Below are 72,089 nucleotides of genomic sequence, written 5' to 3'. Positions count from 1 at the left end.
GTATCTGTACATGCTTGTGTGTGTCTGTCTGTGTGTCTCTCTCTTTGTGTGTGTGTCTGTGTGTATATGCATGTGTGTATTTTTGTCTATGTTTGCACATGTGTGTGTTTAAGTTTGTGTCTGTGCATGTCTGTGTGTGTATGTGCATGTGTGTATGTGCCTTTGTGTATCTGTGTGTACATGTGTGTATGTCTATGTGTGTGCGAGCATGAATGTGAGTGTGCATGTGTGTGCATGTGCATGTGTTTGTGTGTCTGTGTGCACTCGTGTGTATGTCTATGTGTGTGTGCATGTGTGTGAGTGTAAATGTGTGTTTGTATCTGTGTAGAGGTTAGAAGCTGACATTAAATGTCCTTGTTTATACTCTCCACCCTAGTTTTTTAATGATGGTCTCTCACTGAACTTTGAGATCTCCATTTCATCTGGACTGGCTCTAGTCACAATTTGTGCCATCTGAACTTTATGTTGGTGCTGGGATCTGAACTCATGTTTCCATGCTTATATGGCAAGAGCTTCCCCCACAGTACCATCTCCCCAGTCTGACAGTAAGGATTTTGAACACAATAGACAACAGCTAAAGAACTGAATGACACATTCAATTCTATTTTTTACCCTGAAGAATTAGAATCTGAAGCCCTTACAGTTTGAGCCACCAGGTACTTAGTAGAAAATTCTAGTGGAACAAAATGAAAGAAACTTAAAGGCCTGGTTTTCAAGAAGCTTGGCTTTACTTAAGTTGTTTTGTTTTGGGCTTGAATTGGACAGGGTCTCTGTCTTTAGCTTTGATCACAATCACTTATAGCCAGCTTTTCTTAAAGAGTGGTTTACAAATGAAATAATAAGTAATCTGCGTCATCATCAGTCTACAACTCATTTCATAAGCTTGGATGACATCAAAGCTTGTCCTTCATGTAGCCACCGTCTTCCATAGCCTCGAAAACCTAGCACTTGTCCCAAGCATCTTGAGTCTCTATAACAACATTGAAAGGAAGACTCTATTGTGACCAATAAATTACATGACACTTCCCACAAATTTCATTAACGTTTTAGTCTAAGCTGAGACCTAAGATTTAAACCTCCCAGAATATGATAAGCCCACTTATTTTGTTTCCAGCATGTGCTATAAATTCCATTGAGCCTGGAAGCCATAAGGCTTCTTATGTCATGTGGTCATGGCATGGGTTTTGATTGTTGCTCGTATCAATCGTTTTAGAAGCCAGCATTTCTGGAAAAGTAATAGTGACATTCAGGTAGTAGATGATTTCCTGTCTGGTCACTATTCATAGAAGCTCTCAGCTACCATTAGGATGTACTATAATAATTATAACTCTGTAAAGTGTATTTGTTACTTTGTTCCATAGGCAACAAACACTAGTATCACCAATACTAGCAGATTACTGCACCATGTGCGTATACATTCATGCTTGTGTATGCACCTGCAGGAAGTGTAATGTACTTTCCAGCTGTCCAAATGCAAATACACAGTAGTTTCCAGAGCTGTCAAGACTGTTAAAGGCTCACAGTGTCCAGGAGGCAGCGCCCAACCCTTGTCATGATTCAGCGTTCTACAATTCACAGTGCCATTTTAATTCTTTGAGAATACCGGTACATATATTTTGAATACTGACAGACTTCATCAAGATGATGGACATGAGCTGCTTTTCACATAAAAGCATAGAGGATTAAATGTTAGGCCATGTTTAGTTCTAAGAAATGAATGTTCTCTTCTGGAAATTGTACTTTGCGTGGGGAAACAAGTGAGAAGGCTTTTTGCTGGAGTGGGAAATGAGGAAATTGCAGCTTTGGGGCTTTTTTTGTGTGTGTGTGTCTCCACACAAACTGGATTTCCCTCATAATATGTCACCTACTTAAGCCTACCAATCTTCTCCTTGATAACACAAAGCCTCAAGACCAGAAGAGATTTTAGTTACTAGAAAATAGTAGGCAGGTTTCCTAGTACCTGTTCCATATTTCTCTGAAACAGTTGATATGGATCAAAATTGTCTTCCAGGAAGCAAAGAGAAACGTACCTGTCCCAGAACAAAGTTCCTCCAAGGCAGTGAATGGGACTGGGAGGTAAAATCACCTGTTATTGAATATAAGATCCATGATTTAAGGTGAAATTTTATGGCTACTAAAAACAGTAAGACGTGTTCATTGTGAGAATTTCAGTTTGGGATGTGTTGAAATTTAAAGGTAACATCATGCATTAGAGCACGATGGGATGGCTTCATTCCAAATATATAAGGCAGCTAAAAACCAGTGTTCTGGAAGGTTGCATACCTTTACCATCTTTAGATAGTTACCTTCTTACAGAAGTTGCAGTAGTGAGCAAACTCCTTCTCGAAACATGGCACACAATAATTGCCACTCTCTTTTGAGATCAGAGGCTTGGTTCCTATCGGCTGTCGGCAGTGCTCACACACAAAGCAGGTTTCGTGCCAGTAGTTGCCCTTAAATTCCATTTTTCGAGAACCTGGAACCCAAAGTAAGACTCTGTTAGTAAGCCAGGCATACTTGTGTTTTCTTTAAGAAAACATACCTCAATTATTTAAAGTATTTTAAGTATAATCATGATAAACTGTATTACTAAATAAATAGTAAAAATATTTTAGAAAACCCGTTTGTAGTTTCTGGGATATTCCTTAAAGAAAAGAAAAATGGCTACAGTTCTGCATTGATTGATAAGAGTAAAACACTCACAGAAAACTCCTGCAATTTCTGAAAAAACTGCATGTAGAGGTTTGGAATGGTTCATGGTTCAGACAGATTGAGTCATAGCCGTCATTAGATGCATATTTATAAATGCCCAGGGCACTACTCCCGTGATACATATTGGGGGAATGACTTCTGAATTTATTTGACTTCCTAATAATAGTAGTGGTAGGAGTAATTGTGATTAGTGGGCTATGAGGCAGGGTTGATTGATTTGTGTTCTTATGCTGCTGTCCACAGGGATAGGAAAGGACCAGAAATCCAGGGAACATGGCAAAGAGAGGGCAGAAAGTTTTTAAGAGCCAGAGGAACAGAAAGTCTGCCATGAGATTGTGCCTTTTAGCATGAGAAAGTACTTATACCCATGAAATCTCAACATCATGGCTGCCTAAATAAGACTTGAACAATTCCAATAACAGCTGATGTTCTAACACAGATGTGGGAAACTTCATGGGGCCCTATCCCTAGGTGATGAGCTACAGCTAACAGCTGCCTAGAAAGGGATTATTTTTCCTAGGGATGAGCCTCTGATTAGTTATCTGATCCTACACGGTCAGTCCTAGAGCACACATAACTATAGGAATCCCCGAACAGACTCTGCAGGCTGTACTTATATACTTATTTGCTTTTATGTCTGTAACAACAAAGGTTAATGAGGAAGAAACTGCAAATTTGAGAAAGGAACAAATGTAGGAGGGAGGTGATAAAGAGGGGGAAATAATAAAAGTGTATTTTAATTAAATTATCATTATTTTTAAGTGAAATTATTTACATGGACTCTACTTCCCTAAGAGAAAGCAATGCCCCTCATATCAGTTTGTAAAGAGCTATGAAAGGTTGCCTCTTGGGCCAGTGAAAAGGCAAAACTGGTAAAGGGGCTTGCTGCTATGCCTAATGACTTCAGTTTGATCCCTGGATCCCACTTGGTGGAAAGAGAACAGGTTCTCAAAAGTGCTCCTGACATTCCCCACAATGGAAAAGAAAATAGATACAATGAATGAGTGAATGAATGAATTAATGGATGAATGAATGAATGAATTTATTAAAAAATGAGGACTATCTCCAAGTCTGATGAAGAATGATCCCTTTTAATACCATTGATTATGTCCAAATCAGAGCATTTTCGGTTGTGTTTCTGGTGCAAGCTTTATCTGCCAGTTCTATCTCTGGCTCAACATGTTTCTATGAATTAGATTTTATGAAAATAAGATATTGAGTCCTGCAATAAAATTACAAAACTACAGAGCACCACAGTTTATTTTGATCAAGAAGAATAGATGAGTTGGGAACCAGAGAAAGCAAGCTTCACAAAGAGTGATGATGGCATTTCCTTGAGTAGAGCCAGCAGCTCTGTTCAGGTCTCACCTGGCATGATGGTTCTCTTGCAGTGGAAGCACTTGGAGGAACACTCATTGGAATAGCAGTCAGTGCATAGCAGGAGCTCATCCTTGGCAACAAAAGGCTTTTCCACCAAAGAGTGTCGGCATTTGTTGCACTTGAAACATCCTTCATGCCAGTGACGGTTTTTGTAACAAAGATCCTTTGAAACAACAAATAAATTAATTAAATGTGCTTGCAAGGAAACAAGCCATTTTCTAAGACAAGATGGCACATTCTTAGGGCTTAGTGCCAGGAGTTTGTACCACTAGCTTGAGGGAAAGTTGTTGATACTGTTATCTGTAGAAATACTCTCTGGGGTAATTAAGAGAAAAATTCTGGGCTTGTTTGACTGGCCACTAAAGGTCACTGAAATATAACCTCACTGGAACTTGTCGATTTTTCTCTATCTTCCTTTTATAACCTACAAAAGAGGTTTTACATGGAATCATTTTATTTTTTTAGGTTACAGTATCTTATTACCCCTTGAGACTTCAAGCAAACAAATAGCAACCCTTAGTTAAAGCAAAGGCAAGAAAGAAAGCAAATACCAACCATAAAGGAAGAGGGATTGTGATGGAAGGCACAGTCTGAGGGCTAAGGGAGACAAGGCAGAATTTTAAGTTGGAAAGAACAGGCTTTGAATTTTTTAAGCTTCCAAATTCTTTTATGTATTTTTGTATATGTTAGCTGTACCAGAAGTAACTCAATATTGAGTTGTAAAACTCTGGGGAAATAATTTAACTTCTTTAATTTTTTTTTGCCTATCGTAAAAACTAACACACATGCATATACTAAAAGAAAAAAAAGTTGTTTTAAGGATAACATGAGATTAAAACATGCATTTCACAGTACTACACATTGTGACTTGATATGATAACATGGTAAAAAGTGTGGGTAAAAAGTCAACATGGAGAGAAAAGGGACATTCTGAAGAAGTCACACACTGTTCATAAGCAGTAACTGTCAACTGAAGTGATACCTACCTTAGAGTCTGATTCAATTGGTTCTTTGCAGTGTTCACAATAGTTAGAAAAGATCCGATCATAGCAGGAGACACAGTATAGATTATCATCCTTGAGTACATACTTCTTCCCAAGAAGGGATACCGTGCAGTATTGACATTCAAATTGAGCACTTGTCATTTCTGTTTGATCCTGTGGATAAGAAAATGATTCTTGTACATAAAAACAAAGTTTCATTACAAATGGTAAGTCTTTATAAAATGTGGGTCAAGCACTTGAATTTATAATATTACTAGGCAAAATCTCACAAATTTAGGAAGTTGCTGGTAATCATGGTGGCTTAGGAAAGGCTATTCTTCCATCTTGGTATTTCTTTTGTCTTCTTTTTCTCTTAAAAGTAAAAGCAGCCAAATTGTGAGACAAATTCTTTTATTCACCATGTGCCAATGTGGAAATTAATGAGAATGAAATACGTGCAGGATGTGCCACATCAAACATAATATGACCTGTAGACAGGCTGTTTAAAACTGGCATTGCATAACTATCTCAAGAGAGTTCTGGAAGAAGAATTTGATAGAAACAACATTTTTTTTATTCAAAGTTGAGTAATTAGCACATTGCTATTTTTACTGCATTTTTTATTTCTAAACTCTTTATTGGATTCCGAATAAGGGTCTTGCATATTAATCCCAGGCCTTCCTATACATGTTCTTCTCTACTGGAACACCCTCACCTGCTGTTCTAATGATGACTGTAAAAACTGCTTCCTGCTACATTTAGTCACCTGGAACTCTGCATTTAAATGTCCCCACCAAGCTGAAAACACAAAACTCCTCTGTGGGCCAGATTCAGTCCACATGCTAGTTTTTCATGACTTGGGTTCAGCAGTGTTCCAGGTATGGGGATTCAGAGAAAACCATAGGATCCTTTAAACATCAGGGCAAAACTAGTGTGTATATAAGGCATGAGTCAGTGCAACAGCCTCTATCAGAATGCAAACTGACAGGAATACAAAGCTAGGATTAGGGTAAGGTTTTTGGATTATGTTATAAATCTAGAGAAACTGTGGGCATGACATTTCATTGTAGCCAAAAACAATAGCACTAATTTTCATTGGGAAAAATGGAATTTGCAATCTCTGTCCTTGTTGGAATATATTCTTATTCTCCAATCTAGAGTTCTTTCATTAAAAAAACCCAGTAGATCAAATAATTAATATGGTACTTTAAAATATTTTGATACCAATTTGTATCTACTCCATGTAAAATGATATTCTCAAATTTCTTTATTTACTTGTTTTAGTAATGAAGTCTGGTGCAGAGTTCCTTGGCAAATCCACATTGGCGTTAATTCTGTGTGTATTGGCTTTGCTCATCGCTCTTCACAAGTAAGCAAGGAAAGAATGAAGTTCTGGAACACAGGGATTTTTCCCAGGAAAGATACAAACTTAAACTAGAAAGTTCCCAATGGGATAAGGCCAAAATTATCTGCAAGAAACATTGAATTCACTATTTGATTAATTTCACAGAAATGTCCATTCTTAGTGAATACAAACATTTTCAAAGTGTTCTGAAAACAGCAGGAAAAGAGATCTGATCTGATTCCCTTGAAATGTTAAAAATATCTTAAATTACATTTGCAGTTATGAAGTGTTTGATCTCCACAGTAAATATGATACTTTTAAGTTCTTAGTATGGAAATGTCATTTTCATTGTGAATATGCATTTAGTTTAAAATGTATACAGTACCACCATGAAGAGTGTGTTCCCTCCTGGATTGGGCTTTAGTATGTTAGAAAAATGAAGACATAGGATTTCAAAATATATAGTACTCCAACATTTTATTTAAAACAACAATTTATGTACAGGATTATAATTTCTGTATTTCATTTGTTGGCCGGGTCAGAAGTCTGAATATAAAGACGAGAATGTCTGATCAACCCTTCCTGACTACATGACAGCCTTTGTTCTATAGAAATGTCTGAAACACACTGAATCATATTTTCTTAATTGTTTTTTTAAAAATAAGAACATCTGCAAATAGTGAAAGTTCGACTTCTTCCTTTCCAATTTGTATCTTCTTATATCCATTTGTTGTCTTATTGCTCTAGCTAGAACTTCAAAGACAATATTGAAGAGGTATGGAGAGAGTGGACAGCCTTGTCTTGTCCCTGATTTTAGAGGAATCACGTTGAGTTTCTCTCCATTTAGTTTGATGTTGTCTGTGGGCTTGCTGTATATTGCTCTTATTATGTTTAGGTATGTTCTTGTTATCCCTGATCTCTCTAGACCTTTATCATGAAGCGGTGTTGGTTTTTGTCAAGGTCTTTTCAGCATCTAGTGAGATGATCATGTGGTTTTTATATGGTGGATTACATTGATGGATTTTTGTATGTTGAACCATACTTGCATTCCTGGGATGAAGCCTACTGGATCATGGTGGATGATTTCTCTGATGTGTTCTTGGATTCGATTCACCAATATTTTATTGAATATTTTTGCATCAATGTTCATGAGGGATATTGGTCTGTAGTTCTCTTTCTTAGTTGTGTCTTTGTGTGGCTTGGGTACCAAGGTTATTGAAGCCTCCTAAAAAGAGTTTGTCAATGAACCTTCTGCTTTCATTGTGTGGAACAATTTGAGGAGTATTGGTATTAGCTCTTCTTTGAATTTCTGGTAGAATTCTGCACTGAAGCCATCTGGCCTTGGGCTTTTTTTTTTTTTTTTTTGGTTGGGAGACGATTGATGACTGCTTCTATTTCATTAGGGTTTATAGGTCTATTTAAATTGCTTGATTAAATCTTCTTGATTTAATTTTGGTAAGTGAAATCCATCCAGAAAATTGTCTATTTCCTTTAAATTTTCAAATTTTGTGGAGAACAGGTTTTCAAAGTATGACCCGATGATTCTCTGTATTTCCTCAGTGTCTGTTGTTATGTCCCCCTTTTCATTTCTGATTTTTTAAATTTGCATGGTCACTCTCTGCAATTTGGTAAGTTTGGATAAAGGTTTGTATATCATGTTGATTTTCTCGAAGAACCAAATCTTTGTTATATTGATTCTTTGTATTATTTTCCTAGTTTCTATTTTATTGATTTCAGCCCTCAATTTGATTATTTCCTGGCATCTACTCCTCCAGGATATATTGGCTTCTTTGTGTTTTAAAACTTTCAGTTTTGCTGTTAATTCTCTAGTGTGACTATTCTCCAGTTTCTTCATGTGGGCACTTAGAGCTATGAACTTTCCTCTTAGCACTGTTTTCAAAGTGTCCCATAAGTTTGGGTATGTCCTCATTCTCATTGAATTCCAGGAAATCTTTAATTTCTTTTTTATTTCTTCCTTGACCTAAGAATTGTGCAATTGGGCATTATTCAATTTCCATGTATTTGTAGGTTTTCTGCAATTTGTGTTGTTGTTGAATTCTAACTTTAAAACATGGTGGTCTGGTAAGATACAGGGGGGTTAAAGAAGCTAGGAAACAAGAAGGTCCCTAAGAGAGACATACATGGTGCCCCAGAGAAGGGGAAAGGGAAAGATCTCCTAAACTAATGGGAGCATGGAGGGAGGGGAGATGGAGTTAGAAGAAAGAGAAGGGGCGAATAAGAGGGGTGAGGAGGACATTAGGGAACAGGAAGATCTAGTCAGGGGAAGAATAGAGGAGAACAAGAAAAGAGATACCATCATAGGCGGAGCCATTATAGGTTTAAAGACAATTCTGGCACTAGGGAAATGTCCAGAGATCTACAAGGTTGACCCCAACTAACAATCTAAGCAATAGCTGAGAGGCTACCTTAAATGCCGTTCTCTGGTAATCAGATTGATGATTACCTTATATGCCATCCTAGTGCCTTCATCTAGTAGCTGACAGAAGAAGAAGATGCAGACACCCACAGCTAAACACTGAAATGAACTTTGGAATGCAGTTGCAGAGAGGGAGGAGTGATGAGCAAAGGGGTCAAGACCAGGCTGGAGAAACGCACAGAAACAGCTGACATGAACAAGGGGTTGCTCATGGACCACAGACTGATAGCTGGGAAACAAGGATAGGACTGTTCCAGACCCCCTGAAGGAGGAGGGCAGTTTGGAGGTCTGGACAATCTGTGGGGCCACTGGTAGTGGATCAGTATTTACCCCTAGTACACACATGAACTTTGTGGGCCCTCTCCACATAGAGGGATACTCTCTCAGCCTAGACACACAGGGAGGGTCTAGGCCCTGCTCCAAATGATATGACAGACATTGAAGTTCCCCCATGGAAGGCCTCACCCCCCTGGGGAGCAGAAAGGGATTGGGATGGGGGCTGTTGGGGGGCAAGGGTGGAGGAGATTGACATGCAAAAGAAGCTTGTTTCTAATTTAAATTAAAAAAGAATAAGAACATCTTTTATATCATTCTTTTTTGTAAAACCAGCATCAGAGATTTGAATTGGAAAAAATCAATTGGTCCAATATATTAAAATCTTATGATTTCTGCATCTAAAAGGCTGTGCTGAATATTTACTCAGTGGTAAGTGACTTCCCCGCCTTTACTGAGTCTGAAGCTAACCCAGAGAATTGTGAATATAATCTGAAGTAATGAACAAACTGAATATTTACTTTCTTCTTGGCAAAATCACATTAAAAATTCAGTCCTCATTTCAGGATGTCTATCACTTAGTTATGAATGTATAAATGTGCTCAATTATTTTATTAAAAACTAAAGAGTCACAGTTATAGGAAGAATATACATTCATTAGTGTCATACACAATTCTTATGGAGTGAATAGAGAGGCCAGTGGGGAAGGACTTTCCTTCCTAGGAAGGTTTTAGGGGAGTTAAACTGCCAGAAATCTGCAAATCAAGGAAGGGAGTGAGGGAAGAGAGAAAGGAAGGAGGAAAGAAATGAAGGAAAGAAGGAAAGAATGAAGGAAGAAATGATGTGACAGATCTTGATGATCCCCCATAGGAGAGGGATCTCTCCCTGGAGAGAGGATGGGGGTTGATGGGGGAAATGGGAGGATGGGAGGGAGAGGGAACTGGGATTGATATGTAAAATTGTTTCTAGTTTAAATTAAAAAAGAAAAAGGGAAAGAAAGAAAGAAGCAATCATTCCTAGTTTATAAGGAAGGAGAAAACATATAGGAGGTTGCTATAGGATCTGAAGTAGAATGTTGAATCTTGAGAAAGAAATTTTAGAATTCTTACTGGGGAAGATAAGGCATACAGAAAGACCTTGAAAGCTTTGGGAGCTCCAAATAAATGGGGTGAGGTGGAGGGTTTAGACAAGAAGATGAATCTTTCTCAGCTATATCAAGTATTACCACTTTTTTTTTCCTGAACACCATTTTGTATTCTTTTCCCGTCTTTGTCAATGGAATCTACATGTTTTTAACTAATGGGAGAACTGTGTACAGACACAAGCTAACCAGCACTTTGTAATCTTTGTCCAAAGGGTAAAGCTGCAGGGTGGAGAACCAGGGATTACCCTTTCGAAGTACTAGTCAAAAACAACAGGAGAGTTGGTTTTTGAAGATTTTAAATGCTAGAGCAAACCTGATTTGTGATTAGGAGGCTGAAGAACTACTAGTGTCACTGATGTGTCCCCACAGGTTATGCTCAACATATGTAGGTAGGCACAGCTAAATATTAATGTGTTGTATATAATTGAAGCACCTGTGTCAAGCTTCCAAAGTCATCTCACAGTTGATATAAAACTTAAACCCCAATTTTATCATTACCCATTGCAGATTTAGAAGATAGTTTTAGGAGGGAAGTGATATATCTTACAGCATAGGAAGATAAACAAGGTTTTGTTTTCTGCATTCTTCTTTCAGATTGTAAACATGTTTGTAAAAGTATGTGAGTTCCCTGTCTGAGGATGCTCTTCCCTAGGTGCTGTTTTTCAAATAAAGACTAACTTTCTGTCACGTAACATTTCATGGTGAGGTACTGATGAGAAGGCTGAGGTTGTGAGTAGCATATCTGCTTATATTTCACTCTGCTGAGCAGAACAAAGAAATTCACTGTAGATATACTTACAGAGAATGCCAAGGAGGAGGTCAAGGAGGACTAGCTGCTGTCATTGAAGACCTTAATATGCTCACAAGGCATTTACACACCTTTCATTTATCTATGAATCCAATAAATATGTAAAATATGTTTTATTTGCAAAGTAAACAGTCATGAATTGTAAAGGCCATATAAAAACATAACGGAACTCCATCACACTGGTGGAGAGTACACACAACCTCTAAGAAGGTTAGGATGTTGTATAAACATCTGAGTAAATTTAGGAGGCAGTGAAGAGAAATGAAATGTTACAGTAGTTGGAGTAGTGCTCTATGCCTGACATTTCTAAAAGTCTGAATTGCCTCCTTAACCCAAATCGGAATTTCTAGGGGTGGAGACTGAAGATAAATATTTTTCATTTCTCATATAATTTACTGTGTGGTGATAGACGAAAATTACCTCCTCCAGGTAGGAGACGGAGCAATTATTTTCAGCAAACATTCAGGGACTACTCAGAGAAGCTGTATCCGCATGTGTAGAATAGGCATATAGTTTGCCAGCCTTGGCTCTATTCCCCTTCTATGTGGAAATATTGGTCAGCCAAAATTATTTCCTGGATCTCTTTTCAGTAAGTGAGTGTTTGCTAACTAGAAAACTGGAAGGTAGATGCATAATGAAAAAAAAACAAACAAAAATGAAATAACTGTTCCTATCCCTTTGTTGTAAAGCAATTTCCTTTGAGTTGACTTTCCATTCTACAAGGAAGCTGCTTAAAACCCCTGAAGTAAATAACTATGACACCCCAGGCAGTCTCTGAAATGGACTGGATTCACTAGAACCCTCTGTCCACAAATCATAAAGACATTCAGATAATGTAAACTGCCTGGAAGAGACACTCTGGCCTGGAGCTGCCTGCAGGGTCCCAGCATTCCTGAGATTTGGCTCATGCAGTGGTGGGCTTTGTTGATGCAGCTGTCTTGGAGTCATGTCTGCTCCAGTAAGTAAGCTCTTTCTCATACTCTTATAAGAAACCCCATAAACTAACTGATTCTTCAAGTTTGTCTTTGGTAGTAATCTTTGTTTTTGTAGATTCCTTTTCCAGATGAGCCTAGCAATAGTGTCACATAACAGTCTTTGATGCTGGCAAGTGGGTTGGGAGCTATGAATGATCACTACCCATTTAGGATGCCTACAGTCAGTTTCCCCAGGTGCTATAACTAGCTTTGGGCTATGAATGGCAGCAGTAGTGGTGGAGTTAGAGACAGCAATTGGTGGGGGATGGGGCTGACTTATGAATCATAGGGCAGAATGGACATGAGCAGTATTCTTGTTCATCAAGTGGTGTAAATCACATATATGATTTACATAACCATATCTTGTTACAACCAGGCATATGTTCTGAGAAATGTGTTCATTACTCAATTCCATTATTGTGGCAATGGCTGGTGTCTGTTTACACAGGTATAGATGGTACAATCTATCAAACACACAGGCTATGTGCTGTATTCTGCCCAAATGTGTAGTCTGATAAAACGGAGAACAGGAGAGAGGGAACCAGGATTTTAGAGATGCACATTCATGCATCTACTCTGGAATTCTGAGAAGATTAGGAGACGAATAAGAATGTGATGGGCAGTTAGGGATGAATAGAGGCATTTGAAGTGCTCAAGCTGGAAGTGATGCCCATATTAGAAGAGGATAATTCGATCTGTATGAAGGTGAATCAAGATGCAGTAGGACCTAACCAATTGCATTTATGAGCCAGAAAGAATCATTCTGAGATTTCACATCTGTGTTGCGTCTGTGTCACAGAAGATCAGCATGGAAGAAAACTAATTGAGAGGCGAGGCAAATTTGAATTTACATGCACGGATTTTAAGGAACTCTGGGCATGAGAGGCATCTGACTGTCCACACAGAGTGGAGTGTTGCATTAAAGCAAGTTTGGCTTTTGTCATAGCTGAGACATTTGATGGTGGATAAGTTGCAGGGAAGCTGATGTTAAGACATTGGATGATGCTGTCAGAGAAAGGTGCAGTACTGAAAAAGAGACAAGGTAAAGGGCTTGTGGATAAACAAGCTGTGGAGTGTGAAGGGAACAAAGCAGAGTCAGAAGAAAGGCCATTGTGTGTGGTCAACAAAGAAAATAAGAGCATTAAAAGGGAATATATTAGTGCAAGGTAAGGACAGTTTTAATAGGGACAAAAGACACTTTCAAAATCGTTTTCTTAAATACCAGTTGATATCAGATTTCAGTGTTAAATTTCAATTGCAAAAGGGATTATTGTTAAAAGTTTGGAAAATTACATGCACAACAATGTTCTCCTAAGACTAGAAAACAAAATTAAATGCATTGCAGAACTGGCAAGAAGGAAAAGTTCAGAGTAACAAAAAGGTAAGAAATCAGAAAGATAGGAAAAGGGACAATCTCAGGAGCACCCCCTTCCTCACAGAAGCCTCCCCAGATACAGTGACCAGGAAACCAGTGAGGACTGACAGCTCCTGAGACTGGCATATGGGTTTTGGTTTGAAAGACTAATTTCAACAATGACATTTGGTTGATAGTCCCCAGGACCTAGCTTGAACACGAACACACACACACACACACACACACACACACACACACACACACACACACACACACACACACACACATTTATGAGGATTTAGGTCTGAAATATTGATTTCCACAATAAAATGAAGGTCAAAGAGAGAATGGGAAAGAAAGACATTGACTGATATGCAGTCACAAATAAACAACATTGGTTTTACAGAACAAATTAATAGTTGTTGGGATTAAAAGTTTTATGTAAAACCACTCTGATCAAAATCTCACTGGAACTCTCTTGATGAGAAAAAAAACCCCACATATTGTTTCTTGTGGTTCTTAGTTCCAGATGGTCAGGTGTGAGTATATAAATTGGAGGAAGAACAGAAACCAGGAAAGTAAAAAGGGACCCTGGGAGCTGGGGTTCTAGAACAGCTCTGAGAAGAGAAGAGAAACTAGCAAAGGAAGCCTGAGGCAGTTACTTTTATTTAGCTTCACCAGAAGTCATAAATTTCACCAAAGAAAATGAAAAGCAATAACAACAGTAACAAAAACAAGAATGGGAAATAACAAATGTATCTTTTATTGATAATCTGACTGGGGAATCTATTATGGCTTCAGGTTAGACTGGATAAAATGTGTAGGTGAAAAATCCGTCCTATTATCATTCAATGGCAATAATCGGAGAGTAAAATTATCAAAAGTGATTTTGAAACATTGTAACTGCTCAGTCATTACATAGAAAGTTACAAAAGCTTTGAGGGAACACAGAGAAAACCCAAGTGGGAGAATGTAAGATATCTATGGAATATAAGACTCATTGTTCTGAACCTGCTGTATTTCCTTTACTTGCTCTGCAGATCAAACTAAAACAGAGTTGGGCTATTTTGCAGGGCATTATGAAACTTGTTCTTTAACCTATATAGGAACACAAATCCCGAGAGTAATCAATCACATTCAATCAAGACAAGATGGGAATGTTTGCACAGTCAGATGTAAGGCTACTACAACACAAGTGTGGCACAAACCCAGCTTTAGCCACACAAATCCCTGGGACGGAAGGGGGTTTGGAGACTAAAGGAAACATATGGACGTGTGACCTAAGAAACAATGTTGCGTGTGACAAGTTGGAAAGGTCTATTGATCAAGATGAGTGATGAGGGGCAAAATAGTCTTTTCAGCAAGCAGCCCTGGAGCTATTGAATTTCTAGGTGAAAAAGCATGACATTAGATTGGTACTGTTTCCCTTCATGTGAGAGTATCATTTCTGCCAGATTATAAGGTAGGGAAAATAGAAACTTTGACAATACAGACTGTCTACATGAACATGTTAATATGAAAAAGCACTTAAGACAGAAAAAGTACTAGCCACATGGAATCCATGTTGTTACATGTAAGAACTTCTGTTTGTCAAGAAACTAAATTAGTGAAAATAAGCCACAGAGTCAAAGAAAGTCTTGCAAGTTGCTTATCCACTGAGCATATAAAGGAGTACAGCAAATTCATAATGGAGAAAAGGTGGGCAGCTAAAGAAAGACCAGAGAAAATGATTAGTGGAGAGCCAAAATGCTATGTAGAAATAGTATTAGTTTAATCCATGGTTATGGAAAGAGTTCTGCAAGTTCTAGTATACTAATAGATAAATGACAATAATTACATATGCCTGCTCAGAACAATAGACTATCCATATATCAAGACACAGTCTGAGTGTCCATGAAGGACAAAAGTACAAATAAATAAACATATGGTCCTATGCCACCTCACCATAGGATAATAAAAGGAGATAAGGCACAGACATTCTCCCTAATACCAAACTTTATATTCTGTGAAGTAGGCAGTGGCAAAGATTTCATAAAAACTGGGTCACTCACGTAAGTTCCAACCAGCCAATGCAGTCATGAGGAAATTAGTTTCTACACACACACACACACACACACACACACACACACACACACACACACACACCACATGCATGTGCACACTCACAAACACAAAATTATGATAAAACAACTTTTTACAAGTATGGTGGTGATAAATATGTAACATCAGAGTTCACTTTACCTTTTGGTATTGAAAGAGGATAGGGAAATTAGGTAAAAAATACTTTGAATTTACAATGGATTCTACTTTATAAAGCTGATTTGTTACTTTTTGTATTTTACACATATATTCCATTTTGTATATGTAACCTTTATTATTTTTTTTAAAAAGATGATGAATCAAAGGGAATAAGATTATTAAAACATCCATCTAGTCTATTCTTTACATCGACAGTGGCAATAATCCAGATAATGAGACATATATGGGCAAGGGCTTTGCATGCTGATAGTACTTGGTGGGGGGCATTGTGCTAACAGGGAAGATGGGGAGAAGTTTGTTGACTGAACAGAGGAATCTACAACTGAGAAAATAGTTGTACATGCCAAGACACAGAGAGAAACAATATGCTCTCTCCCACCATCTCCATCTCCTACCCTTCTTTCCATTCTTCCCCTCTATTCTCTTAATACTGAGCTACACCAGAACTATTCAAAGAACTTAATTCCCATATGCAAAATTTGGCTAATGCAGTGTCCTACAAACCAAGGACTATTACCTTTTTGTGATGGAATTGAAATCAACTTGAACCGTTGGATTTCATCAATAGCAGGTGCAGCTATGTTTTTAAGGAATTTTATTTCATTGTGTTCTAGCTTGACAACATTGAATTATCATATATCCTCTATTCTATATCCAATTATAAGTTAATCTCATTGATTTGATTATAGCTTCATATTCACTATGGAAGTAGTAATGCTGTTTAAAAATAATTACAGGGGTTACATAATATAGAGAATGTCCAGCAAATGGTCTTTAAGATGACTTTCTCCTCTAATGCATGATCTGTAAGTTGCTCATAACTTACTTGTGTATAGATGCAAACATATGCACTCTCTAAATTCTGCTGGGTCTTCAGGCTTAATTTTCATCTCCCCCCACCCAAAATAGTTTCTGGGGCTGCTTCCACACTATTTTTATTGCCCATTCCAGGTCTTTCAGGGATTCATTATTTTAGATTTACTTAGGGATAAACATTATTCAAATAAGAACAGTGTAAACAACATTAAAATGCTCTTGGAAGTCTGAAATGTGCTTTGTGTATGAAGCATGGAGAAAAAGACTAGATGAAGGTTGTGAATTTAAACTGTGATTCATTTGATTGACTTCTCATTTTCTCATTTAGGGTTTTAATTCTGAAAACTTGCTGCTCAGGCAGGCAGGTGTAAATGAGCAGCCAAGCACACGCTGAGACCTCACTGATCAGCGTGCAGTGTGCACTACTCACTACAAAGCATACAAACCGTCTACACTGCATAATCAAGGGCACACTGTGCTTGCTGAAGCAGATATTTCTATCTGCTGTAATATCTCTATGCACCCTGTATACATGGACTCTCCTTAATAAAGCCAAGCAATTTATACATGGGTTTGCTCTTTGCTGATAAGTGCAGTTTCCCCAAAGAACTCAAGAATACCTTCCACAGGGCTTAAGGAAGCTGGCTCAGACTCTGTCTTCTCTCCCAAGCTCAATTTTATTTTCAAAGATTTTCTTTATTATAAAGTCTAAACTCACTCAGCACAGAAATCCTTAACTCAGCACAGTGTATTATTTTCTCACTATCTCTCACCCCCCCCATGATTCCCTCCCTCTCCAGATAAACTATGTTTCCAGGCCTTTGAACTTCCATACATTACTCTCCGTGATGCGCTTCTCTCCTTGTGTCTCTGATAAGAAAGTAAAACAACAACATACATTGATTTGTCCAACTTAATGATTCTCCTCCTTGATTATGGTATTATTAAAAAACCTACCCTATGTGAGGTGCTTTTAATCTCTCAGGACAGAAAGTTCTCTCTGGAGGTCATAATTACATTTTTATTCACGGCGTTTTGCTCATTTCTTTTTTCCAGTGTGTCTCCCTGGGTTGTTAGCTTCTTAAGTACAAGGCATTTCATGTCACCTGTGCATCTCAGAAGGCACTGTAGGGTCTGCCCAAAAGCAGTACAACTGAATAAATGATTGGGCAAGTGGAGTCTAGGACAAGTGTAAACAGGATTCTATTTGATTGATAATTCATACACATGGTATGTGTGACAGATATGTCACAGGACCAACAATGAAGACTACAGAGTAGAAGGCAAAGACCTCAGAATCTAGTAGGGCAGGGACGGTTCTTCTGCTGTCCCTGGAAGGCTGTTTAAGAAGACTTCTCTAGTGTCCCTTTAACACTGGCTGATAAAATTATTTTAATAAAATGATAGAAGTATGTCACTACATTTCAAAGATTTTTTTCTCTAAACTTAGGGGCATAGAAGAGCTCCAGTGAAAAATTTCCAAATATTTATATTTCACTTCTCTGTTATGAGGTTTTCACATCTGACTTTGGAGACTCCATGACTATGCCAGAATTTCAAGGTGATTGCCACCAGGTTCCATATAGCACAAGTGTTGTGAATGTCGAGCTGTTTAATTTGACAAAATTTAGGAGAGTTAAATGAGATTCATAAGAAAAATAAACCTTTCAAATTTATTATTCATCTTCACCAGGGCAAAGAAACAAACATGTGATCTTAAGCAGAACAGTTCACATATATGCACTTTGCAGTTGTTAGGGGCCTGAGCAGTAAAAGACCATGCAAGCTTTATGACCTCAGTCTGATCCCTGGACCCACATAAAAGATAAGGAGAGAATGGCCTCCACAAATTTGTCCTCTGATGTCCTCAGGTACTCTTGGCTTGCCAGCACTCACACACATTATATACATATGTGCGCACAAATCTATATGCAGTTCCTTATCTGATTTTTTTTTTTTTTGCTTACAACCAAGACATAAGAGGAATGCTGGCTTGGAAATCAGAAGCTGAAGATTCTTCAGTGCAAGCTTTTAATTTGCTATTGTAGTAGTCATTTGACCTTTGTGGCCCCTAATTTTTAAAAATACAAAACAAAAATCCTATTGGCTGCCTATGATCATACTTGAAGTAGATATAAAAACAGAAAAGTCATTGTAAGTCAGATGCATGTTGCTTTACTTGATGTACAGCTAGGATTGCTTCACAATTTTGAAGGAGTACCTATTTTTGCCCCCTCAAAATGCTACTGAAAAAAAACATCAACAATTCAACAATCTTAAAATAACCAAAGCCAGAACTTTGGGGCATCAATCAAAAATAATCTAAAACAAGCAACAGAGAATTGTGCTGGAATGTTTGATATTAGTCTCTAGAGAATCATTGCAAGCCCAGATTGTTGGAAGCTTGATGTTTTGTGTGGAGAGTTCAAACATGAATTCTCTCGAGAGCCAATGAAGTACTCTCCCATGAAACAGAGAAGCTGACTAGACCTTTCCATCTGCTAATTTATTCTGTGGAGACGAACAAAGGGAAAAAAAGGCACTTTGTGTGGTTTCATAGAGAAATTATTTATTGGATAGTGCTGTGATGATAGCCATTAACAAACAGTTTCATTCTCATGAAAGTGAGGGCATAACATTTTTCAGACATTTCACTCTTTCAGAGAAAATGACTATAACATTTCATAGGCTTCATGCAACCACTGAGTTTTAATCCGATGCTGTATAAGCAACTCTCTAGACAAGAAGAATCTTGCCCTTGAGCTAACTGGACTCGTGTCCCAGCTTTCTTTTAACCCATCATTACAAAAGGAACGATGGACATTTCAGAAGGTTCAATTGGAAACTGTCCTTCCACTCCCTGTGTTCTTGCTTGGCCATTCCTGGAAAAGATGTTTTAGAAAAGAGAAACTAGTTCCTGGGTTCTTAGTCTCTCTGAGGTTATTTGGGAATCAGCATCAGGCCTTGTAAAAGACAAGGAACTACTTAAAGAGCTAATTTATCTAATAGTATCACACAAGCTCTGTGTCTATAGGGGTCAATGCAACCCTGCTTCCTAGTGGTGGAGTCTATCAAGACAAATATAATACACACTAGCAAGTGTCCTCTAGCTCTGTATGCTCCTTGGGTAGTCTGCAAGCAATCTTTAAAATTCCAGAAAGCTATTAATCATGTCAGGTCGTTAGTATTTTGTTTCTGATTATCCTTTTTTAGCTGGAAATTGCTTTATTGTATTCCTAACTACTGCTGGTGGCTGATTTGAGAGGCACTGGACAGTCAGCAACCTGCCCACTGAACACTGTTCTTAATGGCTTCCCTTGAACCCAACGACAAATGCAAGCTGACCAGCAAAAAGTTTCATCTGACATTGTAAGAATTAAGACTACTGAGGAAGGAGCAAGCCTGTTACTAGGGCCTTTTCCGAACCACTCATTAACCATTGGGTAACCCTCACCAAGACTGGCATTTGGTTGTGTGGGTCAGAGGAAGTTGGCATGGTTTGTGGAAACAGAATCAGAAAGAGAAGTTATGGCCTTTCCATGAACTCTCCATAGGTGATCTCAGTTATAACCCATAAAGCGGTGAGGAGCTGAGTACTAGAAAATCAACTGGTCACTTCATTTCCTAATATTTTGAAATAATTTCACTCAAGAGTGAATGATGAACAAAATCAACCCTCTTACCATTATTAAGTCACCATAAACAAGATGACAAATGTAATTGTCTTAGCCATTGCTTCAGAGCATACTAATTAATTCCTATTCCAGGAAGTCAGGGCTCCAATCACTAAGTTGTAGTTGGTTGATCCTAACACAGCACAGTACAATCTTCAAAAAGTTTTAAAAATATCTCATAGTATAGAACATCAAACAAAAATTATCTTCTATGGTTTTCTTTAAAATAAATGCCTTTAAGTATAAGAAATAGTTTTTCTTTAATATATGGATAGTATTGGAAGCATTCAATCAAGTGAAGAATATAGTATTTGTAATAATTTTTGGTGATAGTTTAAATATTGTTTACTTAATAATCTCCACGGAATTTTTTTAAATTCATAATTCACTAAATGACAATTCCAGGTTAAAACCACATCCTCTTTTCTGAGCTTGTACCAGGAAATGTTATTTGGCTAGTCAGATACAAGTTCAGAAAAGAGTATGTGATTGGTTGTAAAAGCTTATATTGCTTTTTGTTGAATATCTGAAAGTTCTTCCTCGACTATTTAAAACTGGAGTTATTATTTAGCGAATTATGAATTTAAAAATCCATTCTGTAGAGACTATGTAAAGAGAGGTTCATAGCTTTGGAACTTTGTGTCATGCTCAGGAATGGTTTGTCTCAAAATTTACAATTACATCTCAGCACAGTCTCTTGGTATAGAATGTGGAATGTAAAAACTCAGTTTGTATTAGCATCAGCATGTTACACATGGGAACTAAGTTATGAAGAAGGCATTTACCCTGCCTTCAGACCTCTTTACAGAGGCATCTGGGAAATTTGGAAGCACCTCTAAATCAAATTTTGCAAATATTTAATACAACAGCTTCATGTTGTTACTTTAAATTCATTTAAACAGGCCTTGCTTTACATTACAAATTATCCATGTGTGATCTATTGAAGTCCAAGCTTAGTTAACTGGGGAGCTAAGAAACGGAGGGGGTTTTGGTCACTTTAAACAAATGGTTACTTCACATCTCCTTGTGTGACATCATTTCGTCAGGAAAGAATTTCCACTCTGCAACAAATTAGCTTTATAGCTAATTAATATTCTATGCAGTACCATATTTTAAAAAAAAATCAAACTTTCACAGCAAAGAGGGAGAGGAGAAATGGGAGAAAAGGGGAGAGTAGGAGAGGGAAATACTTAGAGATCTGATGGGAGACCCTTTGGATGGCAGAGACACAGGCTCTTAGTGGTCCTTTTATGTTCCCATTCCCTTAAAGCATGCTTGTGATCTCACTTTCCCAGAAGCACTAAGTCTGGGAGCCCAGATGGCTTTGAAGTCCTTGATTTGTTCTCTGTTTTGTTTCTCTCATCTAATAAAAGGAGAAACTTGGTTCAGAGGAACACACTGATTTTTTTTTTTTTTTTTTTTTTTTTTTTTTTTTTTTTAGGCTGGCATAGTATTTAGCAACAATAGTTCATTATAGTTCAGGTTCCTAGCACTTAATAGACTTGATAGATATAATTTTGTGTTATTTTTATCACATGGCAGAAAGATTTTTGTTTGTTTGAAAAAATGGTGGGTTTCATTACAGATGTGTCTTCTGAAAATAGGAAAAAAAATGAGAGAAAAAAAAAAGCTGTTATCTATTTACATCCCTCTTTACAACCTGGCAGCTATTCAAAGTGAAGCGATTATCTTCAAAAGGAAACACAAGTCCCACACAATGTAAGTCAGTATTTGTTTTTGTTTATTGTGATAGTTATTGGATTACTATGGCTAAATAAGAGACAAAAATGGGTTTCACATTAACTTCTGGCTCATCACCTAAAATAATGTGGCTATGACATGTGTATTTGAGGTGCTTAGTCTACTCCCTACTAGAATGTGATTAAAAATAATCTAGCCAGGCATTGGTGGCGCAGGCCTTTACTCCCAGCACTTGGGAGGCAGAGGCAGGCCGATCTCTGTGAATTCGAGGCCAGCCTGGTCTCCAGAGCGAGTGCCAGGATAGGCTCCAAAGCTACACAGAGAAACCCTGTCTTGAAAAACAAAAAACAAAACAAAACAAAACAAAACAAAAAATCCAACTATAGCCTGTATGGTGGGGATAACATTGATAGTTGCAAACTCTTTTTGGATCAGTTAAAATTTGTTGATTATAACGATGACAGTCAATGTAGAGCAATATTTAAAATGCAGCTTTAAGTTTTATCTGCTCTAACTCCCAACGATTTAGACGAAGTTGGTGTCAGCATTGGTCACGGTGTTTATCACAGCAAATAGGAACCAAACCAGGACAGAGACACAACAGCTTCATCATTCTTTTAGACTGAACTCTGGCTGAATGTGCCCACGGCTCTCCGTATGTTACCACCCATAGCTCTTATCATGTCTAGTTAATAGACTTTCCCGTTCTGCTGAAAATGCAGAGTAAAACCTATTTTCAGTCAGGTTCCTGGTGACTGTTGTCTTATGGGCTCGCAATCAGCCTGAGTGATATCTGTGACGAAAGGGAGTGTGAGAAGAAAGCAAAGCAGCTCTTTGAAAATGCTTTCCAGTGTGGACAGGGTGGTAGGGGAAGTCACAACAATTTTTAGAAAACTGCAGGTAAAATTCAGAATTGTGTCTTAAAAGGTGAACAGTAGAAAGACTCAGAAAAGTGACTTTCTGAAGCCCAGGGCAACTGCAGCCCAGGCTGTGGAAAAGAGGGGTGGGGTAGGTGTGTGGGGGTCACAATGGAGCACAGCTGCCGGAAATGCTCATGGGAGTCTTCTTGCCCACTCCCAGATAACAGATGGGCACAGGTAAAGTCATTTCTACTGTTTGAACCTTCAAATCTCAGCTTCGCAGGGCCACAATTACCGTCTAGTCCACAATTTTCTTCTTGTGCAATTTTAAACAGTTTGGAAAAGTAGATTCATGATAGTTTAACTAAAAATTTTATGTTGCTCATCTTTGAACACTTTTCATGTATGACTAACATTGGAGACTAGATTTCATTTTTTGAATTAAAGATCCTATGAGAAAAGCTTTATAGCTCTCTCCTTTGTTGCATAAGTTTCTCTTATTTGTAAGCTCTGAGGATAAAATTTCCCAGAACTTACTGGGAGCTTACTTAGTTTACTAGTTCTATTCATCCCTCCTTCCTGCCCAAATGTCATCTGTAAGTAACAAGGAATGGAGCGCCTCTCATTTGTTCTGCTGGGGAGTCGGATGTTTTTCCTGGAAGGGGCTCTAGGCACTTGCCCAAATTATGAAGGTACTCCACCCTCCTCAACACCTGCCCAGGGTATGAAGGTGCTCCATCCTCCCTCAGCACCTGCCCAGGTTATGAAGGTGCTCCTCCCTGTGTCTGCCCACTGGGAAAAGTGCAGTTCAGGGCAGAGGTAGATCCTCCTCTCATACAAGTTGTGCTCTCTAAAGACTGTTTAACAATGATAAAATTGGTGACAAATTGATTCACATATTATAGTTGTGTCTAATTTCGATTTTTGTAAGTCCAAAAAGACAAGTACAGGTTTCACTCTTACCTGACACCCCCCTCTCTGTGTGTACTGAGAAAGGCAAAGAATGAAGAGTTTAGACATAGAATATTTATGTTTTATTAACCTAAATACGAAGTGAGGAGGCGTGATCTATTCTCTTTTTACACTGGTTATTCTGAAGTGTAACCTAAAAACAACACACACACACACAAAATCCCCACCACAAAATAAAGAATTATTTTTTTTTTTTGGCAGGGTGTCAGTATGCAGCCCTGGTTGGCCTGGGACTCAATAGGTAGACCAGAATTGCCTCAGACTCACAGAGATCCATCTGCCTCTGCCTCTGCCTTTGGAGTGCCAGGATTAAAGATGTACACTACTAGATAACCACCAGCAACCAGGCAATCAAAAAGAACAAATTAAACAATACATATCCAATGACCATCCTTAGAAAAAATCATGAAATATTTAATATTTAAATATTTTTGAGTTTAACTTAATTTTTCTTTAGATGTAATGTATAAGGTTCTTGGTATCTGAAGTACCCAGCTTTTCATGTATAATGTAATTTATATCTACTGATCAATGTTTTATATAGACGTTTTGATGTCAAATGAATAACATCATGAATGTGTGATGAACATTCATTTTAATAGGCATGCATGATAGAGTACATTTTGTATAGTGTTCAAAAGGGATCCTTAGTCAATTTGATTTTAAAGTGTTTTAGCATCTGGTGAAAATCGCTCGCCATTTCTTATGAAAAAATGAATGTGTATATGTTCACAGAAGTTTTTCAAACTCAGACTGGTAGAGTGCATAGTCTGAGGCTCTAGAGTAGGTCTCCAGCTTCAGCCAGATCTCAGCATCACCTCTTTGTATGTTCTGAGCCCTTAGCATAGCATTTATAGTTTTAAATGACAGAAATCATAACAAATGAACATTTTTAATACAAGACTCAAATTCAGTTTCATAAAGAAAGTTGCATTCAAATTCATTCATACCCATGTAATATGTTATCACACTGTCTAGTTACAGTGGAAGGCAGTCATGCATGTGCCTTATCACACTGTATAGCTGCAGTGGAATGTACCCATACTCACGCATTTGCACACAGTCTAGTGGTGGTGGAAAAAGCCATGCCCATATGTCCAATTACAGTGGAGTGAAGCCACACTCATGCATAGCACACTGGCTGATTGCAGTGGGGTGAAGCTTCAGTCATGCACACCACACTGGCTGGTTGCAGTGGAATACAGTTATGCTCATACACTAGACTCTTGTTTTAGCTACCTGGCATCTGCAACACTAGGGTCAGTAGTTTTAAGGGCCCAAATGTTTATTTGTGGCTTTTTATATAAAATATTTGCTGACCAATGATTAACATTTTCAAAGTATATTTTGTGCTTTGAATTATAGCCTGCTGAACTTTTGCTAAAATAAGCTTAAGTTTGACTAGAACTTCATTGACATGAAGTTTGTAATGGCGAAATGTGTATATTGCTTTAAGTGAAAATTAAATAGTACTAATTAAATATCAATATTTTTAAAAAGATAAAAAAAGGAAGAAAACATGTCCAGATGTAAAGCCTCTTGACTGAGGTCATAGAGTTTTTAAAACGTTTTTTATCTGTAATACTTTGGAAATCATATACTGAAAAGTATCACTTTGACAATAAGGGAAATATTAGAAGAAACTAGAGTACAGCTGTTAAATTTAGAAAAGTTATTGGTCAAAGGTTAGAAGCTTCTGTTATAGCTTAATTATAACAATGTTCCTGGCATAAACAAGTAGGTATAATTTTAGGATTAGAAGTCACTTTTAAAACAGAATCTTAAGTTAGATTGCATGGTAGCTTAGTGTCACCTGTGCTGACATTTCCCTAAATGACAGTTATATCTACATAGCTTCTAAAGAAATAATAACCTTCACGTGAAGAGACCTTGCACACATTAGAAGCACTGTTAGTTCTACAGTGGCAGGCATTTAATCAAAATTTAGGATAGAAACCTTTTCACCATAGGAGCCCCAACTTAATCATACGTCACAGTCATAGGACTGTTAATATTTTTAAGAGCGAAAACACTTTTGACAAAACTACCAAATGAGTATCTTTCTTTTTACAGAACTATAACCTGTTCATTTGTCTATTATTAATTCATTTACTCATAACTAGATTAAGCCAGTTTAATACTGCAGAAAAGAATGGCTAAAGTGTCCAAAATTTTTATGTCTATTGCTAATGACAACGAGAGAAGCTACTACACGTTATTTGAGAACCAGCCCATCCAGTCCAAGAGTTCTTTTTGCCTTTCAGTGAGGTCTGTAGACTGTTAGCATCCCCAGTACTTACTCAGAATGCAAAATTGTCATTAATGGAAGTTGGGCTCACGAGGCCTCAACAAGAGGTGGGCAGAGGAGGGGAGCTATTCCTTCTGGTAGGGGCAGGGAGTCAGGTAAAGGGTTAATGTCAACCAAGTGAAAGAAGATGGGAGTAAGAGAAGGGAAGAATTTATTCTATCCTGTGCCTGGGCTGAGTCATGGGCTGGATCAGGGTGTCTTTGATTGTACAAGTGTGTACCTGATGGGAGTACAACATGAAGCAGAAGGAAGTAACTAGCTGGACTGTGTGAGGTTTGAGAATGTTGTCAGACAACCAGAGAGAGATGTGTAGCCAGGGCCAAAGAGGCAGTGGAGGGAAATAAATAAATTATCAGGCCATTCTGGAAGGAATCCCAGTGTTGTCCCTGTCAGAATCCCCAGATGCTTTGCCCTGGGTGCCCCACTGCATTCACTGTTTATTGTTATTATTCCAAGAAAGGTCTGTTAGTCACATATGAGCGCACCATGGTCTGACTTAGAGGAGGTACATTTTCAAGATGATCATGGTGAGAGTAGTTGTAACTTTGAGGGAAACAGCCCTTACCCACTCCTCATCCTTCTCTTCAAAGGCCCTTTTATGGTACCAGCAGTTACCCAAGAAGCAGACAGGAAGATGTTACAAGAGTAATGAGATACAAACTTCAACTGACAACTGATGCAAACTGTCATAAAATGAAGATTTTGATTTTCCTTTCTAAAGAGATCATGGTTCCTATATTAAAAAACTTCAAAAAAATCAGACTTCCCAAAAGTGTTCTATAAAACACTTACTTTCAGTATAGTAAGTAGATAATACTTACATAAGTATAATAAGAAAATATTTTAGGCTTGCCTGATCCAAATTAATAAGCCTATACTCAAAATACTGCTGTGGGCAAGCACGTTAGGGAGGAGAGAAAGCTTGTCAGGGAGGTGACATTGCTTTAGACAGAAAGATGGCACTCAGCCAGGTCAACATGGGAATCTGTAGAAGTAGAAAGCAGACATCTCCGTTTACTTTCCTAATTCAGCAACTTGGCTTATGGCTTCAGGCATAGATTAACACATATGCTTAGAAATATCTTCTGTGATATTCATCTTTGTGCTAAATTTTCCAGGATTTACCCACGACAGTATTGTAAATCAGAAATAGTGGCCAAAGTGGCTCAAATACTATCTTTCATTGTAGGTACAAAAATTGCACATTTTATTCATGTCATAAGTCCCCACAGTTCTATACTCCCAAACAGCTAGCATGTTGAATTTGGTTTCTAATGGGTGACAGTTGCCAAAGAGGGGGTGACTAAAAGCGGGAGACAGATGAGTACTTTTTGCCTGAATAATGGCATCTCCATTTCAAAGATAACACTTTAGATGTCTGTATCATATATTTGTGTGGGTGGGGCATAGAGGCATTTTACTTCAACCTCTGGAAACAGATTAGGATTTGCTCTTTGTATAAGATTTTCCTAGAAAATAGGTTCTGATTATCCCCTTCACTTGAAGGCAAAGACTGTTAGATGTGTTCTGTATAAATAATTCAGTCATAAAATATCCCAAATGATAACATTATTCACTAAAATAAATTAAGCAGAAAAAACCCTGGAATATCTCCTCTTTCCCTTTTATGAAAATGAAAATGTCCCCGTATTAAGACAATTATACACTCAGGAGGCAATTCTAGCTGTCTGCTACTGGGTTGCCTCCATGAGAGTCATCAAAATGAGAAATTTGTAAAACTCAGGAAAAAAAAATCAAGTACCAATTGGCTGTAATTGCTAAGGCTTCATGGTATATACCCACCCTTCAGGCAAATGTTTCCCCACCCTGCAAGCATTTCCTGGAAAGTTTATAAAAAATGCCACATAAACAAACACAAAGGAAGCATTATGGAGAAAAACTCACTTTTTCTTCAGCTGCTGTTTCCTTTTATCTACACAGTCTGGAAGAACAGGTGGTGGATTCCCCTCTCAATCACAGGCATGTCAACTCCAAAAGGAACAGAAGGGGTCATCAGCATTATCTCAGCATCCCTCCCCACAGCCTTTCAACTTTGTGGGCAAAAATAGGCTCTTTCCTTTAACTCAGACACGAACACAAGACTCCTCCTCAGCCCAAACCACTCCTTGTCAATTTCTCCTCAAAACCACAAGGAAAAACTTCCCTTCAGAATCTCCTTAAAGGGAAATTTGACCAGTGTTAGGAGCTGAAGTATCTGGCTAAGCCCCAAAGTTTAAAATATAGAACATTTATTCAGCCACACATACTTGAGAATTTCCACTGACTAAGCTCAATTAAAGTCATAATTGAAAAAAAATGTTCTCTGAAAGGAGGTATTTTGTATTTCCTTACTCAATCCATTTTTGGTTTTGTTTCCTGGGGGCTACCAGAATCCTCCTATGGGCAGGAAACATTTGAAGGGCAGATCTTTCCTGCTGAGTTGTGTGGGAGAGCTGAGGAGGACTCTCACCTTTGAGATGTTGCTTGCTGCCTCTGTCACTTCTTTCTTGGGAAATTGGGGAAGAGTGTTGGACTTGAATAAACTAACTCAGGATAGTTACCTGCTTTCTGAACTTGCAATGTGGATGGACTTCTGCCTGTGTCCCCAGGTGCTAGCACCAATTGTTATGTCATCCACACTGTGTGACTTCATTTAGGCTCCAACTCATCTGGTCTTTTGAAATCCTCAAACTATGAAAAGTGGCTAGAGAAGCTAACTGTATCAGAAGAGGGGCTTGGGTTTGAATTGATCCATCATGAGAATTCTCAGTGGGTCACACTGGCCTGTATGACAAATGGTATTTGTTCTTAGAATTTCCATTTGAGACCATTCCTTCAGTTTAGAAGGTGGGATAGAGAAGAAATATTCTGAGATAATTTGATTTATTTCCTGACCAAACTTAAACTGTTCTTGTTTTAAGCCATAAAGGCATATGTTAATATTTCTGGAAGTCAAACTCAGCTAAATACAACCAAAGAACTAGGGCTAGGAAACACAGAGTCAATTAACTGCTATTTTATTCACTTAGTTTTTAAGTGGGGCATGACAATAAAATATCATGATTAACAACAAAATCCAATCAGCAAAACTGTATCTGCCTTTCTTAGTGACAGAATTGAGTACTTGCTAAATAGGCATTTTCTTCCACCTACAAGAAAGGAAGCAGTCTCCGTGATGTCACAGCACTTATGTCCCCATCAAGTTATGAGGGCACTGCCCCCTTGCTTTACACATACTTTTCAAGAGGATGGTTTACACTCACAGATTCAACTTCATTGACCCACTCAATTTACTGCAATTTGTCTTTTGCTTGAACTACTCCACCAGAAAGGATAAAAGTTCTCTAGGATCATAACATATGCTGACTAGAATCTCCCACAGCACTGTGTCATATTCTACAGGAAGTTCTTCTGGCCAGGCATATTCTTGAAATCTGTTTCATTACTTTCACTAAGTTAGACTCTCCTGAGTTCCCCCTTCCCCTTTCCCCTGCAGTTTTATTCTTAATCCACAGTTTCTCTAAACTCCATGGTGTTCTTTATGAACCACTTTACAATTACATGCTACAACCAGAAAATCTTTGGTGTTATCTGCCATGGCTCTACTAGTTTGCTGGAGTGTACCTGTGACCTACTGGAATCTTTGTCTGTGATTTCTAGCCATCTCAGTCCTGAATGAAGCTCTTTATCTTCTTCCTATATTCTCTCGGGGCATGGTGCTGCCATCCTCCTGTCATCTTAGGTTCTTTCACTTAGTCTCCACCCACCTCTATTTTTTTTTGCAGCTTCTCATGGATCTCCTTTATTAAATGACATCTCTTAGGCATATCATTATCCCTCCATTCTAGACTTAATATAACTACGTAAATTGCTTTATCAACCACAGTTGCCTCTGCCTCAGTGTGGTTCCCCCTTATCCTTTCTTTATATTAGTACAGAGTGATGTTTACTTTAAAATGTCTTATTGAATTATAAAAATACATGGTGCCAAAATTCTGGAAGAATTAAAAATATAGAATTTAAAATTACTTTCCAGCACAAGCTTAATATTTACATTTTCCCTCTAGAATTTTGTGTGCATATGTTAGCTACATATAAGGCAATATTTAGGCATTTGTGTAAATGTTTACATATAGCTTCAGAGTTACATAATATACTTAAGTAGAAAAGACCAACTTCATTGTGCATAATGATGGAAGTATTCCCATTTCTAGGTTCACTGATAATAAAAGACAAATTAAAGAGAAAAGCATATGTATTAGTTACTTCTATATTGCTGCAATAAAACATCATGGCCAAGGCAACTTATAGAGGGGAGGACTTACAGTTCCAGAGGGATAGGAGCGCATCACTATCATGGCAAACACAGACAGCAGGAGGGATGGCGACTGAAGAGGCAAGTTGAGACCTTACCTTGAGAAACCAAGCAGGAAACAGAAAGCAAACTCGAAATCACATGCAGCTCTTGAAACCTCAAAGTCTGCCCTCATTGACGTATTTCCTCTGTTAAGTGCACAAATCCCAAACCTACCCCCAAAGTGGTATTAAATGGAAACCAAGGATTCAAACATTGGAGCTTATGGGGGACATTTTTGTAGGGAGACACCGTAAGGACTGGCTACACGTGTACCCGACCACGCCTGTCACGGTGTAGTCAAGGTGATGTCAGGGTGATGTGGGAGAGGTTTTTAAGGGACAGACAAGGCACATGGGAGCTCTCTCTTGCCTTGCCTTGCTGCTTTGGCACACTCTGGCTTGCTGTTGGTTGACATTTATCTGTTAAAAGTTATCCTAACCTTACCGACTACCGAATCAGTTATTCACTGCATTACATTCTCATAAAAACCACTACAGCAGCTGGGCGGTTGTGCCATCCATCTTTAATCCCAGCACTTGGGAGGCAGACGCAGGTGGATCTCTGTGAGTTCAAGGTCTACAAAGTGAGTTCCAGGACACCAAGACTGTTACAGAGAAAGCCTGTCTCAACCACCTCACCCAATCCAAAACCCCAAATTACAGCAAACCACTACAGCATACAAATTTATTTTTTACTTGACATGGAAATGTCACAAAGTCTCAAAAAGTTAAAAAAAAATTTTTTTACCTAGGTTTGTTGAAGAATGTGAGTTGTGAATTACGACTGGACAGGGAGTAAGATGTTAGGGGTAGGAAAACAGAAGACATGTGGCAGGAAGCCATGGTTATCCATAGTCTTCTAGCCTCCTAGGTGTTTTCCTTAGTATACTGAGACTTTCAAAATCAATAAAATATTACCTGAAAAGTGGCTGTGAATAATGGCTACAGTAACACTTATGATGAGATGGCGTTTCTTTCCCTGCAAACCACTACTTGTTTCTATCAGCACCAAAGGTTGTATCAAGCATTTGTTAACCAAAGAATGACAGGGACTTGATTTAGGTAGGGTGGGTGAAAAAGGGAAAACCTGCTTCCTTCACTTAACTTCATGTATATTTATCAAATATTACATAAACAACTGCATTTTTCTTGTACATTTGTTTTGTCTGAGACATCTACCATGTAGCTAAGACTGGCTTTGATCTTGTGACCCACCCAAGGTTACAGGTATGCACTTCCATGCCTGGCTTAAATATGTACTTTCCGTACCAACCTTACATTATGCCTTCAATTGCTTATCCAAACTTGATGTCAAATAGAGTTAAGGCCTAAAGCCTAATAAGGAAAACAATTTCACAATGTGATTCTACTTCCTCCCAATGACGCATAAAAGATGAACTTGTGAACTTTTGGCTGGCCAAGGCCAATTAAGGGTCTCTGTGGTGGAGTAGACTGTATTCACAAATAATTCGGTTGAGAGGAATGCTTCCTTTCTGTGTAAGATGGACTGCTCTTGCTTCTGTCTTGCTGAAATGTAGGAAAGGGCTTGGGCACATCTTTTTTTTAGACCACATTTACTTCTGAGTAAAGACACTGGCTTCACAAATTGTCCATTTTAAAAGTTGGGGGAAATTATCAAGTTGCCTTCCAGAATGGAAGTGATCCTTGGTTAATTGTGTGATGCATTTGTGTGTTTTCAAGGGTATAGGTTCGGCTTTTTAGTTTCCTGTATGAGGCACTTCAGAGCCTCTTTTGGCCTTCCCACTTTTTTCCTCATGCCAGGAAGCTCCGGAAATGTCTCATTACTTATGGTAATTAATACACAATACTTCTGCATCTCATCTCCTCTACTCAGAAATACCCTCTTTCCCTTCTTTTGTTTTTTGAGGCTCTTCATTTTTCTTTCAGGATTGAGTTGGGAGCTCATCTTCAGCCTCTCAGTTGTGCAAGAGTGCCTGAATCAGTTAGAATTTCATCTCTTTTCTCATAAAACTCTTTGTAAGTCAAACTCTGTAAGTGAAGCAATTCTTTGATTTATAGTTGTATTCTTAATATTCAGCTGCCAGAGAAGATCTAGGGAACTTCGAAGTTTTAGATTCAACAGGTCTCTTTCTTCCATACCAAATTTATCATCCTCATCAGAGCAACATGAAGGCTGCTTACTTTGCCTTATGTAAGACGAACAGAGATACAATAAAGAACACTTGTGCCAAAATAATGCAACACCAAAAACGTACAAACTTAATACATGTTTAAATTAAGTTATACCTTTTGTGTGTGGTGCAACTTTTCTGTGAAAGCCTAAAAGTCATGATTCTTATTGAATGTGTAGTAAGACTCTTCTATTTCCTCATTTGCTGCCTGATCATACAAGTAGAGCAATCTGTGTAACCCTTTAAGGCTATTTAAATTATCATTTTAATTTTTTAATATTTAAAAATTGTCAGTCAGTAAAAGTAAAAAAGAACACATTAATAATAGTGATTCAAGAAGTGTGTGGAAAATATATGTCCCAGAGGAGTTTTCTATGAGTGTTTTACCTTAGGCTTCACGAACTTTAGTGACAAACAAAAACAAAAACCAAATCTGCCCCACCCTCCTTTCATGCAATTTGTTGTAAGTAGTTTTTGATAAAAAAACAACAAAAACAAAACATTTGGGTGTGGGGTTGATAACACTGGAACAGAAGCAATAAATTGTTCCTTGCCTATCTAGCTCACTGCCACACTTTGATCTCATTCATTATTCGAGTAAAGCACTTCTCCGAAATGTCCAAGGTAGCTCCACCCAGAGGTTTAGCCACATTTTATTCATGTTTTATAGCATTACGGCTTTTGCTCAAAGCACACTTCAATTCTGTTGGTACCTGCTACTATTCACTTTATCTTCAGATGGTCAGAAATGGGTTTCTGTTGACTACACTGGTCTGCAGACAGAACACATCAAACATTACAACTGGGCACGCTTCCCCATATCTCTATCATAGTGGCAATAGTTAACAAATGTGAGAACATAGTTATACAACTGCTGAAATCTGGCTAAGAAATGATTTTCTAATAAGAACAGCAAACTTGCAAACAATGAAAAACACCAGAAAGGAATTATTTTTGTGTAATAAAAAATATGACCTCCTTTAACAATCAATAACTCAAAATATAAGCATTATATAGATTGCATTTGCTAAGTACTTTCAGAATAGCATAGAAAATTTAATAGAACAGACAACTTTATTTTAAATAATGTTACTAATTCCGTCCATTAAGAACTTATCAGAAATTATGTCTTTATAGACATAATTTTATTTATAGAATAAACATCTTTTATTTACCAAGAAAAAGTAAGAACTTTTTGGACAAATGAAATAAATGCAAGTAAGGTTAACAATGCTCTACATTTTTTTACCTTATTTTTGTAAATTAAATTAAAATGAGTTCATCTGGTATGGCGCAAACACCGATTGGATTACTTTGGTGTTGTCTGAAACAAATAATGTTATTAAACAAAATTTGGAATTCTTGGTATTAATTTGGAAGCTAAATAAAAAAAATAAAAGGATTTTGGGGTCACAGAATTTACCATTTTTTCCCTTTGCTTATATGAAAATATGCAATAGAAAATTACCCACATGAAATCATTTATATTACTTTCCTTTATGTGTATGGCATTTTGCCTGCATGTAGGACTATGCACCCTGTGTGTGGTTGGTACCCACAGAGACATTGGATTTCCTGGGACTGGAGTTACAAAGCAGCCATGTGGTACTGGGAATCAAACCCAGGTCTCCTGGAAGAGCCAGTGCTTACTCACTGAGCTGTCTCACCAGCCCCTTAATGTTTTCTATAAAGTTCCATCCTAAACTTTAACAAAATGCTTAGTTAGCAATTAATTACTTCCATGCAGTATTAACACTTTGTCATTTTGGAAAAGAGGTAGTCTTATTTTGTATTTAAACATTTTAAAATATAAGAAGTACAATGTCACCTAGGGCATTGTATAAAACAGCATTCTTTAAACATTTTATTACATTCAGAATAATGCAATAATGTAAGGGGACCCTGCTTAGAACTTACTTGGTTTAAATTACTGTTCCAATGAACTATTTTAGTAAGTCTTAACTAATAATTGCAGAAATCAAAAATATAACATTTTATAATTTCTATTTTTGGAATAAAAGTTGTGCATGTTTTAAACACACTTACAGACTCTGTGTTCATTAGCAAGAACAGCCTAGCTACCTGTTATACAGGTTCCAACAAAGAAGTCAGGGTTAAATGGTCACTGAAATCAAACGAAACTTACTGGGTTATCCAAAGAACACCTCTGTTTTCTAGCCACCCCACTCTACCTTTTGCCTTGCACTGTTGACCTCACTAATCCCTGGGGCTCGCTTTATGAGAGCCCAGAACTACATGCTTCTCCAGTGTCCTTCATTGTCAAACCACCTCTCAGGCCTCCAAGAAACAGTTATGCAGGAGGCCTTCTATCTCTCAAAAGCAAGAGCCAGACCTCTGTAAAACAAAATATATTTGAAACTTTCCAGCTTTAAAGCATTCTGTATTAATTTAAAAGTAATACTCCTGATTCATTTTTATTTCAGACATAAAAAAGACATTTTTTTCTTTAAAAAAATACAATATTTTAAATATATGCCAAAATATAGGAATGGCACTTAGAAATTAAATAGCAAACAATTTCTTTCCTAGAAATGAAAGCATGTAATATGTTCTAGATTCAGAACTCTTTGAAGAAATTTTATTACATTAAAATTATACATAGGATTATGTAAGAAGAAAATGTTTTATGGGGTACTCAACTTGTAAAATTTTCTGTAGATTTGCATCTAATGCAACACCACTATTTTATTTGAATTGTGTAGGGAGGATTAACAGGGGTGGGTGGGTGTGTTGAGTGACTAACTTTGTGATCACTCTTCTTCAACTATAAAAGCAAATTAAGGGTATTACTCCTCTGTCACAGATGATTTCCTGGACTTCAGAACAAGATCCTTAACAGATAGAGACAGTTCCTGAAGCTCCTTCCGAGTAGTGTTGGTGACGTCATGCTGTTCCTTGTCTAACTCATCAGTTGACAGGTCCTCCCTTGGTCCACTCTTCTTATTTTGATTGACTAACTGCTTTACAACCAAACCTTGGTACTTTACCAGGAGAGAATGCTGGTCCTGCAAAAAGAAAGGAGAACCTGCACCAAGCACATTTGATTTTCTGACCAGACAGAGTAGACTTGTTTGAGCAGTACAAACTGGATGGACTTATCTTCATGAAACAGTGGGCATGCTAGTGAAAAGTGAGTATGGCAAGAAAGGTCTGTGCTCTCCAGAGTGCAGTTAACATGCAGATCAGGAAAAGTAAGCCTGTGCAGACTACGCCACAATTTAGCTAGGCTCTATCACCAAAAATAAAATAGTAATACTCTAAGAAGCCAAACTGCTTTTAGCTAGGGGCTGGCTTCCTTAGATGAACTCACAGGACATTTGAAGGGGTCCTTGGACACTAAGTCAAAACTAGGGAAACGAGAGAGAAGTTCTGACATTCTTGTATCTTTTCTGAAAACTTCTAAAATTAGAGGACTTTTCACCACGATCTTATAGAATGCTAAAAGATTCTTGAACTACACTCAATTTAAAAACAAAACAAAACAAAAATCAACACCTAACTCACTGTCCCCATTCCTGGATCCAGACAGATGTTAACGCCTCCCCCCAACCCGCAGCCCCCACCCCCAGTGTCGTCAATGATTCATACACAGTATACTCCAAGTTTAAAAGCTTACAGAATTTCCAATGTATAAAAATGCAGTACCTCTGGGATTTTGTTGTGAAGAAAAGCAATGATCTGTGGTACACATCTTCCGGGAGCATGCAGCATAGTGTGGGTGGAGAACTGAAATAACAGGACTGACGTGAGGTGCAGGACAAGAGCAGGGTCTTCTGTGACCTTCAGCTGCTCAGCCAGCGCCTGCCGATGCTGGAATAGTATTTGCCTTAAAGCAAATCACAGAATACATAATTAACAAGGACTCATAGTTTCCATATTTTCCCTTTAGCATCTGTTTTTCACCTTCTCTAGTTTAATAGAAATTCTTTAAATATGGGCAATATGTATATATACTACCTTAGCTTTAGTTGGCACAGGTAGATAAACATGCTAAAAAGTTACAGACAAAGCTATCTAGCAAGGAAATTCAAAGTATACTTTCTTAGGTTGCTGGGATTAAACAAGCCATAACGACTTGACTAAGGTTCCAGGTAAGGAAGGTCTCCAATTTAATATAATGTCCCAGGGTTATTCATCCATGGGCTAGGGAAGTGCTTGGACAGTCACACCCAAATGTCAGCTACAAAAGAGCTCAGGGTTAGGAGTAGCAACAACAGAGTCAACATTACCTTTCCCTTTTTTTGTCTCCCTTTTTCACCATAATGTCACAAGCTTCTGTTGCAGAGTCCAGACAAGAAAGGAAGTCTTCTATGCTCTGAAGACAATTAGTTACATAATTTAATTTTATGGACACTTAATACTGATTTGCAATTTTACACCCCAAACGAAAATTTTTAACAGGGCATTTGGCAAACAGAAACTGTGATTTAGGACTAAAAATAAGTGTTCCCATCCTTTTTCTCCTCTCACCTCCCCAAAGCTACCTGCATACAGTACTAGTTTTAGATTCAGTTTAGAAGGATTTTGACTGGAATGTACATATGGCACTTTATACACAAAGTTCTCAGCGTAGTCACCAGTTAGCACTGACTTACTTTTTCATTCAGGGAGTTGTGGAGTTTGGTGAGAGCTACTTTGGTTTCTTCTGTCAATTTACTTAAAATCTTTTTTCTTATCTGTAAGGGAAAATATTCTTTTGCATTGTGGTTTTGATATATGGTCAAACAGACAAAAAAAAAAAAATCCCCATATATTCAATACTGTTATACAATGCTAAATGTGATGTACAGTGTGTTCTGAATGTTAGGTCTCAAACCAGAGATTCAAAATGTTAAAATATTACAGAATCATAGGGCTGGCCAAACATTAGCCAAAAGACTTCTATGCAGCCCTCATCTTTACAGTCCCAATGATATCAGATGACTACAGGGTGACTGGCCATGAGGGACAGATAGACTTTGGGTAAATAGACTCCATGTGGTTTTTCTTCTCAGTGCTACCTGAAAGGGTGTCACACAGCCCACAGCTCTCACACAGAAAGGGATGCCTGTAGGAAGGATAGTGGATCTTGTTCTGTGGGTGGATGCTTGTATGACAAGTGGTATAAGAAAGCTTTTGGAATCTTTCACAGATGTAGATAATGTGACTTTCATGGCATTGTGGATCAGATGACTCATTCCTTGTAGGACATTTCAGGAAGGGGCTGCTGAAAAGCTTGACAGAAGGACCCGATGGTTGCACTGTGTTTGGGAGGGCAGGCTAGTCAGAGCCTATATGTTGCATCTCATATCAATCCTTAGCTCTGCTTGAGACTACAGAAAAGCTCTGCCAGTATTGTAATTCCTAGAGAGGCAGTTGGTAAAGAGACAGGAGACATGAAACATTTCAAAGTGTTCAGAATGGTTGCTCAAAGAGAAAGAGGAGGAATCCAGTATCTTCCAAGTAGTTGTGGAGGTAAATAAACACCCTTCTGTCTTGGGTTGGAGGGTGGTCCTTATGTAAGGGAGTCACCTAAAATTAAAACACACCAAGAAAAAGCATGCCACCTCTGTGGCAACAAAGCACAGTAACAGAGACCATGGTACTAGATGGGTGTGGTTTTACTACTTCCAAAGCCAGTTATGAATGCAGTTAGGCACATGAAGACCTTCACACTCATTTTCCTTGAATCTCCAACCATAAGATGGTCCCAGAAGGAAAAGAAGGAAGAGACAGAGGTGGAAGAATGGTTATTATTATCTGTAGCTCTACCTCTCATGGCAAGTGCAGAAGTGATGGGCCTGGGCTCTAGTTTAAGATCATAATGTGAAACAAATGAGTATGAGCTTGTCTCAATATTTAAGTGGTATATCGCCTTGCCATCAAAGAAAATGACTGTGAACTCAGGAAACTTAAGTAATTATTAAGGGATAAAGCAACAAGAAAAAGTCTTATTATCATAAACCTCTTTACTATAAGTAGTTTGGTCATTTTATCAATCCTTATAAAATTATATAAGCATTGTACTATACTTAAATTCTTTAGTAGTTTTTGCCATATAAAAACTCATCTACCACAAGATTCAGCAATTCCACTCCTAGGCCTATACCTAAAAGATGCACATTCATACAATAAGGACATCTGTTCAACTATGTTCATAGCAGCATTATTTGTAACAGCCAGAACCTGGAAGCAGCCTAGATGCCCCTCAACTGAAGAGTGGATAGAGAAAATGTGGTACATTTACACAATGGAGTACTACTCAGTGGAAAAAAAAAAATAATGGAATTTTGAAATTCGCAGGCAAATAGATGGCACTAGAAGAAACCATCCTGAGTGAGTCACAAAAAGACAAACATGTTATGTACTCACTCATATATGGATTTTAGACATGGAATAGGGTATTGCCAGCCTACAATCCACACCACCAGAGAGGCTGGGAAACGGGGAGGACCCTAAGAGAGACATGCATGGTACCCTAGAGAAAGGGAATGGGACAGGATCTCCTGAGCAAATTGGAAGCATGGTGGGAGGGGAGAGAGATCTGGGAGAAAGAGAGGGGGAGAAGAGAAGGGGAGAAGAGGACATGGGGGAGCAGGAAGGTTGAGTCAGGGGAAGAATAGAGGGGAGCAAGAAAAGAGATAGCATAATAGAGGGAGCCATTATAGGTATAAAGAGAAATCTGGCACAAGGGAAATGTCCAGAGATCTACAAGGATGACACCAACTGACAATCTAAGCAATAGTGGAGAGGCTACCTTAAATGCCCTTCACTGATAATGAGATTGATGACTACCTTATATGCCATCCTAGAGCCTTCATCCAGTGACTGATGGAAGCAGAAGCAGATACCCACAGCTAAACACTGAACTGAACTCCTGGAATCCAGTTGCAGAGAGTGAGGAGTGATGAGCAAAGGGGTCAAGACCAGGCTGGTGAAGCCCACAGAAAAGGCTGACCTAAACAAAGGGGAGCTTATAGATCCCAGACTGATGGCTGAGAGGCCAGCATGGAACTGATCCACACGCCCTGAACGTGTGTGTCAGTGAGGAGGCCTCAGCAATCTATGAGGCCTTGGGTAGTAGATCAGTATTTATCCCTGGTGCAGGAATGGACTTTGGGAACCCATTCCACACGGAGGGATGCTCTCTCAGCCTGGCCACATGGAGGAGGGCCTAGGCCCTGCCTGGGATGATATGACAGACTTTGGGGATCCCCAATGAGGGGCCTTCACCTCCCTGGGGAGCAGAGGGGAGTATAGGGTGGGGGCTTGGGGAGGTTGGTGGGGAGAGGGGGAGGAGGGAAGGGAGAGGGGACTGGGACTGACATTTGAAGCAAGCTTGTTACTAATTTAAATTAAAAAAAGAAAAACAACTTGTATTTTCTCTTTAAACTATTTCAAGTAAGAGAAAATAAAAATGTGCTCAGACTCAAATTACATCACCTAGCAAACAAATTACTAACATACTTCACTAGTAATGGCTGCAGGGTCCTCCAGGGCCATCATTAAATCAGAAGCTAGGAAGTTGAACATGAGGTTAGTGATATCAGTACACACTGTCTTCAGGAGGTGCTTGGTCAGAGCAGTCTGTGTGTCATCTGGAAAAGAAGGACTTATGTGAAGACTAATTTCCTTCCAGAATTACAAGAATCAATAAAAATGGCACTGTTAAGTATACCTGCAAAAAACTTCATCCCCTTTTCAAATAATCTGATGTTGTTGTACAGGTTTGAAACCTCTTCTTGTAAGTCCTTGATTGTACGCTTTCTGCCAGTCCCAGAAGCAGAAGTTGAAGACATGAACACTGAACGTACCACCTCAAGATACATTTTATTAAGAGGTCTGTAATAAGACAAATACAATTAATTAAAATGTACAGCCTTTATGTAGATAAGAAATTTTGCCTATAGTGAAATAGCACTTTAAAAAATCTCCATCTTTCTAAGAAATAAAATTAATTTGAAGCAAGGCTCAGTAAAGAAATTGTTTTACAGGTTCAGGAATAATAACTTAAAGTATTCACAGTACTTTTGGGAAAGATGACAAGAATGACAGCAATAAACTCTACAAATCTAAACAGACCATTACAACTAATTTGCAAAATAGCAGAATATAAGTTTGTTCTTCCTTTTCAGGAGTCACAACAGAAAAGTTCTCAATTTCCAAAGTTGTAAGATGATAGATTAAAAACATCTATATGCTCTACAACAGATTACTTTAAAAATGGTGCAATACTGTTTCCATTTTCTAATTTTATACACTATGGCTCTGTAATATTCATAAAATTTACTTATATTAAAAAAATCTCGCTATGTCACTACAGAAGATCTAGGACAGTTACACAGAAAAACACTGTTTCAAAAACAAAACAAAAAATAAAAAACAAACAAATAAAACAAAAAAACTAACACATGGTTTTGGAGATCTCAGTGAAAATTACATTCTGTCAAAAATAGTAAGAGATACAACTTATACTTGCTTTATTAAGTATTCTGCAAGTTCGGAAATAAACTCCTCAGGCGCATCTTGCACATGTTTCTTTAAGTAATCTTCAATTTCATCTTGGAACATGAACATGATGTCTGGCTTCTTCTTTCCTGTAACATACATCAGCAATGGGAAAACAAACACACACTCAACAGCAAAAGCCAGGCAGGAAATACACAAAACTGCGACTTTCAATATAAGTATCTAATAAAATTAAATTTTAAAAGTTCATAAAGTAGAATTTCTTTTAGGTGATCGTTTTCTTAAACTTCCTTTAATAAGACATTGCAGGACAAGGGAACACTTTATTCTCTTCTAACCTGGGAAATGCCAATGGTCAGGTATCAGAACCACCACCTAGGTTATCTTTCAGAAAAGAATGATTTCTCTTCTTTCAACAACAGGCACTGAACAGAATTTCCTTAGTCACAAAACTGAGTACTAAGAAAGTCAACTCAGCCATGAAATTTACATCAGAGCTTCAGAAAGCGATAGGACTAAGTTAAGATTTAATTTTTTGGAAAGATACAAACAAAGAAAATAGACCCTTAGAATTCATTTTTGCTTTCCCAAAGATTATTCTATACTACTAATAAAAACTAGTATGCAGCTAGTGTAATGGAAATGTTGTTAATTATGAAAATGCCATGCCTAACCACTTGAAAAAGTATTGGTAGCAAAGAAAGTGAACAATATTTTCATTATAAATGATAAAGCTATACCTTTATACAAGTGATTATTTCCAGCTAAATCAGATTGATCCTACAAGTGAAACCTTAGCAATAAAATAAAATGGCTCAAAAAACCAATTTTCAGTCTTAATGAGGATCTAAACAGTTGACATCATAGCTTCAAGGGAGATACCCAAGTTCTAGTCCCTTCTAAGATCTGCTCTGCAACCCTGATGTTCAAGCTAAACAGCTTTTTCCTGTTTGCTTCCTGTAAGCCTTTTATAGCTTGTTAAACTCCATTCCTTCCAGTAATCTTGCATACTGACTTGATTCTGTGTTTTAGTTGAGAACCTAATTTCACCCTCCATTTCAGAAATGACAACATAACCCTTTCAAAGCACTGAAATTACTTTTAAGGTAGAATGGTTTTACTACTGCTATAGTGCCTCAATAATCTCCACAGAAAAGAATGTCACATGCCTCATTTCTCTATGATTACAGGTATTAGAGAATAACTTCTTAAAATTCCTCTTTATTCCGGTTCCCACTGTATCTTGGGAATTCAAAAACAATCATACAAAGTGAAAAATAGTAACATACAAAGCCATATCGATGTTGTTTAGAATAAGGGTAGACAGAGTAAACAGTTTCTGTTGGACACTTCCTTTAATTAACATTATTTTCTGCATACTACCAACAGTAGTTATTTCAATCTTTCAAAGGAAAGCCTAAGCAACTGTGATGCTACAAACAGTATCATATTACCTTTATTTGAAGTTTATTTATTTATTTTTTAAATGGTTGCTGGTTGATAAAGAGGTGGTATTATGTTTCATGATCCTTTCTTTAAAATGGAAAAATAGAAATGTATTTAGAAAAGCAAAATAAGATGTCCCTTGCAGTTAACCTTGGCAAACATTTAGAAGTATAGGAAATGAAAGATGCAAGAGGCAGTTAATTAATTCCTTCTCAGATATAAGTAACAAGATACCCATGCATTGTAAAATTTCAAACAAGCATGTGATTCTCTGTATCAGCTTCCAATATCTATTCTTCATCTTCCAATGTCTTCAACTATTTCCAAGAGTTCTTTCAAGGTGAGGAGGCATTGGGTGCACAAAGGTCCTTGTGCTCACAGATACCACTAGGAAACCAGGAATGTTAAACTTGTAGTTGTCTTTTCAAAAGAAAATATGTATAACTTGTTTTCGACCTGGAAAATGGGGAATGGAGGTGGCTAACAGCCTAGGTGATCCTTGCTCCATCTGTAGGGCCAGGCCGCACTAAGCTCCCACAAGTAGGGCTGAAGGTGGCTAATAGCTCAGATAAGCTCTGTACTATCTCACAGGCCCTTAAGGTAACACATGTAACTTAGCTCTAGAACCCACCTTCATGGAAGAGGTAACCTGTACTCTAAGATATTTCAGTGAAATCCATAGGGAACTGATTGTGTTACATCAGTAAACCTTTTCTCAAATTGTACTGTACTTGTTATGCCTAAAAAAAAATGCTGGGGTCAGACTCTAGAATTTTGAACCAACACGTGCTATGAGTTGTGTTGAACTGGATTCCTTCTTGCCTCATATGGATCAACACTCTGCTGGCCCTGGTAGTCACAGAGACTGTTTTCTTGTGTTTTTCTTTTCTTTTCTCTTTTTGTGTATTCTACATCTTCTAAAACTTTTCAACCCCTTTGTTACAATTATATCAATAAATGAGCCAATACTAAGTTCCTCAATTTGCACTTATCTTAAAAAGGCAAACTCAGCATTTCTGGACACCACTCAACATTAAGCTTGATTCCAATTTTGATTTAGTTTGGAGACAGGGTCCTCGTGTAACTAGAACTAAAGGCTGGCCTCAAACTCTTGATTTGTCTGCTTCTACCTCTTTTCTTTTTTCTTTTTTTTTCCTTTTGTTGGTTTTTCAAGACAGGGTTTCTCTGTGCAACAGCCTTGGCTGTCCTGGAATTCACTTTGTAGACCAGCTGGCCTCGACTGCCTCTGCCTTCTGAGTGCTGGAATTAAAGGTGTGTGCCTCCACAGCTGACTCTGTCTCTACCTCTCAAGTGCTGGGTTTATAACTGTGTGCCCCCATGCATGGCTTGAGAGTACTTTTATTCCAGGGTTACTACTTTTCAATTCTTTTATCTTTGAACTATCCATTTTTGTAAATCGTCACATGGGCTTATCGCTGGATGATGAGGGGCAATACAGTTAATTACAAGCTGTTTTGGCAGGAAGAATGACTATGAGTGACTTGATTGCCAAAGACTGTAATAGGCACCTTGTGTTTAGTGATTTCTCGAATGAAAACTAAGAGACAAGTTTATGTTTTTTATTATGAAACTGTGAAATTTGTGATTACTGAAAATACTAAACAAATAATTTCTATACAAACACACATACCTAATTATATGCAACTTAAGAAAAATGTTTTACACACACACACACACACACACACACACACACACACACACACACACACACAAATAAATAATGAAATAAAAGCTACACACCAGCATGAGATGACTGAGATTCCTCATCACTCTCATCATCTTTTCTTCCTTTCTTCTTGATTTTTTTAATTTTGTATTCTCTGGCATTGCCCCCTCCTCCTCCTCTCACACTTCCAGTGCCCTCTGGTGGAAATACATTAGTTAGTATTATTTAATTAACGAGTTTTAGAAAATGATACTATATTGCTGAATTAAACTATGTGATAAAAAATGAAAAGCAAACTAAAGAAAAATTTAAATTCTTTTTAAGGCTGGTTTCCAAATTAAGGTGCTAATTAAGTTCTATCACTAAAATAGAAATCTCTTGAACTGAAGCAATCTCCTGGGATGATTTTAACTGTAATCTACTCAATGCTGCCTCTTTTCTGCAGTTTGCTGGTATCTTTTTAGGCACGTCCATTCCACCACCTTTTTTTCCTCCTAAATTATTTTATGAGTAGGAGTGTTTTGTCTACATGTGTTTGTGTACCATGTGCATGCAGTGCCCATGGAAGCCTGAGAGGGTATCAGATCGTCTGGAACTGGAGTTACAGGTGGCTGTTAGCTGCCACATGGGTGCTGCAATATGAACCAGGGTCCTCTGGAAGACCAGCTAGTGCTCTTAACCACTGGGCCATATTTTCAGTCACCCTTTTACCTTTTTTTATCCCCTCAAAAATATCCTTTCATCTACTCATCTCTGTTATCACAGCATGATTTTATTTTCTCCTGACATATCCATTGGTTTTCCTTTGTTTTTTGTTCTTCTCAGAAGGGGGCTATCTGATATGCAAGTATGGGAATGGAATGTGCTAATGAAGCCCCTTTGTCTTATTCGCAAGTACTTACAGACAACACAGCTCTTAGACTCACTTATCAATGATTACCTGTTGCTTTCTTCCTGCGCTCATCTTTTTTGTCCTTTTTATTTGTATTAACACTTTCTAAAATGGAAACTTGTTTCAGATCTTCTTCAGTGATTAAATGCACCGGATTATTTTTCATTTCCTGAAATAAAACATCCTTTTTTGTAGGCAATGTATATACATTTTAAACAGCAGAGAAGTTGCTTATTTACTCATACATCCTAATTTATCATTGCTAGGTTTCATTGCTAATGATGATAAAACTCATAACTGTTGTCTGTCTTTGTGTATCTTCTCTCCCTGGCTAATGAAAGCAGCAAGGTAACCAAACAGCATCTGACTGGAGAGCAAGAGATGCAGTCTTCCCCAGATGTCACAACAGAATCCCCCTTGTCCCTTTCTTTTTTGAGACTCCTGAGCACTGTGCCACCAGGATATTTAAAATTACAACAAAGATATGGAAACTTCTATAACTCCTATGACTATAACCAATTCAAAAAATCTATTTTTCTTATGAATTAGTTACTGAAGAGCTCTACTACTTAAAATTTATGTTAACAATTAACAATGACAAACTATTTCCAGCTTCAGAAATCAGCTCTTTTTTTAATGAGAAATAGTTCTTTAATCTCTAGTGATGAAAATGATTAAAATATTATCATTTTCTTTTGGTTTCTTAGTAAAAATATTTAGGATAATTAAGATTCCAGGACTACGATTACTTTTTTCTTTCTTTTCCTTATTTTTTATTTATTTACTTTTTGTTGTTGTTGTTTTTTGAAACAAGGTTTCTCTGTGTAGCACTGATAGACCAGGTTGGCCTTGAACTCAGAGAGATCCGTCTGCCTTTTCCTCCTGAGTGCTGGGATTAAAGGCTTGTGCCACCACTGCCAGCCAAAATTACCTTTTTCTAAACCCATTCTTTTTTTTTTGGTTAAATAGAGTTCAAAAAAATATGAAGATCTACTTGTCCAAGTACAGAATAAGCACATTTAAGTCCAGTTTACTGATATCACATACATATTTTTTATTCTTGCCTGCTTAGCAGGACAATTGCAGAAAACTATCTCACAGTCACATTACTAATGTTGAAAAGAATAGACTTAAACACAAATGATTTACACATTTAGTAGGTCCACAAGAATTCACCAACAGTATATTAAGACATAGGGCTTATTTTATCTGAGAACAGGCTTTATACAGAGATGGTGGTTTTAACCACAAGCATGAATTGGATGGCTATGAAGACAGGCCTGGCAAGAACTCTGCTTCAAAATACTTTTAGACAGCAGTCAAATACTAAAAATTTAAAAAAGAAAATTGTTCAGGAGCTAGAGAGATGGCTCAATGGTGACAAGCACCAGTTACCCCTTCAGAGGATCCAGGTTTGATTCCAGCACCATCATGGAGGCTCACACTGCCTGTAATTTAAACTTCGGGTACTCAATAGGCTTTGTGCTGACCTCCGAGGGCACCCAAATACATGGGTACATGAATACATGGACATATATGGATAAATATAAATAAGCAAATACATTTTTAAAAAAGTCATCAGTTTTTGATTGTTTAAGATAAGGTCTTAATATAGAGCTCAGGGCTGACCTTGAACCCAAACAGACTTTAGCTAGTATTCATTGCCCTTAGCTCCAGAGTGCTGGAACCACAGGAATGCACCATCATGCTTGAAAACTAATAAACTTTGATAGTAACAAAATTTCTTTTCTCGGTGAGTCATCCTGTTTCTTCTAACCAGGTAAAATCAATGAGGCTTTGCCAGATTTAATGATTATCTGTGGTGCTAACATCCTTTGAATTAAAACATGCTCACTGAGTTTCTTTCTTTGATACCTCTCTGATCACAAAATAGGTTTGACTTGCATATAGGTAACACTTTTATGATTTTATGTTTTTAACAGTGGATCAAATACCTTGGCAACTTAAAATTGAAAACTATGTAATTTTATTGATAAGATTTTAACTTTTAAAATTAGTTCTTTAACTTTTACCAGGTTCTAACAAAGAAGGAGAAAAGGAAGAGTTGTGCAAGATGATATATATGCCTTTGTGGTCGGTCAGACTGCTTAAAGCATTTCCGCAAAGCTATCATGATCCTAATTGGAAAGAAGCTACTGTTAAGATTAGCAGGGGGAGGAATACCTTTTCGGCTTTTTGGTGCATCCGTTCACTGAACAGTACTGTACACTCATTTATAAATTTCTCACTGACCACTACTGTGTCATTAAAGACTATAGCTGAAGCTTGCTTGCTGAATGGTCTCATCACCTGCTGAAGCAGCATGGCAGCATCTTCAACTGACAAAGAACTGGGCAGCAGAGGCTGGAATGACAAGCAAAATGAAAATGAGAGAAATGCAGGAAAAACAGGCTATGTGCTTCATATGTATAACATGCATGTACGGGTGAAGATATGTGTATAAATGTGATTCCCCTCAAGTAACCTCACTTAAGCCAGAAGTAGTTATGATCCCAATTTCCCAAACTGTTTTTCTAGTCTCATCAGCACTTGGAGCTCTAGAGTCATGCATCATTTTTTAACCCAATTTCTCCACTTGCATGCCTTATAGGAGTCTCAAGTTGGGCAAACCACCACCAAAACCTACAGACCCTTCTTACCAACTTACAAATAATTCACCAGTAAGTCCTCACAATTTTACCTGTACAAAGTTTCTTTTCAACTTCTATCACCTGAATTATTATTTTAATGACTATTTTACACATCTCTCCCTATGGATTGCATATCTTAAGAGAAGACATTTGTTTGTCTACCATATTTCTAGCATATGGAACATTGCCTACCACACAGAAACCACCTGAGACCTGCTGTAAGAATAAAGATGCCTTAAGAATTTGGTACCCAAAGCAGGAGTCTTCTTTCTACCTTATAAAAATGCCTACACTGTAATTAGAAATGACAGACTGGCCTCCAGCTTACCTTTACCCATACTGAAGTGTCTCTGTGGCATATTAAGGGGCAGGTGAACCTTGAACAATGAAGTAAAGCACTATCTGTGCTAAAGCAATTTATGCTAACACATTAGGCAATTACTGGAGAAGGGATAAACAAATGCACCAGGATGTCTGAAGCCATAGCAGTTGTACAAGCTTGGTTAAGACATATTATAATGGTTACTTTCAGTTGCTAACTGACACAATCCAGAATCAATGGAAAGAGTCTCAGTGAGGAACAATCTAGATCAGGTTGGCCTGTGGGCATGTCTGTGAAGGACTGCCTTGATGGTGTTAATTAGTATAAGAAGACTCGGCCTAACAGTGGCACCATTCCCTGGGTTTTGGTCCTGGATTGGATAAAAAGGAAGAAAGTAAATCTAGCACACTAGCAAGCATTGCATAGTTTGTTCTCTGTCCTAGATTGTAGCTGTACTATGACTAGCTGCTTCATATTCCTGCTCCCTTACTTCCCATAGTGACAGACTGGCAACTTGGAACTGTGAGCTAAAACAAGCCTGTTCACCTTCAAGCTGGTTTTATCAGGGTATCTTTCATAGTAACTAGAAGGAAAACTCAGACAGATGTGTAAAATCTCACTAAAAATTTCACTGTCAGGACTGAAATGCTGACATTACTGCTTTGTTTTTGAGATTTACAAAATTCTGGATTAGATTATGTACACTTAAAACATCACTTTAAGCCTAAAATAATTAAAATTTCTGTTGTAAAAATGAATGCTAGAATTTACGTCTAAAGGCAATATTAGCTTTACAGGGCCTGTTTCTAAAATGGGCACATATTAGCAAAATATCACCCATCACTGGCTTAAACAAAAATTAAGAGAAAAAGGTAAACATACAGAAATATCAACCCACGTCCCCGAGCTGATGGCTTCCTCTACTGATGCTTCCACCTGGTCCACGAGTCCTTGACCAACACAAGCTGCCTTCAAAAACAAGAGTTGTGTGTTCTTATACCTTTTCTTTATATAGTTCACAGCATCTGGGATTCCAAGTCTAGACAAGGCATCAAACTCTAGAAATACACAAGAAAGTTGAATAGAACTTTTCAGTCACTCACACCTTCCAGAGGTCTTGTAAAAATTTCTACATAAACCCATCTTTGTGAATGTAATATATTCCAGCATTTTCCAAGGAAAAAAAGAAAAGAAACATAATGTAGCTTGTTATGTGGTTACTTTCCTAGATGGCTATTACTAAGGATCTATGTAGGAAACCTGCTTCAAATGTTCCCTGACCACAAGGGTTCTCTTCCCCATCCGAAGGGTTGAAGGAAAAAAGGACTACAGAGCAATACAATGAAAAATGGCAGTATGGGGAATGGTAATGGTTCAAATTAAAACTCAAAACTGGAACCTACTTTGCTTATTTTAGTTAAAGGAATGAATTTTATTTTTCAAAATGTGTCATTGTACAAAAGGACATAGCCATTATCCAAAGTGGACGATTTAATATAACAGACTCAGAGTCACAGACATTACTGGTACTGAAAGCAATACAGTTATTAAGAAAACCAGTAATGAAGTTCTAACTGAAGTCTGGTTGAAGAAGTTGAATGCATATTATCAGAGATAAAGTGAACAAAGCCCTGCACTGGAGTATATGTTTAGACTTAGAAGAATGTGCCCCACTATGCAGCTTGGTCAGGGCTGCACTCAGCCAATGATGTGGCCACTGCTCTCAGTCAGTCAGTCCACAGAAATGATGGCAGAAGCTCGGAAGCATACTTTACAGTAGTATTAATGTTTCTGAGTAGTAGATAACTAATAATATAGTAAATACTGCAAAGCTGACAGCCAATGAATATTTCTAAAATGAAATAACTGGTAACAATAAGCACACTACATTAAACACACAATATTTGCTTTTTGAATTTAAAAACTTAAATATTTTATAACACCTTTATATAAGTTAGTAACTGTCAATACCATCTTTTGGCATTTTTAAATTTCAGTAATAATGGAATTAATTTCAGTTCCTAAGCCCCACAGAATTGAAAGTGACTACTTTTGAGGTCAAAAAGAACATGACAATCACAGGAAAATGCATGTGGCCTCTGGGATACAACACTTTGCAACAACATTTCAGGGATAGGAAGACATTTTAGCCCTGAAGAAAAGAAAAGAAAAAATAGTTACCTAGGTAGCCATTCTGCCTGAAAAAGGAATCCACCCAAGTACTCTGTGTCCTGGAGTAGATGTCAGGGACAAACACTGCTTTATCCTGTCGCCCACCAACTACAGTGCCTCGTAAACGGCCACTGCCAACGAGTTCCTCAAGCACAGCTTAAAGGAAACACACATAATACACACAGGTCAGAATAGGGACACAGCTTTAATGGCCAAGGGCTTTCCAGTCAGTCTTCCTAAACTCTATGCTTTTAAAAGATATATTAAAATTTAAGCACCATGCATGAAATTACACTTTAAAGAAAAAAATCCCTGATATTTCTTTTATAAGAGTACTCAGACTGTAATTCAGGGAAAATTTAGAAACCAGTGTAACTCAAACCAGACAATATTTACACATTGAGTAGTTTTTTGAGCAAAACAACACTCTGGTCATCAAATCAGAAATGGAGGCCATGGAAGAGAAGGAAGCATCATAAGAGTGGGAAGGATTTGTAAAGAGGGGGTAATGGAATAATGTGACATTAAAGCAAAAGGGAGAGGGCTATTAGAGAAGTAGTAGAAATGGAGGTGAAAGACAACTAAGAACAAAATATGACACATATGTATTAAAATGCCATAACAAAACTCATTACTTTGTATGTTAATTCACAAACTTGATTAAAAAGTCATCACCCATCATTTATTTCATAATTTGAAGTAAAGCAGTAAAGTGACCAGATACTTTAAGAATGGATAGTTCAATCACTAGCATTATACATTCAATTAATACCAGGACACATTAGAATCAGCAGTGTGATCACCTTCCATTGTTACTACATGCCTGTTTAACCTGAAGCAGCATATCAACCATTCTTAGTGAAGACATAAAAGGCTCAGGGAAGGGTTCTGTGGCTCCAGTGGTCAAGGGCATCTATTAACTATAAAACACTGGGCAAATAATTTCCTTAGTGCCTTTGCTTTCTTATCTATGAAATGGGGGACAATAACATTACCTCTCTCACAAGGCTGCTGTATTCAAGTCAATGACTTCCATCAGCCAGCATATCATAAGCACTCAATACATATTAGGCACAAATTCATCCTCCTAATTCTGGGGCCAGTCTGAATTCTAACTGGACTTTAGGCATACTCAACAAGAGAGAAATCATGCTTCATATGCTAATGGTATCTGAGGCTAGTGGAGTCACAGATCTTGGAGGAGAACCAACAACCACACTTTCCCTAACCAGCATAATCCTAACTGTATTCTAAACATCTGTCCTTATACCCAGTATAGTCCTCACCCCTTACCAAGAAAACTTTGTGTAACACACCAAGATCATTACAGAAAACCACAGCCAATCAAAATGCAGAGCACCTAAGGCTCAGGGAACACTGTGAAAGACAGCATGGAAAGATTATAGGAGTCACAGCAATGGGGAATTTACTGTCAAACTGTGCCTCCTAGGAGTGTCAAAATCTCACCAACATGACTACCCAAGCCCAGGAGGCCTCAACCTTAACACATAGACTACAGGGACCTAAGAAACACTGAGGGCAGAAGAATGTCTTCCCCAGGGAACAGCACCCCAATCAGTTATCCAGTAAGACACACACACACACACACACACACACACCACCACACCACCACCAATTAATGAAAAAAATAGGTCATGAATTTGGAAGAGAGCCAAGAGAAGTTTGAGAAGTTTGGAGCACAGAAGGGGGAGGAATAATATTGTTGTACTATAATCTCAAGAAATAAAAGACATAATAAACTTTAGAAAAGAAGAAAATGAGAAAATCAATGACTTTCATCAACAGTCTATAAAGCAGTGCTACATTCTGGATGCTGACTGTCTTCTTGATCCTATAGAAGTACTACTGGGACTGATGGAGCTTGCAGGAGATAGAACCCATGGGGAAGCCCTTGGGTCATTAAATGTATGCCCTTGAAGAGAATTGTGTGAAACCTTCTCTTTCTCACCACTGGAGATAAAAGCCAAGTACTTGTGCATTCTCAAAAACCACTATATTACTGAGTTACACCCACAATCCAAACTATAAAAATTGAAATAAAACTCACAGTAAAGAAGCTGCTCCTGAAATCCGTATTTTGAAATCACAGAATTCACTGCTGTAGGCCTATATGGTAAATTTAAAAAATTGAAACAAATTCACTATAGAATTGCATATGATTAAAAAAAATACAAACTGGAGTTTATTAAAAGAAAACACCAATTAATTTAAAGAAAAAAATGATGACAAAGTCATATCAACTCTTAGATACCTGATCAGGATTGTGCTACCCAGATAGCAGGAATGAGTCCATCCATAACCCATATCCATTTCCATTATGATTCCAGCATGTTTTCCCTTCTGTGATGCTGGACTTGCCCTTGACCCTCACTGTGCAGCACGATGATAGCCAAGGATGATTACGTCTCTCATAATGAAATGCTGTGGGACCTCCCTATGACTTGTACATTTACATTTCTAGATGTCCTTATTTTCTAATGCAATACGTTATCAGAACAGTTTAGTGTATATGTAACTTTACTCCCAAGTATTTTCAGTACATGGCTGCATCCATAAATGATACAGAACTCACAGACACGTGAGGGAGGGTGAATTAATTTTCCTTACTGTGGTTGCCCTCTCCTCACTTGAGAATATTCAAGTGAGTGTTATATGATTTTGTTTTTGAAGAAAAGTGAGATAATATGTGTATTTAAATCTATCGGATTATATCTAGACAAAAGTGTTTGGGAGAAATCAATTTCAATATGCTCTTTTTATATATCTGTATTTTCTGTAACATGAATGAAGTAGTTTAGTCATGAACATCACTCTATAATACAGATATATCCAGGTTTGTTTATATGTCCAGCTGATAGATATTTATAGGGTCTATTACAATAGTTTGAAGCATTATTAATATATTTAATGAATGTCATGTATTCATGCCTTTGTATGGGCATTGTATGTTGAATGTGGTAGTGGGATAAGGAGTGCTAAAGATTCATTACAGGGTTTTGTGCATGTATAGGTAGCTCTCACACTATCACTGACTTATATCCCCAAACCATCATATATTTTTAGATAGCTCTACTTTTTTTGGTTCTTTGTGTATGATGTATATATGCTCAGATATGCGAGCATATCTATGAGCCTGTGGAGGCCAAGGGGCAACTCTGAATATCTTCCATTATCCAACTACTTTATTTTTTGAGCCAGGGTTTCTCATTCCACTTGCAGCTTCCTATTTAGTTAGAGTCAATGTCTAGAGAGCTCCCAGGATTTGCCCGTCTCCACTCTACAGTACTCTGATCCCAGATATGAGCTTCCATGCTTAGCTTTAAGAGCGATGTTGAGGATCCATGAAAACACTCAGGTCCTTATTCTTGCAGAGCACATACTTTACCCATGAAGCCATTTCCTCAGCCCTGTATTTACTTTTTTTTTTCTTAAAGTAAGATTTTGTTTGTATTTACTGTAAGCTATCACCCATGTTCTCCAGTTAGATTTTATTTTTATGTATATTCAAAGTCCTAATTTAATGAATTTCAGCTTTTTAAAAGAAAAAAGTTAAGGTCAAATAACAAAGTTGGGGAACACTAAGTACCCAATGAAACAAACAAACAAACTGTTAGTCTGAGGAGGAATGGGATACATGGAACTAAAATTCCATCCCTGCACATGACTATTTGTTTCCTTTATAAAGGAACACATAGCTTAAGACATATATCTGTCAAGTGAATATAACACACTAATCTGTAATTGGAAAAATCTAAATAGTATATCATCTGCTAAGATAAGAATAACGTGTTCCTTCTGCGAATTACTGACAATGATGGGCAACCTAAATACTGACATTCACATGCACAAACAGTCCCATCTCAACTCCAAGCAAGTTTGGAGTGATATCTGCTCGTATCACATGGCCACTATGAAATAGAGCAATGGACTGAAATTCTTCTATTTTAGTGATTGCATAGTCTTTCCAGGATTTCAGTGTGACTTTCATACGGTGATGCTAGCATTGATTTTAACACTGTTTTCTGTAGAAGTACAAAAAAAAGTACTTTTGCGCAGAGAAACTAAAGCAATGTCAGTGGAGACAGCTGAGTCTGGGGACCCTGGAGGCTCTCTTTCTACCTGTTTAATACACTGGGATGCTTAATGAGATTTTGCTTTAAAAGATTCAACTACTAGATACAAATCACATCAAAATTATGTACAAATATATATATACACATATATACATACGTAAAACATGTTCACCTGGTAATAGCGCTGAAGAGCCCACGGATGCGTGCTTTATGGCGAGCTACAAAGGCCTCAGTGAAAATCACCCCTTTGTTATCAAGGTCAATATGGCCATTGATAGTTCGGCCCAGTCGCTGAGTTAGTGCCTGGGAATAAGATGTCAATTTTGTTAATTTGAAATAATAAAATTAAAATATGTGTTTGTACAATCCTACTCAATTTATGCTATGTGTTGTGACAGAAATTTCAACTGCACAAATTATATCATACATAAACTAAAATGATGGATTAGTACCTAGAAAGCTTCATTGTGTCAGGGCAGAGTGAGGATTAGCTATAATAATAGTAATTATTAGTTAATTGATAAAGGATTAACTCTAATAATAGCTCTTGGTTACAATACTTATTTCTAATAGAAAAGAAAAATGATTGATTAGCCAGTTTTCTAGATATAAATGTTTTTCAACATACAAATAGCAAGACGGGTCTCAGAAAAGCCTCTATTTGAACCTTTGGACACTAACAAGAAAACACAACAGATGGCTTAGTTTGTAGGCAACAGTTATTGCACTACAGTCCTGATATCTGAATTTAGTATGAAAACAAATACCTAGAGTTAGGTAATAATATGAGATTCTGTTTTTCCATCATGGTCACAGTTTAGAGGAGGAAACTGATGGCAAGAAAAGAATGGTACTACTGACATTTTAATAAGAAAATCCTTTGCTGAAGGTGTTCTGCTTTACAAAATATTCAGCAGCAGCCTTAATCTCCACCCCCTCTATATTGTAATATTTAGAAATAATAGAAAAGCGGTATATATATGCTGGTGAGTTTCTGAGCAGTGCACATCATAATCACTAGGCAAATCTATGCACCTGTGGTACATGTACTACTATGGCATCATGACAGTCCTAGTATGTATTTATTAACTCATCTTAGTTATATTGTGGCTGGGGACTCTGGATAATTGTAATCATTTTCAACAAGTCTCTCTAGAAACAGTGGTATACACAACCAAAATACATAGCTATGAGAGGTATCCATCTACTTGCACCTTATGTAAAAACACCTAATCCTGTTCCCCACTAAGTTTCTTTAAATTCTTTATACTATTAGGGAAAAAAAATACCTGTGTGAGAAAATCCCCAGGAAGGTCATAGGTTTTACACAGTTCTGAGATAGTTACTTGACCACTTTCTTGCAATTTATCATTTACCTCTTCTGATAACCGATCCAGATAGTTCCTAATATTGAAGAAAAGTTTTTTAACAACTGAAAAACATTTTCCTTCTGTATTCTTTCCTGTTCATATATTCTTGGAGTATGGTAGGTCCCCAAAGTAATGAATGGGCTGAGAAGGAACATCATCCACTGCTCAGATTCTAAAGCTTATTTTTAGCTCATGGATGCAATTAAATTAATGGTTAATCAAATGGTGGTTTTTTTTTTTCCTTCTGCCAATAGAAATTGTATAGTCATTTCCCATTAATATTTTCAGGACACATTTACTTTGAGTTCAATTAATTTATGACAAATCATAAAAGTGCTGTTTTTGTATTGCTTTAATAGAAAAAAGATCAAATTTATATTATTTACGAATATGTATTCCTATAATTAGCATTTACATCTAAAATGGAATGATTTTTATAATGAAATGACTTTTATACTGTATTACATGAGCTCTAAACAAAAAGCCTAACTGGCTATGACTGGCCTAAATTTAAATACTATTTGAAAGAAGGATAGAAAGTGCTTCTAAATATTATACTTACTCATCTATCAGTTGACCCAATACTATTTGGACATGCTTCTCTGATTTAATAATGTCACTGATTCTATTTTCAATATGAGTCAGGTCCACATTAATAACCTAGAATTAGAAATTATATGAAGTTTGTTATTTTTAGATTATTGTTAAATTTAAGATTATACATTTAGCATTATACTTTTATATTCATTCACAGATGAATTTTGAATTGCTTTAAAATACTGATAGCTGAGTATGGTGGCAAACACCTATAGTCCTAGCAAGTAGAAGGACAGCCACAAGTTCAAGGCTGGTGTGGTCTACACAGCCACTTCAGGGCAAGACAGAGACATAGAATAAGACAAGGCACTGCTAATTAAAAAAACAAAAAACAGAAAATAGAGGAAGCCCATTGTTTATTGTTGAGTTCTAAAGAATTACATTTTTTCTAGGAAAACTTGTATTAAGCAGTGAACTCTATTTTCATAAAAAAAAAATGCCATTTCATGTAAAATTTTCTAGTTTCTATACCACCTTGGTGGTCATATATACTTTTTAATGTTTTAAAAGTATTTTTCTTTCTTTTTAAAACTATTACTCTAGTTTTCTATATACTAAAGCATATAAATATGAAACTCTAATGTTCTCCCAAAACTACATTAAAACTTACAATTTTATAATGATAAGTGTTGAGTTTATATATAAAGAACATACTCAAACAAGAAGGAAAACATCACAACTATTTCTCCACAAACATTATACCATATATGACACCAGTGCTAGTGAATACTTAGAAAGGAACTTAACAAATCCATAGTATTAGAAATTAAGAAACTTTTCAGAAATCAAAGCAAAATTTTTAAAAATTTACCTGTTGTAAGTCAACAATGTTTACTCGACCTTTGGACAAAAGACAGGTATTTAAATTATATGGAAGTACAGCCAAGCAGCATAAATTCTTACACTACAGTGGTGATCAGTCCAAGTCCTTCTACAAAGGGCACAGGGCCACAATGACTGATGCACTGAGATACAAATTACTACCTGATCAATCTTCAATGGTTAAAGCCACAGGCAATAATACTGTTTTCAAAGCTGTTTTTATCACATCAGACCCACTTCTGAACATCAGCTGACACAAGGTGGACAAACCTACGGGAAACATTCAATTCTCCACACAATTCACCTTATCTAAAATGACCAAAGGAAATATCTGCAACTAAATTCAGATGAATTCCCCATTCTTGAAACTGAAAAGTAAGCATTTATCCGTCAGCAAGAGAGACTCTGTCAAATATCCCAAATCACAGCTTGTATTAACACTATTGCAGAAAGACAGGAAATAAAACACCAAGGTTACACCCTAATAATATCCAATGAAGAGCTGGTTTTGTTTAAATCACACTGTGTTCAAAGTCATTGTTCAATTAAAAATACAAAGCAACCCAGTATTTTATATTTTCTGGGAGTAACTGAATTTCATATAATTTGATGGGCCTCATCAGGTTATAAAATACAGATTTTTTTTAAGAAAATAGTAATGTAGCTTTAATATTTGGGAACTTACAATCTTATGAAATCTCCATTCTTCATATACAATTAATCATCTGATTACTAGCAGGTAGGTACCCACCCTTGGTTCACAAAGTAAATTAATACAAAAAGAAAAAAAACACATATACATTTAATTCAATACAACAGAAACATTGTTAGATGTTAAACAATGTTAAATAGTTGAGCTCATGTTTTCGTGAGCCTAGGAAGACTGACGGCATGAATCTATGAGGGCTGATTAAGTTATCAGTTGAGAAGGGTTACAGCTCAATGGTAGCATTTGCTAGCATGTGCAGCTGTCTGATTCCTAATACAAAGTGGGGAGAAGAATTGAGGAGAATGCCCTGTAATCTCCATATAATTGATTATGTAGTTACAATTTTAATGTATTTCCCCAAACTTCTAGTGAAAACAAAACAAAAGAACACTAGGGAAGGACTTACCACCTCGGACATGTAGTTCATCTCTCATCTCTTTACTGATTTGGGCAGGAGTGATATATTCCTTCCCATCGAGCGTATGAACCACTTCTAGCTGTTTCTGAGAGATCAGTTTATTTACAATCTCAATGCAGTTCCGTTCCGACAACCTGAGGGAAACCAGAAATTTAAGAGTGGAGTTGATTGTTCCACAAAAAGTGTTTGAATGCAAAATTTTGATTAACTTCTATGTTAGAAAATCCGTCCTTTATTAGTACAATCTTAAATAATTTAAGAGGAAAACGAGAGTAAGCAAGTTTATATTCACTTGAATTATTTACTTAATCCAGACACATCACTGTATTGTGATTCTAAAAGTGTTCTCTTCTAGTCCCGTCTTCCCTCTTCAAATATCAAACTTGTGGACATACAGTTTAAGAAAGAAAAACACCAGCCATGCTTTCAATTTTCAGATGAAACAGACTTTTTAAAATCATGGCATGTTTCCCTTACTAGTACAGTTGGTGTACCGACTGCACCTCTGACACTTAGTTACTATAAATCATAGTTACTACTGTTAGTTACTACTAACCATAGTTACTACTGTTAGTCACCCAGAGTTTATCGTGTCCTAGATGTGTTTTCTTGGGTTTTCGATGGATTGGGTTTTGTTGTTGATTGTTTGGTGTGTGAGTGTGTATAGCTCTCGATGCTATAAAAAACATCAAAGGGTGCCGGGCGTTGGTGGCACACGCCTTTAATCCCAGCACTTGGGAGGCAGAGGCAGGCGGATCTCTGTGAGTTCAAGGCCAGCCTGGTCTACAAGAACTAGTTCCAGGACAGCCTCCAAAGCCACAGAAAAACCTTGTTTCGAAAAAAAAAAAAAAAGCATTAAAGGACTGTGTTTGTAGGTCCTGTAGTAATACAAAACTACAACAACTCGTTTACAAGAGGGGGGAAAAAAACACAATCTATTCGCATTATATATGTGATCTGTAATCTTGGATGCGGAGTCTTAGATCCCGTAGTAATAAAATACTACAAGAACTCGTTTACAAGATGGGGCTGGGGATCTATTCGCATTATCTATCTGTAATCCTGAACAAGAAGTCGGGGTGTTCCGGTCACTCCCCCGAAGGTTCGCGGAACACAGAAAAGTCAGTGTCCGGGAGTCCCTCCAATGACAGCTCCCCAGTGTGTCTGGCTGAGATCTGCGGACGCAGATAAGAAGGGATTTAAGGGATGCCCAGGCTACTTGCTGTGCACTGCACCGGGGGCTTGGCAGGCTCGCCCTAGACCCGGCCGGGCTGCGAGCGCCTCTACCGGCAGCCGCTTCCCGGGCTCCCGCCGCGGCCCGGCACAGCGCGGGAGTGTGAAGCAGCGTCCCGGGTCGGCCTAGGCCGGCTCCAGACCGGAGGGGACCAGCACCTCTGCACGGCCTCCGCAAACTGCGCCCGCTGGAAGTCAGCCGCCAGCCGCCGGATCTCCTCCCAGGCGTCCGCCATCACGGCCTCGCTCGCACCGGGGAATAGCAGACACGTCAGCCCTCCGCCGAGGGACGGGCCGCGCCGAGGGTCAAGACACCCGAGCCGCAGCAAATCGAGAACGGAGGCGTGGCCATTAAGCTCAGCGCTCTCGGTTGGGCGTGGCCTCCGGGAGGTGGCTGCAAACCGCTTCGAAGCCTGACTGTCAGTCATCCTTCAGTTTGCCAGTGCCTGTTTCTGCCCGGCAACCAGCAAATGAGCCTCTTGGTGAGGGGAAAATACACACACTTCTGTCGGGCCATTACAAACCGCGACTAATCCACTTTGAGCAGTGGCCAAGAATGAAGTCATTTCTGGAGAAACGCGGGCTTCCCTACTACATCACTACTACATTTTGTTTCACCAAAATGAATCCGTTTGGACATTGCAAACGCCGTGGAATTGAGTTCATGTGGTTCTAGGGCCTGTTGCTTTTCTTATGGAGAATAAATTCTCAGACAAAGGAATGACCATGGCTGAGAATGAAATGGCGGGAGACAAGATAGCATGGCCTCTCTCCTCTGCATTGTCATCCTTAGACAAGACAACTGCCTCCATTGTTCTTTGGCATTCACCACATTCCCCACCAAATAAGCAGGGGGGTCGCCTAGTAAGGAATACTTTAGTGCTCAGTATTGTTATTTAGTAAAGAATATTTTACTTCCTTCCCATGTAAATATATTAGTCTAGAAAACACATCCGACAGATAAATGTTTGTCTTCTAAAGTACCTAGATTTAATTAAAATTTGGAGAACTCCATCATTAAATTTCTCTCTCTCTCTCTCTCTCTCTCTCTCTCTCTCTCTCTCTCTCTCTCTCTCTCTCTCTTGCTCTCCATCTTATCTTTTGAAGTAGTGTTGCTCTGAAAGCTTGGTGCTCTCCTTTTCATCTGGAGTTACTGGCCAGGAAGCCCCTGGTGATCCACCTGGCTTCACATGCCAGGGAAGTTGATCATCACATCCAACCTTCTACCTGAGTTCTGAACTCTGAACTCAAGACCTTGTGTACACTGAGCCCTGTAAACACCAAACCATCTCCCACCCCCATCAATTTCAGTGCCTTTGAATCCGCGATATTTACCTTTTGCAAAGGAATATGTGATTTACAGAGGAATTTTAAACAATGCACTAGTTGAAAAAAATGGAACCCTCACTAAGTGGCTGTTTCCTTGAGGGTAGACAATTCCTTTGAAAAATGAACTTTGTGTGGAATGGGGGAGTTGAAGTTCTATTCTTTATAAAAATTTATGATAGCAGTCTGGTTGTGCACAAACCATCTTAATGTTGATATGTGGACAATCTGAAGACAGCTAGTGTTGTCTTTAGTTACAATGTATACATGATTTATGACACATTCTCAAACTTATACATTGTCTCTTGACATAAAAATAAAATTGCACACACTAATAAAACACTGTGATGCTTCAACATGCATGTACACATGCATAACATTTAAATTATGTCAAACACCTAACAATTCACATACTATGAATGTAGGACGCATTCAAGTGTGGATGTGGGGGTGCATGCCTTTAACACCAGTACTCAGGAGGCAGAGGCAGATGGATCCTTGTGAGTTTGAGGCCAGCCTGGTCTACAGAACAAATTCCAGAACAGGCTCCAAAGCTACAGAGAAACCCTGTCTCAGAAAAACCAAACCAACAACAACAACAACAAAAACAGAGAAAACATTCAATATCCTTCCTTCTAGTGCTATAAGATATAAAAGAACATGGTCGTCCAATTGATAAGTGTGACCTGATAAAACAAAGAACTCTCTGCACAGCTAAGGAATCAATCAAACAAGTGAAGAGGTAGCCCACTATGGGAGAGACTCTGTCAGATACACATCTGTCAGAGGATCAATTTCGAGAATATATAAAGAACTTAAAAAAAAAAAAGGAGCAACAACAGCAAATCCCCACAAAATGACACATTCAGAACTACGGGGTTATAGAGATGAACAGAGAGTTCTCAAAGAAAAAAATAACAGTGGTTAAGAATTGTTCCAAAATATGGTCATCATATTTAGAAATTTGGGAAATATAAATCAACACAACTTTGAGATGTTACCTTACCGAATCATAATGGCTAAGATAATAATAATAATTATAACAATAATAATACAACTGACAATAAATACAATAAATACTGGGAAGGATGTGGGAAACGGAACCCTCATTCACTGTTGGTCAGACTGAAGATTGGTCTACTTATGCCAGAAATCAATAGAAACTCTCAGAACACTAAAAATTAACCTACTGTGTGACCCAGCATCATTAATCCTTGCCACATGCCCAAATGACTCAGCACGCTACTCCACAGCCATGCTCAGTGTCATTCTGTTTACAATACCTAAGAAGTGGAAATAACCTAAATGTCCTTCAGTTGACAAATAGATAATGAAAATGTGGTACAAATACACTATGGAATAATATTCACCTTTTGGGAGCCATACAGCTTGGCATGAACCTTTAGGCCATACTTGGCAAGCCACATAGTTATAGAACTATCTTTTGATTATAAATGACTTCTAGAAGCATGAGCACTCAGAAGGATCAACGTGACTCAGATGTCAATCTTTTGTTCCAACCACAAGCCCACTTACCTAAGCAAACCTTCTGCATCCCACCATTTACCTAAGCAACCCTCCTGTGTCCCACCAGTCACCTAGGTAACCCTCCCTCTCCCCACTACCCATGGGCTTTTTACCCTGCCAATATTTTCCTTATTTAGTTTTCTGATATCTTGCTTAAACTAACACTTGGTTCTTGGCCTCTTCACCCCCTCTCCTTTACTCCATACTCCTGACTACATAGGCTAGCCTGGAAAAAATAAAATTCGCCACCTGATCAGAATCCTGTCCTGTGGTCATTCTCTCGCATCTCTTGTCTCCATTTTCCTCGCTGGACTTCTTGCTCTAGGTTGTTGTCCTGCGGGTGGGGACAAGTACATTCACCTATAAAGAAAAATGGAATCATGGAAATTTCATATAAATGGAACTATAAGAGATGATATTAAGTCTGGGGAACCAAGAGCCAGAAAGAAAAACACCATATATTCTCTCTAATTTTCAGTTCCAAGCTCCCAATTTTCAGTCACTCGTATATAACCTGGAGTAACTAAGAAACCAATAAAGTAAGAAGGGACAATGAGTAGGGGTTAGAGAAAGTAATATCAGGACGCAGGTGACAAGACTGGGAAAAATGGGAAAAAGAAAAAGGAGGACTATGAAGAAGGATAAGGAGGAGCGGGCAGAAAAATAAGACTAGGGATGTTTGAAAAAGCCATAAGGAAACATACTGATTTTTATTTACTTAAAATTAGCATAACAGAGGTAGGCTGCCAGCAGATGTCTCTGTCTATTCCCCCTATCCACTCCCCTCATTGCATCCTCAGCATTGCACCAGAGCACCAGCAGCAGCCTTCTCTCACTGCCCACATCTCCCATGTATCCCACAAGCTATCACCTTCTAACCTCCCTTCCTGCATGCACTTGTTGTTTTGCTCCAGACCCCAACTTGACCAGGCATGCTCAGTTAACCCAAGGGCTGCTTCTGCCAAGATAACAAGTAGGATGAAGGCAGACCCACACCTCTCCTACTGCTCCTGAGATCCAATCCAGTCTCATCTCCAGCTCTGTAGCTGCAGACCTACTATGGTCTCCCATTACTATCTGACTCCATCCCCAATGGATCACAAAAATCTTCATCCCTAATCTTCTTTCCCCCAACTCATCCCAGTATCCCAGCCTCCAACACCAGCAGATATTCCCTGTGAACACACCAGCTGATGAGGCAAGGAAAACAAGAATCACACAGCCATCACACTCTCCAAAGATCCAGAGAGGAAACAGAAACCTAAGAATCAAGCACACACCCAACAAAGACAAACTCAGAAAGCAGCACCTAGATCTTTAATTATTTCATCCCCATATACTTAAACATCAGAATAAAAGCACAATCAACTATAGCCAGGGCAATATGTTCCCACTAGAGCCCATCTATCCTACCACATGAGGTCCTGAATAACCCAACATAGTTGAAGCACAAGAAAAAGACCTTAAAACCATCTATATGAAGATGATAGAGGTCCTTAAAGAAGAAAAGAATAATTTCCTTAAAGAAGGCCAGGAAAAGATGAACAAAGAGTTCAAGGAAATGAATAAATTCCTTCAAGGAAGCCAAGAAAACACAAATAACTGAAGGAAACAAATAAAATCAAGACCTGAAAATGAAAGTAGAAGCAATAAAGAAAACACAAACTGAGTGAGTTCTGGAAATGAAAAATGTAGGAATTCAAACAGAAACTACAGAGGCATGCTTCACCAACAGAATACAAGAGATGAAGAGAAATCCCAGACACTGAAGATATGATAGAAAAGAAAAACAGGTATACAAGTCAAAGAAAATGTTAAATGTAAAATATTCCAGTTGGAAAAACATCCAGCAAATAAAAGACATTATGAACAGATCAAAGTTAAGAATAATAGGGATAGAGGAAGGAGAAGAATCCCTGCTCGAAGGCCCAGAGAACAACCAATAATTGGATGCCCTGACTGAACAGACAGAAAACATCACTTACATTCAGGTAAAAAGACTGTAATAGACAGATCAAGAAACCTGCTGTATGATTTTTGTCTCCTAGAAATGACAGGGAAGTTAAGTCCATGATACCTCAACAAAATCACTGTGTAAACAAGACCTGAACAGTGACAACACAAACAGCCATGCTAACATGGAAGGCAGAAGCCTCAAGGAGGCTCATCTCTAAACAAAATCTACAGGCAACTAAGGAATGCTGAGATAGGTAGAAATAATCACTTTTGCCCTACTATTTTCTTCTCTAGGAGTCTTCCCTCCTCAGCTTTACTTTCCTGACTTCTGAAGTTATTCATCCCAGTTATTCATTCACATCCCAAGAATGGAAACAAGAAATACAGACGAGAAAGAACATGGAAAATTTGTCTTTCTGGATCTAGGTTACTTCACTCAGTATAAAACTTTTTAGTTCTACCAGAAACGTAAAGTAAGTTTGCTTTTCTTTGCAATTGAATAGTATTTCTTTGTTTAAATGAATCACATTCTCATTATCCATTCATCAGATAATGGACATTTAGTTTTTTTTCTGTTTCCTAGCTACTTAGAATACAGAAGCACTGAACATGAGGAGCTAAAATTTGTGAAGCAGAATGTTGAGTGCTTAGGACATATTCAGAGGAGTGGTATAGCTAGGTCACAAGGAAGATGTATTTTCAGTTTTTGATAACTCTCTGATTCCAGAGTGGATGTACTCTAGTGTCTTGAAGAGTATGCCATTTGCATTCTTCTAGAGAGTTTTGAATTTGGTTTTTAAATTGATATTTTTGACATATTTCAATTTGATTTTGTATAAGGTGAAAGATAAGAATGTAATTTTATTCTTCTACAGGTAAATATCCAGTTTTTCCAGCACAATAGGCTGTCTTTTCTCCAAGGTGTGTTTTTGTCTCATTGGTCAAGAACTGATGAGCATAGGATTTTTTTGGCTTATTTCTGGGTCTTCTATTTGATTCTATTGTTTCAGTTGATGTTTTTATGCCAGGCTGCCTTATCACTATATCTTTGTAGTGTAATTTGATGTTATAATTAATTGGAATGTTATATTAATTGGAATGCTTTCAGCTTTGTCCTTACAGCCTTTTATCAAGAAGGCATATTAAACTTTGTCCAATGTCTTTTCATAATCAATTAAGATGACTCTAGTTTCTCTCCTTATGACTCATTTATATGGTGTATTACATTTGCTGATATATATTTTGAATCAACTTTTGATTTTCTGGAATGAATTAATTTGATCATAGTATATAGTAGCTGCAATGTGTTCCTAAATTTGTTTAGCAAGTATTTTGTTAAGAACTTTAACATTTATATTAAGCAGAGAAAATGATTTGTAGTTTTCTTTCTTTGTTCTACCTGATTTTGTTATCAGAAAAATATTGACTTCAAGGAATGAATTTGGTAGTGTTCCTTCTCTTTTTATTTTTCTAACTAGTTAGCAAGAATTGATATGAGTTCTTTACTGAAATTTGAGGGAATTCAACCATCAGTCCATCCAGCCCTGAGCTTTCTTTGAATGGGACTTGGTTACAGTTTCTATCACATTGCTTGTAGTGGGTCCATTTGTTACTTGTATCTTCTGGCTTTAATTTTGGTAGGCGATATGCATTTAGGAATTCTTCTATTTCTTTTGGGTTATCCAGTTTTTTTGAGCATACATTTCATTGTGATTCTTAGAAACATCCTGTATTTTATTGACCCCTAATTTTGTTAGTCTTCTCCCTCTTTCCTTCTGTAAGATTGGCAAAGGGATTTTGGTCTTATTCATTTTTTCAAGGAACTAACTCATTGGTTAATCTTGTGTAGTGTTCTTTTAGTTTCTGTTTTATTAACTTTCCCAATTAATATTATTTATTGCCAACTTTTGGGATTGGGACTGTCTGCTTATTGTTTTCTGGGAGCCTTGAGATATATCACTATGTGGTTGATTTAATATCTCTCACATTTTTTAATGTGAGCTCTTATCATTATAAACCTTCTTCTTATGACAGCTGGGGATATGTCCCAGAGTGTCTGATAGGTTTTGTTGTTCTTAGAATTTATGGATAAGAAGTTTTAAACTACTTCTCTGATTTCTTGCATGTTCAGTAAAGAACATTTGGTGTATTCTACAAGGTTTTAAAAAATGTTTTCTGCATTTTATTTTGTTGTTGATTTCAAGTTTTATTCCATTGTGGTCTGAAAATGATAACTTTTTCAGGGAACAGCATTCTTAACTTACTTGTTTTTATATCTCTGTGAGTGGGTTTGTCTTTCAGTTTTGATTTTTCTTGAGTCTGTTTGAATCTTTTGTTTTCTGTAACCCTTTCTACAGGATATCTGTATGGAGTACTGCTATGGAAACTGGTGAGACTTGGTGTCAGTTGTCAAATGGAGTAGCTAAGGTGATTTCATCTTGGCCATATACCAAAAGGACCAAGGGTGAGGTACACACTTACCTCCAGGGAAACCTCATGGAGTATAAAACTTGGTTACTCTGTAAAGTCTTTGAACTGGATGGGTATAGAATACCAAATGTCAGAAAAATCTGTGTCCTGTCTGCTGTCTGAGGACTGTAGTTAGAGCCCTAAGCAGGAAGCACCCACCAGGACAAGAATATAGACTCCTGGCTCTGAAGTGACCATTGGAACCTCAGAATTCAAAGCCCTATACTACACAGACCTAAGAGAGAGAGAGAGAGAGAGAGAGAGAGAGAGAGAGAGAGAGAGAGAGAGAGAGAGAGTAGAACTAAATCTTTAGACTCCTCAAGGAATTTGTGCACACTGAGCCAAGACTTTGGCTCTGTAGTCACCTCTAAGGCCACTGTTTGTGTGACTATAGGGCTGTTTGTGCCGTACTCTCTGGTCCCACAATGCTCTCTGGAACTGCACTAGCTGGAGGACTGGTTGCAGGTGCTCTTGGATTCTGTAAGAACCAAAAGCCCATCTACATAGTGGTCTCTGTTCCAGAAGAAGCTGGAGACATGGCATGGTGCTCTCTGATCCTGTGGAAATCAAAACCTGGTCAGGCATCCAGATTTTAGTATAACAGCTTCTTTGCTCTGGAAATATTATAGAAAAGTTGTTTAAATCAGTTAAGATTATTTTTAAAATTATATCTTATTTCACATTGTCAACAGAAATTTGATAAAGATTATACCTTTATTAAAGTGACTAACAGCTGGGTGTTGGTGGTGTATGCCTTTAATCCCAGCACTTGGGAGGCAGAGGCAGGCGGATCTCTGTGAATTTGAGACCAGCCTGGTCTACAAGAGCTAGTTCCAGGATAGCCTCCAAAGCCACAGAGAAACCCTGTCTCGAAAAACCAAAATAAATAAATAAATAAATAAATAAATAAATAAAGTGACTAACAAAATTGATGGAGAGAATGAAAGATAAGCCAGTGATCTAATTTATTAAACTCCTATATTTCCAAACAAACTAGAACTGGAGGCTACCAGATTTGTTTGTTATTTTAGAGGTTAAGACATATATTTGGGTCTGTAGAGATAGCTCTATGGTAAAGCACTTGCAGAGGACTGGGGTTTGATTCTTGGCACCTATGTCAGGTGGCCTAGGACTGTCCGGGGGATCTGATGCCTCTGGTGCTTCACATATTCCATGCCCTTCCTCACAATGCACATAATAAAAAATTCTTTAAAAAGATTTTAATATATTTGTATAGTATTCATTTGATACATTTTAATGTGATTGTCCTAAGCCTCACACTTCTATTAGAAGGGAAGGCGATAGGATGCCGTTTTCTTTAAGTAAACTTGTAGTATTCAAGTTTTTAGTTTTGTAAGGTAAGTTTTTCTAGATTTGACCTCAAAGAATTCATGTTGGTTCTTTATAGCCACCATTTACTTAATGTAAAGCTTGTGACCTAATTCTTTTAATTATTAAATAATTATTATATTATTTGTCTTTGAATAACTTTATTTTCCTTCTTCTTCTCATCCCCAACAAACTGTGAAGTCCTTTTTACTAACTACATGTTTTCTTGATGGAGGAGCAGTCCTGCTCTGATTATTATGGTCTTCATCTCTTGCTAGTAAAACAGAGACTTACATTTCTTTGCTCTCTATCATTTTATAATTTTGTATGCACTATTTGTACTCTGACCTGTCTAATCAAATCTACATAATACAAATCTACTTTTAAAGGTACAAATCATCACTTTATGTTTCTGCTTCCACTTATTTCTTACCAGCATTATTTGTGATTATGTTGTCAGAATTTCATTTTAGTACCCCATCTTTGTTAAATTTCTGCTGTAAATATATTTTTTCCCAGAAACAGTAAGTATTCTTTTGTTTCCAAGGGAACAAATTCTATATTAGTCTTTTATTTCCTTTCTTGCACAATGTCAGATTTATTAGCTGTAGACATCACTTGTTTTCCTCTGTATATCTCTGCAGCGTAACTCTCAGGAAAATGACAAAAAACAAATCCACAAAAGAACTAGTTAGTGTTCTTGTCAGGGCTAGGATTTGTCCCAGTCCCAAGGGAGAGGAAAATGCTCCCATTTTATCAACAAAATGTGATTTTAAAGATATACCATCAGCTTTTATCACTGCTTTGCACTAGTGTTCACAGTACAGCTAACACCCATGGTAACACTTTCTAAAGAGACACAGAATATCTGCCTTACCTGCCAAGGAAGGGAAAGCCAAGATTCCCCAAATGTTTAGGTAAAGCTTGTGTCCTCCTTATTTCCTATTCTTCTCCTTCTTCATCTTATCCTTTTCCTCCATGCATCGGTTATTACTTACATCAATGAGATGATATATTTAACACAAAAAATAACAGACCCAGAAACTGATATTGGGGTTCAAGCTTCAAGCTCAAGGTCAGAACAGCAAAGCAGCCAGTCACTAGCTCTTACTTCTACCTCTGCTTAGACCAAAGGGGGTGATCCTCAAACTGCTCCTGACTTCACTGCTCCTCAGATTCGCTCAGACCACTATGCTATCCTCAATGTGGCTAGAGGATGAATACCAGCTCCAAGACCCTGTTCCTGTTTTAAATACTTCTTTTGAGTCCTTGGATTAAAGGTGTATGATGCCAAGTGCTGAGATCATCTTTGTGTGAGCTGTTTCTCTTTAGGACTGGATCAATTTCGAGTAGCTCAGTGTGGCTTGAAGTAACAGAAATCTGTCCAACTCTTAATCCTGAATGCTGGGATTTAAAATCCTGTGCCTGTGCCTGGCTTCTATGGCTTGTGACTGATTTTGCTTTCTGAATTCTCAGGAAAGCTTCAATAAATCATAAATAATATATCACCACAGATATACTATAATCATGCTTTAAAAACAAAAACAAAACAATAGATGTTACACCACAGTAGCATCAGTGACAACATCCAGAATAGATCTGAGCCACAGTTGGCATTCCTACAATCTTCTTCCAATACTCCATTCAGGAAAAGTCATTTCTGAATGCAAGATCTGCCTAAGCTCCTGGAAATGACAATGTTTAGCTGAGTTCTGAAAACTAAACACATCTGTAGGTATTGTCTTAGTTTGCTTTCTACTTCTATAAAACACCATTACCACAACAATCTGAGGAAGAAAGTGTTTAATTCAGTTTACAGTGTATAGTCCATCATGGAGGGAATGGGGGGGGCAGGGACTCAACACAGAAATCTGGAGGCAGAAACTGAAGCAGAGACATTAGAATTCTACTTATTGGCTTACCCCGCATAGCTTGTTTACCCTGATATTTTTTTTTATATATAACCCAGGACTTCCTCATTACTCCCAGTGGGTGTTTGTTCCCTGCCACATCAAAATTAGCCAAGAATGAACTGCAAAGACATGATTTACAAGGCCAATTGGCTGAAGACATTTTGTTAATTGAGATTTTATTTTTCAGATGATCTTAGCTTGTGTTGAGTTGCTAAAACCAAACCAGTACAGGTATATAGATTCATAACCTATGTTACTGCAAACTTTAAAGCAATTTATATATCCTTATGCATTTTTCCCTTTGCTCGAATTTTAAGCAGATCCATTTTCCTGTCGAGGGAGATGCTGTTGCTGATTCCTGTTATTGTTCTATATAATAGTTATATTTCTGTGAATTTTTTACATGGACCAGACATTTATTGTCTTGCTCTATATATATTTAACCACAGTGAATTCAGTTGATTTCATAGGATCAGCAAATACACAGCATGGAAGCTAAGGGACCCTGGTAGATAATCAATTATGGCATTTGCTTTACTAAATCAGGTAACAGCTTCAGAATCCATCTAGAACAACATTTCAACCAGCCAATAACAATTCATCAGAACTGATGCTTGCTATGATATATATTTGCCATTGCAGACCAAGGCCATGTCTCTGATGAATAGCATCAAGTTTAAAGTGACTTCTAGTGATGGCATCAGCAATGTGAGGGACACTGATGGAGATCAGGAATCTCTCTGAACGAGGGATAGTTGCTGGAAAGCCACTAAGTAAATACCACATTTTATCAGCAGCTAGAAATTAACAGGGGAAGGAAAATGAATACATAATTCTGGGGTGTGTCCCTAGATCCATAGACTGCCTGTCTGGGATGCCATTATTCTGAATCCCATTGTTCTATTGAGTGACTTTCTGTATGGCCCAGTGTGGTGCCCAATGGTGACAACATGGGTATTCCCTATGGTTAGTGATCCAAAGGAGCAGTAAAAGGGAGAGGCCATTTCTTTCTAATTTAATACTGAAGAACAGACTGCTTCTTTGATCTCATGATTCTTACTTTTTGTCTCAGAAAACTTGTAGTGTTAAACATACTAAAAGCTAGTCACACCCAGAGGCAAGGCAAGGGCAGAGAAAAAAATTGAATGTATCCATGCCTGCTAGTCAGCTTATTACCTCTTTGCTCATCTACAGCCTAGAACTCAAACCCCAGGATTTGAGTTATAACATTGTGCTATTCACAGTGTTCTGTGTCTCTCCACATTAATTAACATAATCAAGATAATCCCCCTCAGACATTCCCATAGGCCAACCTGGTTTAGACAATCCTAAATTGAAGCTATCTTCCTAGATGATTTTAGGTTGTGTCATTTTGATAATTAAAACTAGCTACCACAATTGTCATATTAGTTTAGCATAAAAATTTTATTGATAAGAGTGGTATCATTTTATATTTTCTCAACTATTTTAGATGTTTGGCTTAATACAACACTAATAACAGCTTCATTTAATTTATGACACCATATATCATAGCATTTGGAAAATTTAACTGTATCCTCATGAGAAAATGAGAGTGCAAAAGACAAATGACTTAGTTTGGTTTTGGAAATCTGACAGACCTCCTTTGAGATTCAGAAACACCACAGGTTCTTGACTTACAGTTTGGGAACTGCTGCTTATCTAGTCTTGAAGCGACTGATGACTTCATATAAGATGAATGTGGATGCTGAACATCTCTTGCATTGTACTGTAGAGAGACATCCTGATTAGAGGTACTGATGACCATGCCCGCTTAGGCCCGGTCACAGGTACCATTGACAGCTCCCCCTTGGGCATGGTCAGAGAGACTTAACAAGGGAGAGGATTCAGAAGAAACCATGTCTTTGGACACCTGAGTCTGTCTGACTCTGGCTTTCAGCCTCCCAGGTGATGGTAAGGTGTTATGGCAGCCCATGCAAAGTGAAACTGTGAATCTATGATGGAGAGGAAAGAGAAAGAGGGAAAAGGAGGAGGGAAAGATCAGAGAAGAAAACCTTTGGCTTAGCAGAGAAGGAAAGAATAAAGACATAGAAAGTGGTCTGTTAGAATAAGTGGTAGCAAAAGAAATACATGCCAAGCTGCTTGCAGTAGTATGCACCCTTCTAGCAGCATTCAGGGCATAGGCCAAGACTGGAAGCT

The 72,089-nt window shown here is 37.8% G+C and overlaps 2 protein-coding genes across 2 annotated transcripts in view; both read right to left on the bottom strand.

The window, feature by feature from the left end:
• The window catches only part of Fhl5 (four and a half LIM domains 5), a 16,140-nt gene extending 10,903 nt beyond the window's left edge, over positions 1–5,237 (bottom strand). Inside the window, exons 1-3 of the mRNA XM_035438990.1 lie at positions 5,079–5,237; positions 4,081–4,255; positions 2,307–2,476 (exon numbers count right to left, since the gene is read on the bottom strand). Coding sequence (XP_035294881.1) covers positions 2,307–2,476; positions 4,081–4,255; positions 5,079–5,237 — 504 coding nt within the window. The remainder of the gene's footprint in view (positions 1–2,306; positions 2,477–4,080; positions 4,256–5,078) is intronic.
• A 27,885-nt stretch (positions 5,238–33,122) lies between these two features.
• Ufl1 (UFM1 specific ligase 1) lies at positions 33,123–59,704 on the bottom strand. Its single transcript, XM_027403441.2, has 19 exons — positions 59,551–59,704; positions 58,147–58,292; positions 57,021–57,049; positions 56,175–56,272; positions 55,532–55,646; positions 54,415–54,545; positions 52,217–52,275; positions 50,158–50,304; positions 48,859–49,034; positions 47,188–47,367; positions 45,052–45,172; positions 44,186–44,308; positions 40,989–41,106; positions 40,188–40,351; positions 39,977–40,107; positions 37,126–37,206; positions 36,760–36,845; positions 36,176–36,356; positions 33,123–35,535 (listed from the first exon to the last, which is right to left on the bottom strand). Exons 1-19 carry the CDS (start codon positions 59,625–59,627, stop codon positions 35,317–35,319), a joined length of 2,382 nt encoding a protein of 793 aa, XP_027259242.1. The 5' UTR covers positions 59,628–59,704; the 3' UTR covers positions 33,123–35,316.
• Positions 59,705–72,089: the final 12,385 nt, after the last annotated feature.

Source organism: Cricetulus griseus, chromosome 2, assembly GCF_003668045.3.
Source record: "Cricetulus griseus strain 17A/GY chromosome 2, alternate assembly CriGri-PICRH-1.0, whole genome shotgun sequence".
Taxonomy (NCBI): Eukaryota; Metazoa; Chordata; class Mammalia; order Rodentia; family Cricetidae; genus Cricetulus; species Cricetulus griseus.
The sequence above is the reverse complement of the archived record's forward strand: the minus strand, read 5'-3'. Positions and strand labels throughout refer to the sequence as shown.

Coding starts and splice junctions, on each gene's coding strand:
- Ufl1 (XM_027403441.2), bottom strand. CDS start 59,627: ATGGCGGACGCCTGGGAGGAGATCCGGCGGCTGGCGGCTGACTTCCAG. Junction 44,309..45,051: donor GCGCAGGAAGAAAGCAACAG/GTAATCATTGAT, acceptor TATTTCCACCAG/AGGGCACTGGAAGTGTGAGA. Junction 41,107..44,185: donor ATCTCAGTCATCTCATGCTG/GTGTGTAGCTTT, acceptor TGTATGTTACAG/GAAAGAAGAAGCCAGACATC.